The 72,089-nt window shown below is 36.7% G+C and overlaps 2 protein-coding genes and 2 long non-coding RNA genes across 9 annotated transcripts; 2 read left to right on the forward strand and 2 right to left on the reverse strand.

Annotated features, from left to right (window-relative positions):
• Positions 1–811: 811 nt before the first annotated feature.
• LOC124408866 (ras-related protein Rab-32) lies at positions 812–34,377 on the reverse strand. 6 transcript variants are annotated; one of them, XM_046886121.1, is made up of 6 exons: positions 13,221–13,716; positions 11,640–12,080; positions 10,267–10,844; positions 4,151–4,379; positions 2,870–3,195; positions 812–2,544 (listed from the first exon to the last, which is right to left on the reverse strand). In XM_046886121.1, the coding sequence occupies exons 1-6, from the start codon at positions 13,552–13,554 to the stop codon at positions 2,431–2,433; spliced, it is 2,022 nt and encodes a 673-aa protein (XP_046742077.1). In that variant the 5' UTR covers positions 13,555–13,716; the 3' UTR covers positions 812–2,430. The 6 variants fall into 6 exon arrangements, with proteins under 6 accessions (XP_046742077.1, XP_046742080.1, XP_046742081.1 ...); XM_046886124.1 differs by lacking the exons at positions 10,267–10,844; positions 11,640–12,080; positions 13,221–13,716 and adding exons at positions 19,036–19,195; positions 34,215–34,233; XM_046886125.1 differs by lacking the exons at positions 10,267–10,844; positions 11,640–12,080; positions 13,221–13,716 and adding an exon at positions 34,215–34,377.
• A 2,781-nt stretch (positions 34,378–37,158) lies between these two features.
• LOC124408739 (mitochondrial folate transporter/carrier) lies at positions 37,159–49,830 on the reverse strand. Its single transcript, XM_046885889.1, has 6 exons — positions 49,411–49,830; positions 45,957–46,110; positions 45,073–45,325; positions 44,706–44,819; positions 43,566–43,711; positions 37,159–38,551 (listed from the first exon to the last, which is right to left on the reverse strand). The coding sequence occupies exons 1-6, from the start codon at positions 49,562–49,564 to the stop codon at positions 38,350–38,352; spliced, it is 1,023 nt and encodes a 340-aa protein (XP_046741845.1). The 5' UTR covers positions 49,565–49,830; the 3' UTR covers positions 37,159–38,349.
• Positions 39,463–54,788, forward strand: LOC124408740. Its single transcript, XR_006929463.1, has 3 exons — positions 39,463–39,743; positions 44,868–44,870; positions 54,778–54,788. It is a non-coding gene; the product is annotated as an uncharacterized LOC124408740 (long non-coding RNA).
• Positions 54,789–56,564: 1,776 nt separating this feature from the next.
• LOC124409441 lies at positions 56,565–57,120 on the forward strand. The gene is made up of 2 exons (XR_006929516.1): positions 56,565–56,956; positions 57,020–57,120. It is a non-coding gene; the product is annotated as an uncharacterized LOC124409441 (long non-coding RNA).
• The last annotated feature ends 14,969 nt before the right edge of the window (positions 57,121–72,089 follow it).

A 72,089-nucleotide genomic window follows, 5' to 3' on the forward strand; every position in this document is an offset into this window, starting at 1 on the left:
GTGTTACGTGTAAAGGATTCTTCCTCGAACCTTTGATATTGTTACACAATACTATTATATTATTTATTTATTAGTTATATTTGGAGAAATATTTATTCAAAATATGTAATTCATGTATAATTACTGTTAAGTATTATTAAAACCAAAATAGATAAATATTTTTCGAAATAACCTAAAATTCGGACTCGAAAAACAATTCTTTTTTTTTTTTTAATTTTATACTCTTTAAATTAAAAGCAGATGATTGTTACCTATACATATATTTCTTCGGCGACTTCGTTAGAACCTAAAATTCTTCATATTATAGAGAGACTAGATAACCTGAATACGTAATAAACGTTAGATATGAATGATATCTTGCTATTCTCCTACTATTTTCAATTAAAACAAAAAAAAAAAAAAAATTCAAATAAACAGAGTAAAAATGCCTTAGAATGGCCAACAATTTTTTATTTTTTTTTCCCTTAAAAGTACTATCGATCCCTGTCAATTCCATACAAAATTAATTTTGTTTCGTCAAAGATTAGATGTTTCAGTAATAGAATCACGTGTATTTTAAATATAAAACTTCGCATCGTTACAGCGAATGATAAAAATCAAGTCAGAACATTCATGTTGGGCTCAAAATTTAAGTTTTCTTCATTTAGAAACAAACGAGGGGTGGCCCAATTGAAATTCCTTCGCTGACACGGAAATCGATGACTTTTCATTCAATCCACAAATATACTTCGTAATGAGTTTTTACCGAATAGCAAGAGAATTTGCAGGGGAAGACGTTGTGTAGGAAATGAGGGTACGAGGAGTCGATGAATAACAAATGAATATAATTTAATAATATCTCGGTCAAAAACATACATAAGAAAGTAGATGCGGAATGGAGTACAAGTAAACCGTTACAGTCGAGTTACAGATACTGTTGAAACATTTGTGTCTTATTGTTAGTCTGGATATTCTTGAAGCTATGTATTAATCATACATTTGGTTATGTATAAAAGTGCAAACTTGCCAAAGTCTATATGAATGATGAATTTTCTTCTTCTATAACACCTGATTTTATCATCGTTGCTATATTTAGTTTCATGATTATTTTTCCAACCGGATTCTGTATACTTTATTATATATACATGCATTTGTATTTCTATGTACAATTATTAATACAATAGTTTACTTTCAACGAGCAAAGAATTTTTTGGCACTTTAATATTGGAAGGCATATACAATTATTATTGTACATCGAATTTGGCTCATATTCAGAACGCAACTTATCTCGAAGCGAACGTTTTGGAACTAGATAAACATAACTTTTTATTTCACCTATTAATTGAATGGACATAGTCAGTCAATCAAGATTCTGGATTCAGTTTTACACGCACATTTCGAGATAGGATTTCGCTACGAATATAAGCCTATACATATAGGCTCTCTTACAGACTATGGAATAGCTTCGAATTTAAAAATCGGTGAAGTATAATTTTAATAAATTTCGTTCGGATTGATCTGGGCTAAAATGGATAGAATCTTTAAAAATTTATCTGACTTCAAGGTTTTGCTTCTTCTTTTTCTGCGAAGAATCGTGTAATGACGGTGAATTATTTTTTACACAGATCATTTACACGAACGTGTGGTTGGTATTCCTTTTTTTCGGAAGAACGTATTTAATGCCAAACAGGGGTTGAAAGTCATTAGAGGCGATTCATTGACGTGTAATACGTACCTACTTATGCAACCTTGCATGTGTTCTCAACGTCTTACGTATACGTGTTACGTATAACAGTGTTTGGATTGTATTTAAATAAAATGGCACTTTTCTTCAGTATAGCTTATCGATACCCATGATTATACGTTATTCGATAAAAGTGTTAGGGATGTACTTACGGGTAACTTACGCGAGAAAGGAACTTACTCAAAGAGAATTATCGAATAGCTATACATAAAATACAATATGTGATTAAAATTTTTAGCGAACATTAAGGCATTTCAAAACTTTTATTTCATTCATTATTTTTAATTTTCAACGCTTATTCAATAATAATTAAGTAATTTAATAAATTACTTGGATGATCGTGATGTGAATATGTGTGCAATAAAAACGATATTTACGTGGTGGAAAGTAAGAAATGTACGCACTGAAAGGAATGTTTACGCCAAGTTATCAATACTTTGCGAGTCCGTGTATTAGGAGGTGCGGATGTGGGAGGAATAAATGCGTCAGGACACCTCTTGAAACGGATCTACGAATGGATGGATGCATGAACGACTTTGCGTTAGAGTTTTGGTTCGGGAAGCCCTGAGACCTGAGTCTTCGAGTGGCTTGAAGCCCGCAGTGTGAACCTTGTCATAAAACAGCGGACGTTTTTAATTTCTTTCAATTGGTCAAAGTAAGTGCAGGACTGTCCTGGCGGCGTGTTGCCTTAGACTTGAAAAATGATGTCAGCAGGAGCAGGACTTCTTTGTGTTGGTTGGTGATTGGTTCAGAGCGAATCTTTCGCCGTCTGATTGCTCTTGCGCACCGTTTCCCTTTATGATTTGATCGTTCTGGAGAATCTGTCAAGAATAAGTGAAATTTAATCAGAATATTCGTCAGCTGTTGAATTAGCGGTTTTATGTAATATTCAGCATCGGGCAATCATTCAAATTTATTCCTCTTTTCTAACAATTCTTACAAGGGATTAGCTTTCGACAAGTTGAAGAATAAATAGACTACATTTTCAAAATGAAGATTTGAAAACACAAAAAATCAATTCTACATGAAATTGCCTTCGAAGAACTTCAACTGCTTGAAGATGCTTCATTTTTACGTGAATAATGTCGGTAAGCTAACGATTAAACTCTTTCACTTTGAAAAAGCTGATGAAGATTGTAGGACTACCTTGTTGACGAGAAACCTCGCCGCCTCTTCAATGTTAATATTTTCCTTCGCCGAGGTTTCAAACCAGCCAGAAAAGTTTTTATCTTTACAATACTCGTCCATTTTATTTGGAGAGTTGACCAAGCCTTCCTTTTGCTGGTCACATTTATTGGCCAGAAGGACACATGGAATGGCTGAACCATCTGGGAGCTGGACCTTTGAATCCAGGTCCTGTTTCCACTTGACCACCGCGTCGAGGGTGGCGCTTCTCGTTACGTCGAAAACTATGAAAGCACCGACTGCCTCTTTGTAGTAGACCCTCGTCATATTTCCAAATCTCTCCTGACCTGGAAAATTCATTTTGATCTCGGTAAAATATGAGAACATCATTCTACCGAGGCGATTAGGCTGCGGTGGTCACGTTCTCATATTAGCAGACTGATTGACTGAAGCTGTCAATTGGCATAAAGACATCGATGCAGTCAATACACAATATAATACATAGTCATTGTTTCTGCTACAAGAAGTATGCCGAAGTGGACATAATTTCGACACTTTTTTTTCATTAGACTGTTATTTTCAACGAGGTCTATACGGTGACGTGAATTTTTTTGCAGAGTACTTTTGCGATAAGAAAAGAGAGATAGTATTTGAAAAGTTTAAGAAGATCGTCAACGATATATCGAACAGTTTCAATGACGATGTGGTGGAAATTTTAGGCCAAAGTAAGTTACGCTACACGGTCTGCTACACTGCGATGCAAATTCTAAAGAGGATTTCAGACGTCGATGCATATGTGTCCGATAACGATATGTGAGTCTCGCAAACAGAGGACCACTCATAAATATATAGCGATACTCGGCAATCCGGCAAGTGCGAACGGTGAGATTCTACGTACAGGCATTAAGTGTGCATAAACAATATATATTATCCATGCGCGAAATTCCTTCCTGTTTCACGTAGCATTTTTATTTTTATTTATTGATATCGCGTATCGTCTCAGAATTGAATACCAGAAGACTTTGAATTTAAGTAAATTAAATTCTAGAAAATTCTACGCGATATTCAATAAACGTTAATACTTTGCAGAAAGTCGTATCTTAAATGACTCGAAAGTCATGAATCATTTACTGAAATTCTAGATAAATATTGCAACAATATCCAACGCTAAGTGAAACCGCATGGAATTCTTCACATTGGCTCAAAAAGATTCAGCAATTAAATATTGCAAGCAGCAAAAAATAATGTAAAATGGCATTATCTTATTCCTCCTTCATCGGGATTCTTGTGAACCTGACTGACCTGCGATGTCCCATAGCTGTAGCCTTATTATTGTATGCTGGTCCCAGTTGAGAACCTTTAGGGCAAAGTCCACCCCTATGGTGGCTCTGTAGTGCTGAGAAAAGAATTGATGAACGTATCTTTTGATAATGGACGTCTTGCCTGCCCCCAGTTCACCTATCACGAGTATTTTGTACAGGTGTTCCCGCTTTTCGCCTACACCCGCAGTCGGGCCACTGTTCTGAGATGTCTGCAACAAGAAGAAATTACCAAATATTATTAACTCGATGACACGAAGTGCTGAAATAGGTGAGTAGATGAGTCAGGATTTCTTCCAGGCTGGAAGCGAGGACTAGCATTAATCGACACGATGTAAATATATACGACATGCCGATATTTTGTGGGTTCCACTATCTTCCAACTGACTGAACCATTCGATAGAAACATGGCGACTGCTTTTTGAAATGGCAAATTTTCCACGATTTTACAGCCAAAACATTACGTTACCTTGCATCTGGAAAAATCCAAAGCAGGCCAATTTCGCCAAAAAGCAAGTTCCATTTGACGGTTTGAGGTAGGTTTCAATGTTACCAAGGAATAAAATGCTCCAGTTCTATCGTGGACAACCGGCAAGCCAACTGAATATGAATCCAAACGTGGCAAACGAGTGCATCGTCAGATAGCGAATATTAATAACGCCGTTTCACTATTGGCTGTCTGGTTTTTGTATTGGTTTTACGCCGGTCGAATGGAGTGGGTAATTACAAGCCCCACTGCAGTTCGGGCTGACAATGAGTAATACAACGGGGCTGACGGAATGACTCGTGTTTACCTAAAACCGGATTTCGGAAACTTGGCGTCTGGACTTTATTGCTACTAATTAAGTAAATACTGAATTTATTTCACCAGATTTTCAAATGTTCTAATCTAATCTGTTATGAGAAATTTACAGGATAAAAGTTAATTGTGAGAAGGTCTAATTCTCAATGAGAATTTCAAATGAAGATAATTAACAGCAAGTGTGGGATTGATCCATCTTTCAAGCAATCGTCTTTCAAAAACGCAGGGTATGTTAGCAACTATGAGAATTTATTTAAAATTTGCTTGAATCAAGCTGTATCTAGTGGCGGTTGAAGAGACTTGCAATCGTGTTTTGACATATTTACATTGCAAAGAGGTAAGTCAATTCAGATTGAGTTATACTGGGTATGCATTGACAAGAATGCCCTCTCGAATTCGTCTACACTGTCTTAATCTTACGACGGTTGAGCCCCTTTGGCGTTGGGTTTGAGGAAACTGTTGATTGTTAAAGAAAATGAATTTATACAGAACACTTTCTGTCAAGTGACAACGAACAGTATTAAATTCGACAATGAAGGGTATAGACACAATCCTTTACAATCACGTGTAGCGAAGCGGTAGGAGAAGGCCGGAATGAAACACCTTGAAAAAGTGTCACAGAGTATATACGTAAGTATGTCTTATCTTTCAGCGTTTGGATACGCCGTCAGAACGAATTTGTGTCGTGGCACTCATCCGTGTCTCTTATAGTATTCGCTGAAGGAAGCATGTAGGTAAGAACCTTGTGATGCTGTAATGAAATTCGTATCGATGATTGCAGAACCACATCAGAACCTACTTGAAGGATTAAGTTTCATAGAATGGATAAGTTTTATCGTGTTATCCGAGAATTGTAGTCCATCGTGTTATTCGATCATTCATAATACTGTACGTGCCATGTTGACCTTGAGATTGGTAATTACCTATCAACAACTGGTTGAACCAACTCGTTAGATAGATTATAATAACTTTAATATGAAATATTACGTCTGTAATGATTTGATGTTGTTGTTCCAAGTTTCAAGTATGACTGTATTATATACTCAGATGCTAATGCATACCATCTGAAACATTGTTTGATAAATGTTGACGGGTTCTATCGCAACGAACGTGATTAATATGTGAGTTAATAAATGTGTGTGGCTAATTGCTAAACAGCCTGATCGATACTGCAAATTAAATTGAGCCGATACGTCATCGCAACACTACTTGGAATATTTCGAATGGATCGCTCAGGCTATTTACCTCATTACAGTAGTCTCTTGTTTGGAAGTTGGTTACTGAAGTCTCTTATTTATGGGAAAAAGCATATTTAACAATTCTAACAATTTTTTTTTTTTTTTTTTTTTTTATCTCTTGTCTTTACAAGTATTTAAAGATTTTATTTCTACTTACTCGAACGTATTCGGATTTAAGTATAAAATAGTCTGGAATCACTCTAATACGTGATTGCATTTCAACAGAATTTTGTTGAAGTTTACGATGTTCGGAACCTCAATGGACATAAATAAATCACGATTGTATGGTCCGTTTGTCTACAGCTCGTTTTTCTTTTAGTTTTATTTTTTTAGATCTCAAACTACATTTTGAAAATATTTTTCCTACTCCATGCCCATGGTTTACTCAAGTGTCATGTATACAAGGTGTTCACAAAGTAGCTTATTGGAACGGCGTGGTAATTGTAAAAAAAATAAAAGTAGAGAAAATTTTTGACCAACCGTTGCTGTCTATTCTGTGCGCTGGGTGTTTCACATTTCATAATCTCCGAAATCACATTCAAATCGGTAATATTAAAATAGAATTAAACATTAATAATCATCGAAGTAATCATTGGTAGTTGTGAGAAATAATTTAGTATTACAGGCATCTCATTGCAAGCTTAAAAGACGGTATGGAATACTAAAAATTACGAGAAATCACGTAACAAAAGTAAAATGTACTTGTCAAATTAATATCTCGCGATCACTTTATAACGTGTAAATAGTCACGAAATACGTAATCATGGTGTCCATTTTTATCCCTTGATTCTGTGCCTCCCTACTAACGCTTTTCCTGCGAATCTAACATTACGACGAGATTAGCATTGCTGCCGTTTGCCAAAAGTTCTAAAGTTCTGCACTACTTATTATGACCATTGTTCAAAGACGAACGTGAACGAATCGAGGGTAGGTATAAAATGGGGACAAGTATTGTGTCGAATGAGGTAATTTCTGCTGATGGGACAACCGATGGTCGTTCACCCTAGTCTGGTGTGTAAACATCACGGCCATGGAGGGCTCGTGCGTCCGATAAGATTAGAACCCCCGTCTACGTGCACTGGGTTCAGGATATGCGGTTCAACGTGGACATTGGAAGGATGTATCATAAGTACGAATATTGAACGGAAGTCAATCGAACCGAAATTTGTTTCGAGAATAACTTTTTAATGTGAAAATAAATTTGATGCGGCACAAGTTCCGAGGAAAAACGTTTGGTTATTTGCGACTTCAAAAGGGTTGTATTGTTGTTGAAAATTGTAACCTTTGTTTAATTTTCATGTATAAGTCCTTATTTTTTATAGAAAATAAGTTTACTCGATAACTATAACGTATAATGATTTTTGTACAATGTTTTTGAGATGAACTAAGCATCTGGGAAAGAAAATCATTTCATGCGATTTCTAAAGAAATAATTTATAACGAACGAAGTTACCCAGTATTCATTGAAATTGGACGAACGGATACGTTTTTTGCATTTAAAAAACGATACAATAATGCAATTGGTCCGAAGTTTGAAATTCGTGTATTTGATCGATCTTTCATTAAGAAGAGTCGTCGTTGGAATTGAATTCAACTTAATTGAATTTAGTCACAACTTCTAACTCTTCGCTTTAGTATACTTTGTTTTCGTTGTAATCACTTGATATCCATTAAATACGTTAATTTAATTGATGACAAAGAGTAAAAAACAGTGTATATATAACACTCTTCATAACCGTTTGTGAAATGCTGTAAAGGAGCCTTGGTAACGTTGAAAATCCTCCGATTGCAGCTCGGTTTACTAAATAATAAATTAACGTCGTTACATAACATGAGAAATTGTCAATTTCCTTCGATTAACAATCGATTCGTACGGCGATTCGACAAGGTATATCTCGTAGTCGCTTCACTTCTTGGACGCATAACGAGCGAGAGAGCGAGTGTGTGAACGATAGCAGGGAAGTCTGTCACCCTTGGTGAGCAGGGCGAAACTTGAAACCCGTGAATGCTTCTCGACAGCCGTCGACCACAGCTCAGACCACAGAAAGTTACTATTGATCTGTGTCACGAAAGCATGTAGCCGAGTGACCGCGTATATAAATGGTGGGCATATAGTATGTCAGTGACTACGTCCACATGTGGGATAATAATTGTGCATGAAAAATTTCCTTGGCGTTAGAACAGCCGTCAATTTTCATTATAAATTGTGCAAGCTTGAGACGTGGAAGGATATCTCATTCCAGCTCCCAATTATAGGTACTGGTGAACGTCTGTGTACATTAGGGTGGCGCAAAAAAACCGATTATTTTTTTTTTTTTTTTTGAGTCTCGTGTGACCAAATGTTAGTTTTTGATGTTTCAAGAGCCCACTCCAAAGGACAGTTCAAAAAAAATAGTTTTAAAAGGTCGCTCCACATTTTTTAAAACGTCAGAGATCGTCAAAAATCGATTTTTTTTTCTCGTTACGGTATAATTTTATAGACAAAAAAAAAATAAGTTTCCGAAAGTTTCGGTTCAAAATTTGAATTTTGAAAGGTCGCTCATAATTTTTTTTCAATTTTTTGGTGCATTTCTTTAGATCTTTTCGAGCGACCTTTTAATATTCATATTAAAATTTCATTAATTTTTTTTCTTCAATTTAGTGAGAAAGAATCGATAACAATACACCACGACATGAATTAAAAATCAAACAAAATACTGAAAAAATAATTTTTTTAATTTAATTTTTTCACGATTTTTGACAATTTTAAAATATTGCAGCGACCTCTTAAAAATTTTTTTTGTGCTGTCCTCTGGAGTGGGCTCTTAAAACATCAAAAACTAACATTTCGTCGCACGAGACTCAAAAAAAAAAAAAAAAAAAAAAAAAAATAGTCGGTTTTTTTGCGCCACCCTAGTGTATATACAGTGACATTATTAGGACACAAATCATGTGAGTCCATTGGTAGATTCAACTAATTTGAGCCAAGTTTTTTTGTCTGCTTGTCAGGTTGACCAACTGATTGTAAGTTGCAGCCAAACTTGCACGCGTTTCGAGGTTGTTTTAAGTCGAGAATTTAAGAATAGCAAAAACTTGATGGGTTTGCATTTAAATAAAAAAAAAAACAGACGATTGTCGAGGCGCATGCACACAGGGTGTTCAGTTTCCTGAGACTGTCACGGTGTGCCACTCAGGGTTCAACACAAAGGTCCTTTACCCGAAGCCCCGCTCGAGCAGTTGGGTTTCTTTGACCGACGGGAATCACGCAAACGGACAGGCCACATTTTAAAGACTTTTCTACACGAGGGTGTAAACTTTCTCTGGAGTCTTCGAAAGTCAAAAAACAGTTTTCCAGGTACTGGAAATAGCTATAGTAATGACTAGTCGCACAATAGAGAACAAAGACTATTGAGATTGCCTCACAAAAACGATTGTTTGGTTTTGTTTAAGGAATAGGATTGCTTCCACAAAAAAAGTTCCACAAAGTTATTGGCATTTCTTGTTCCGATTATGTTGCACTTTTTCAATCAGAAAGTAGTCTCCTCTGTTACTTATTTGGTAAACACTGGCTCATGTACCAAATGATAAGTAAACTAGTAATCGTTTTTTTACTGTGATACATTTGCGCGATGCATTTGTGGGCTGATTGATGTACGATAATAGAGAAACGAGTCAAAACTACCAGATAAAATGCTTTTGCATTTACCTGCTATAATCTTTGAACAAAGTCTCAATTCTATCAACATAAATACCATTGAATATCAATGCATAAAATTGTATTAAGTGAACTTCCAGAGATTTGTTACGACGAAAAAAAAAATTCTAATATCTATACTATTATTCGTGTCTGTTTGTGGAAAAATTTCCACATAAAGTTCCTCAATGAAACATGGCTTATCTGCTGTAATCAACCGCCACCATCATCGAATTACCAACCCAATACAGAAACGAGAGTACAAGCAACGGCACTTGAGATCTAAGAAGATCCTAAGCGAGAGCTTAACGGACTCGGATACCCTGTTCCTTTTTTGAAATTCAAGAGTATAAATAATGGAGGAAAAGTAATCCTGGTTATCTCACCGCGCTATCTTGACTAGTCGATCGAGATTTATCCATTATGTCTGCAATCGTCGGTGCGTTGCTCATCGTCCTGAGACTCGCACGTCCCGTGACTTGATGATCAAAGTGCTCCGCTCGATCCTCTTCGATTCCTTGGAGGTATCCTAGGCCCGTTTCCTCGTCAAATGTTCCCTCGAAGGTTGAAAAGGTGTCGAACTTTTGCACGCTTATGTGCCGCGCTGGGCCCCGGATATTCCCAGTGCAAGTCTGAGCCTTTGGTTCGACGTGACTTCTCGCTGGAATCACTGTGCTCGTGGAGGATTCTTCGGAAGTGTCGATCCTTCGACGTCGAAAGATTGCCCGCTTCTCATCAAGGAGTGATAACTTGCGGCGAAGTTCAAGCGGCGGTGTTTTCGCGGGATGTATCGCCGATTCTGAGTCTGATTTGAAGGATAGCTTCGGTCTCCGGATCTCGGGATTCCCGTACTCTGGACCATCAGACCATTTCGATATCGCGTAGGGAAGTGTTGAAACCACGCAATTGGTTTTCTCGGGAGAGTCGCTCGTTTGTGTCACTTTTTCAGCACTCTGCGTTTCGGCTGCGAATTTTTTTCAGGGTAAGGCAATGAAGAACACGGAATGCCCGATGTACAATCTTGCCAATATTTTTACATTGATGAAATTGACTTTGAAAAATTTAAACATATTTAGCAAAATTTTCCTTCGTTAACCTGTTATTTGTCTATTTGATACGAATGGCAGTTGAAACCATGCAATCATTCTTGTGTCGTACAGTTTTAAGACGTAGAACTACAATTCTGTTAAAACGAGTGCTTCCAGAAGCTCGGAATTAAAGTGTGAATATTTTATGACAAGCTTGTCATATAATGTTGCTGAATCAAGTCCTTTCTGCTACGTGAATTGTGTAATTCAATTTTGACAAAAATTTAGGAATGAGACACTTTGTCAACACTTAAAACCGCTAATTGGAGCTACATCGAAAAAATTATACATCGAAGAAAGAATCTTGAACTTTGGATTTTATATATGAATTTTAAAAACTTCATACTAATTTTTCAACCATCGTGAAATTCCAACTCGGACAAATTACAAGGCAGTATAAAAAAACCAAATATTATTTGGCAAAAAAATACATTCCGAACCAAAAATCTCGATCTCCTCAAAGTGTTTTCAAATGACCTGACAATCCCATGACGCTGTGTTACAAAAGTTGAAAAATGACGATTCAATTCTGCCATGGAAAGTATAATTCTTACCGGAAGAAGGTGACCAATAACAATGAAAATGAAGTTAGCTTAACAATTTCATGTGTTTCCTCGGTCGGCATAACGCAGCCTCGTGTAATATAAAAAAAGCGACTACTTTTGGCTCACCATAAATTTTCGTCAATACTTCTCGACTCGGTATGCTTCTAATGGTCAGAGACGGTGACCTGCGCTGCACTACCGTGACGGTGCTTACAGGTTTCTCGAGGCTATCGAGCCTCGTCGATCGCGTCGGCTTGTTCGATCTCTGCTCTCCCTCCTCTCGCAGGTGTCCCTCGGCAACAACAAGCCTTTCCTTTTCAATATTTCCCTTTTCCAAGTCTCTGGCCCCCTTCCGCAGGGTGACGCCCAGCTTACAAGGGCTGTCCGATTGGCTCTGAGACTCCTGGGACGATTGGCTTTGCGAACGACTTCTGTCCCCACCTTCCGGTGTGCGTCTCGTTTCCTGTTCCGATCCCGATAATTTGAACTTGTTCAAACTGAGCTTACGGACGAGTGAATTTGACTTCTTCTCTTTCTTCAACTTTTCCACTTTCTTTCGCGTACCCCCTATACGGAGTTATATGCACGAGATGAAATATGTTTTATTCGACTCGTTTATAATGACGTTTCTCGTCATTACCTGCCTTGGTAATACCTGAGTTATGAAATTTTCAACAGTCTGTAGGATTCGACGAATCCGAATATTGTCGATTAGTAAGATTATCTTATACTGTTTCGAGTCTAGATATTTTTAATCTACTACTTCTGTCGAAGTACTCAAGTTTTTTTTCTTTCCAAAAGATCAGATAGTTGTCTCTAACAGTTTGGTTTTCGTTGAGTCGAAAATTTTTGCCTGTATGATGCGCCAATAAGTGTTTCTTTCGTTGCTCTATTACGACATTACTCTTACACGAATAGCAACCTTAATTTAAATAATCGCAGTGACGACAGTTCAATTATATTTTGATGTAATAACGAAATGACTCTGAAAAAGTGATGACAAGTTTACAAAATTATCGAAGTTGACCAGAAGAATTTTTGGTTTTTCATTTCCTCATCGCTTTCGTCGCAAATGATAGAGATCTCTTAATATTTTCAGGTAAAATGTAGAATCCATTCTATTTAATTATAGATGGAAGAAAAATCGTGTTACAATAACCGAATGAGTCCCAATGAAAACCACAAACTCAAACAAGACGTTATACTGGTCGTAAAATAATCTTCTAAAAATTTTAAGCCAGTTGTAACAGCTGAGAACATCGTGTTAACATGAAAATGTCTTTCGAGTATTTCAAAACTATCAGAACATTCTTCTCGTTTCGTTGACGAATTGAGCTTTTTTTTTTTTTCTTTATTGAACTTTCCACTTTCCATTTGCGTTCTTAATTACCTATACGAGTCTAAAACTGACGACTTTTGATACAAGATATATGATCGCAAGCCAGTCGATAAAATTTATCGTTCAATGAACCGATGTTAACGCTTATTGGCATGAAAACACGCATCGTACAGTCAATTCTCCAGTGCTATTCCACGACAATCGAACAAGTAATGTCGCAAATCGATCAAACTCTACAGGTATTACCAAGTGATTACGATCATCCGACTCGCGGTCTATTCAATGCCCATCAATTTTTGGAAATGAATGAGACGCGAGTGCGGCAGTGAAGTGAAGTTTTACTGTGTAACACAATTATTATCGATAACCTTTGGGACTGTCTTCGTCTCGCATCAGTGCGAGCTCTGGGAGCGAGGCGTCGGAGCCTCGAGCGAATGTGCGATCTCCTGGTGATTTTTTCTTGATTTTAAAAAGGCCCCCATCCTTCCGGAAGCTCTTTTTCAGGGCGCCAAAGCGGCCACGTTTCTTCTCATCCTTGCTCGCCACTGTATCCAGACTCGAGTTACTCTCCGCCGTGACGGCGACGCACTCCGTCGACGCTCGTTCCGGGTCCTCCTTCGGATCCTCTTCCTCGAGTGACGACCGGGCAATGACGGTGTCCACCGAGCTGTCGCCCTCGTTCGCGCTGTCGTCGCGATCCATCCTAAGAAACTGTCTCCACCGACGGCCGTGCTCGTCGTGCCTTTAATTTGTCCAATTTGGCTTCCTCGCGGAAACCCTAGAAACGGCCAAAGTGGTCGATGCTTTCGACGTTCCGAGCCGCCGTTTCGGAAGACTAAGACCTTTTGTCGAATAAACGACAAGGATTTTTTTATTTTTTTTTTATTTTTTTATTATATTTCCTTTATCGCTGATACGAGTCTTTTGGTTTCTTAGAATTCTTTCCTGTCAATTCCACCGAGATTCGTTAAGATCCGACCATTGCCAAGGATTTTATGTTTCTGACTAACGTGAAGGAAATTTTTCAATTCTCCACCGACACCGCTGACACGGTGAATGTTAATTTCTTTCTCATGTGTTTTTCTTCTTCCTTTTCCCAGAGAATAGTTAGGCAAGCCACAAGTATGTGGAGGACCAGAAAGACACTGCGGAACTCGCAGACTCTTGATATGCACTAAATGCGTTGACATAAAAATTGACCGAGCAAGGGTCGCACGGGCGGGGATTCCCCCTCTCGTTGGTCTTACACTCTCGAACCTTCGTACATTTACGACGACGATACCCGGTGTACCTTTACCTCTTTGCCCCACCCTGAAAACCACACCGCAAGTTACATCACTGCACCCATGCTTGGGAGGTTCTACTCGAGAAACAGGGAACGGCCCGAGGAGCGATCCGGTGGAACGGTTTGAGCGGTGGTTGAATTTTACGAAGCGAATGGAAGTCACTGTGACGTACGACGAGGATTAGGATTATCTTTGAAATTTATTAGGGAGAATGCATTCGATAAATCTTCAGAATCTTGAGAATCTTTGCTCGTTCCATTTTTATTTACGGGGAAACTTTAGCTCGAGGATAATTCGTGATGCTTGTCATTTTTTTGAACCGAGGGTGAGTCGAACCAAGTTTGAGGGGGGGGGGGGGGGGGTAATCGTAAGGGAGTGCAAGAAACTACTTTTTGTTAAATATCATCAGGGTACTATAATTGTGACAAAAATTAATTTACCAGCTGCTGGTCAAACTAAATTTCCAATAAAAAAATTGAACTTGAAAAAATTTATTCATCACATTTGCATCGTTAATTATTCAAGTTAATTATTTATTTGAAATTGGTTGTACTTTTCTTTCTGCAATGAGAATATTATTGTGGAAGTTTGGAACAGTGTGATATTTTAAAGTCAGTCACTGAAACAGTTCGATTCGTCTTATGAAATAAAAGATGCTTCTAGCCACCACGTATTCGGAATTCGACACTACGCATAACGATGAAAATAATCTAGCACCGTTGTTCAGACCGTACCAATCCTTGCCTTTCCCATGTCCGCGCGTACTTTCTACCCCATCTGATACCCGAAATTTCTACTAAGTTTGGGCGCGATCGCGGGGATACGCGATTGGGTGGATCGTCGTTAATCGCAAAGATGGCGCTGATCGTTGGAAGAATAAATAACTGACCGGGAATCGACGCTCGGTTAGTCAGTCTGATTCGAGTCTCCGGCCATTCCAGTCGCGCTCGGAACTCTCTTGTTCTCTTCCTCTCCTCTCCAATTTAAACTGTAGATTCTCGTCAGCCGATCGAACCTCCGTAGATTCACGCCTTCGGCCTCTGAATCTCACGGCAGCTCTCCACTTGCGAGACACAACCATTGATCGTACACTAACACCTCGTACAATCTTGACACAACTTTACTACTCTGTAATAATAAGGGGTTTTTATGCCTCAGCGGCTTTTCCCCTGTGAGCCAATAAATTGCAACAATTTCTCTTGGCTCAATTGAGTATTTAGACAAATTTATTTCGTTCTATATTTCATCCTTCAAGCCTTATTTTTATTTTCACATAGAATCACGGAAGCCTTCCATGCGGGAAAGTTTTCCGACGCTACAACCGTAATTCGTCAATCCCAGATTTAAAGTAGCAGGGAATTTCCTAAACCTCTCGAAGTTTATAGAGTAACGAGAGGACGAGAGATCGTGTTTGCAGTGGCGATTTGATAAATAATTATTTAATACCTTTGAGAGACTTACAGCGGGTGCAACTTGATGCTTTAATAAAGATTAGCTGACTTTTATCACGTTGATCTTAATCCCTTCGAACCAACAACAAGCGCGTGTCTCACGACAACATGTGATTAAAATTACATACTTTTTTACCCAAAGGATCCACATTGCAACGAAAAATTTACTTACACACATTGTCAAATGGATGTATATGCGTTATTTACGCATCATTTTTAGACACGGATAATGACTCGGAAAACCTAAAAACCAGAACGAAACCAATTGACGTCAAAAAAGAAAACTTTCAGGTTCTCGTTGAAATATTTTGAAAAAAAGTATTGGAATTATTTTTTAACTATTCCCTGAAGGCTGTTTTTTCGTCAGACATTGATTAGGAATACCTAATTGTTTTTAAATATGTCAAAGAATTGCCATTTGAAACGAATTGAAACTTTTTTGTGACAAATTTTATACAAAATTTATTCTGGACCAAAACAAAAAAAAAAATAGGCTGGGCACTCTGTGTTGGACAAAAGGGCCGTCGTGTTATGAGCAAACTGATCGTGGTCATGAGCTGGAAAATTATACATTAAGAATTGATATTAGACAATCAGTTTAGAGACTGTTACGCAATGAAATCATCGAGCATACTTATTGTTAGTATAACCGGTAGCGTATCGGGGCATCAGCGTCATGCTAAGGAGCATTTAAAATGAGATCATTGAAGCTGTTTTTCTGGTAGTCCTCGATTTTTGACAAAGTTTTCATCAAATTTCGAAGCAACAAATTCTGTGAAGGTTATTTCGTTATGAGACCCAAATTGTGTCAGTTTCATTATTTTTAGAACGGAAATTAGCAAAAAAATTACAACCTTAGGGTAGAAATTGATTTCTTTTCAACATTTTTCGTTATAAGTCCATTTTGAAAATTGGCGAGTTGATTTATGTAACTAAATTTTATTCAAATTTGCGATAATTAATCAACGAGAAAAATATTGTCAAACAAGTTGACAAAAAATCGAATGAATTTTTGTAAAATAAGTATTATATTGGATAAATTTGAGGGATATTTCACATCCTATTCATTGCTTCTTCCTTTTTTGAATTATTGTCATTACTATGAAAGTTAAAGGCACGAGATACAGAACGTGCGCGTAGATTTGAAATTTAAACTTATATTATAAACTTCAAAATTTCGTTTCCTAAGTACGCGTTTTATTTTCTTGCAAGCAGAAGACACAACAAAAGATTCGTGTGAAGCGTAAAACGACGACGGATATTTTACTTTGAGAGTTCAAGGTCAACGCGCATTTCGCGGATAGGCTTTATCTTTATTGGTTCATAAAAATTTGTATTGCCTAAACTGTTTCAGTCTCCATATCACGCTTGTCAGGGCATCTATATCACATATCGAGAAAACTATTAAAAATTTACAAATTAAACAAACCGACGAACCGATTGACCTGTGGAACTTTTTACGTTAGCAGCTATTTTCGGACTGCAAATCTCAACTGCATCAAAGAAGACTCAGATTACGTTAAAAGAGCGTTTCAAGCCTTTTGGCTTTTCTACACCAAAAAAAAAAGAATAATATGCAGAATACTCCAACAATTATTGCTGCTGAAGAGTCTACCAAATTTCCATTCGAATCTGAGAAGGTCAAGTCAAAACTCACAATTTTTTTCGACCTGATACAAAATCTCTCACAAACAGTTACCTATACACACGGCTTATTTCTGTTCACCTCCTAATCAAAGATGACATATATGTGTAGCTCGCGAAAATCCGCAAAATTCTGATGAGCTTAGTATAATCATAATTGAATTAAGGCGGACGTGCGTAAGTCGGCGAAAACTTGCCGCTCGATACTCGCCGACGAATCTGTAGAATAAAATTGTGATTTTTCCTTTTTTTTGCATGATAACAAAATATCTGCACGTGTGCTCCGTTGCAAATCCACAACGTGAAGCACATTTGCATCTGATGCAATATCCGGACGTTTCATAAAACAATCCAGTATATAATGCATATAATGTAAGCATTTCAATTCCCGATAAGAACCTGCATAGGAACTTGTAATATCGAACGTAGTTAAGTCATAGAAGCGCCTGTGTAGTCCGAACTCACTTAAGGTTTGAGTCAGTCAATCGAAAGGCCTCCTCGACACTAACGATAACTTCAGGTGAAGAAGAGACTCTGAAAATTGAGTTCCCTTTACGCGCGGCTTCTCATCCGCGTTGCCTGCGGGATCGGATGACAGCAAAGAACAGTCCTAAGTCATCCCTCTGGCTATCTGATCGAGTGTCGAAAACCTTAGGCAGGGAAAATTGTTTTTTTTTTTCCCCTATTTAATGGCTGAACAGAGGACTTTTTGAAAATTTTATATGCCGATAAGAAGTACAAGAATTATTATCACAGCAGAGGATGAGGTTACCGAGAATTTTGGGACCCTTAATTGCGCGTATTATTACGATTCTAGTGAGAATGAAATGCGATTAAATAAAGCGTGAGATAGACGATACCTAAAGGAATTAGGTATACATTTCAAAGCATGAAATAACGAAAATTAATGGCACTAGTCGTGCCGTGCGAATAAATCATTCTTTTTTATTTACGTCGCGTTTACTACACTAATTGACATATGTATAGTGCATGCATGGTTTGATGTATAAAAAATTTGGTACTTTTGACTATGTTTATAATCGTGATGCCACTTTTAACAGCATATCTTGATCTCAAACGAAGGTTGAGTACCAGCTTCACCATGTTTTATTTTAATTGTTTATAGCTAAAATATTTTGATGTAAATTTTTGTGTAAAACTACTGAGTCGTAATATGCAATGTTGAAAATCGTATACGAGAGTATCGAAACAAACTTTCGGGATTTCGCGTGTGTCGAATTGCATAATTGGATAGAGTTCTTGGATAGATGAGAAGGAAGATGAAAAAAACAAGCATTCAAGGAAGTTTTTCAGAATATTATTGCGGCGTGCGCAAAACATCGTTCGAATAATTCGTGGAAAATGATTTTTTTTCTTCTTTAGCCACGTTCACTGTGCATGGGTGTTATCGCACATTATACACGTCCGAGTGACGTGGTTCTGTATTCGTAACGGTTTTGAATCACAATCAATGTGACATCGTACATTGATATTTTTAACGAGCACCATATACTTATACTTAAGTGATTAAAAATGTATGAGATGAACCGAACTAATCTCTTAAAGTCTTGCACAACCCGTAAAAAGTTAATGTCATATTGTTGGAGCGTTACTGTAAATCAATTCATGATAAAATTACGGGGCAAACAATTTTTTTTTTAACTTCACGCGCCAGATTACAATACGTAACAACGAGAAAAATACGAGATAAGAACGAGCTTTTCTCGAAATGACGTCGAATCGAATAAAAAATATTCGACAAGAAAATGTCGTTATTCGTAAGAAATGAAGATCGAACGCACCTTTCTCTGTCTTCTGGCGTCTTCCTGTTTACTGTTTTCACTGAAATTCATGTTCAGGTCTAGATATAAATGGTTATTGTTGACAAGCTGCGGTGGAGGTTCCATCGGCGGAGGGTTGGCTTCCTTTTTGTGCCTCATACGTCTCTCGGTGCGTTCTTGCCTGGTGCGTAAAACCAGCATCACGTTACGGCCTAGCATTTCCTCAATTTTGACAATTTTTATAAAACTGATTTGGAAAATCGATCCCACGTTATCGGTACGATTGCCGCGTTAATTTTCTTTCAATAATTTTTTTCGCAGTGATTTAATACTTCTGGTAAAAACTTTCTTCACGAATATTATGATTAGGATTATTATTATTATTATTATTATTGTTGTTGTTGTTATCGTTCCGTACTTTTTTTCTCACATCTAGGGCATCGAAGCCATTTTTGACGCACTGATCACGAGTCACAACTTGCAAGCAAGTAAAGAAATTCGAGAACAGTTTTTTCGGATTATCGGCTTTCAAGCACGATCAATAAAATTTCAGCACATAACAGCGTTCGACAATTTCAAGATTCCATTTCATGACTGACTGATACGTGTTCACCGATTACAGTAAAATTTTCATCGTAAGTCGATTTTTTCAGGAAAGTGAGACTGTCTTTATCGGTACTATATTCACTTTGACGAAGGTATTGAGTGAATATTTGGCAATAATGCACACTCCTTGTCAAATTCACTAAATCAAGCTTCCATTCCGTCTCGTCACTGCAGGTTCGGATCACAAACGTTAAACTGTAGTAGCTCCCTTTCTAATTTGCCAGGATTCGGATAATTGGTAAAGTAAGAAAAAGCCAACGTCGATCCAACGGATTTGAATAGTCGCGAAGCACTCGATGCTCTTCTCGGTTTAAGAGTGTTGTGTTTTTCCTTATTCCCGTTGTTGCGGATGAATGAATGAATGGATGGATGGATGGATGGATGGATGGATGGATGGGTAGGTGGGTGACGATTGCTTTATTTACTATCTTTCTCGCTCTTTTGACGCCACGCGATTTGAGGACACGAAATTCTCACAGAATCTGGTAGAATGTGGTTTGACGGTGCAAAGTCCTCGTATATATTGGTCGCCGGCTCTGTTATCGCAAGTTCGTTATCGACATGGAAAAATTGAGGCGCCAGCCACGCACCCGCTTCTTCCCCCTATGGTGCATGCCGCCAAGAGAGCAAGAGAGCAAGAGAGCCAAAGATGACTCGGAGCCGCGCGCAGAAGGGACGAATCTTTTGACGTCAGAGTGTCGCATCGCTCAACTCGGGACGCCATGCGACAAAAACTGCATATTTTACCGATTAATTAATAGTGGTGCTCGACTATCGAATCGAATGGCTAAGGAGGGTGCGGAGTTCAATGCACTAACTCGATTTTGTGATGTACAACGTGTTTGTACGTCGTTTACTAGCAAGCTCATGTTTACGTCTGCTTGCACTCCGTGTTTTTGTTTACATAGTATTTTTCTCATCGTTGGTTACGAGTTTTCATTCAACTCTTGCGTACTCACATCCCCTTCTTATTGCATGATAATAATTACGAGCGAGAAGAATGGCGTAAACGAATCTGAGGACACACGAACCTTTTGTCGTGCCCACGATTTAAGGGTGTAATTTGAGGCTTCATTTCTTTCCTAAAAAAGTTTTTGCACCGAGAGGTTAGGGTGAAACTTGGCAGATTGAGGTGGTTTTGTACACGGTAGCTTTAGTTGTCAAACATGAATTACGGAGCCTGCATATGTGATGCGATTTTTCGGCGGTTGAAAATAAACCTCGGATATATAGTCGATTCAGCGATTTCGATTCGCAGCTTGAACCATTTCGAATAAGTTGGCTACCCTGCGTGCAAGACGAAATTATTGCTACGAATAGAGTTCAATTATTTTGCGTATCCACACTCGATTATTCACCCTGCTAAGATAATAAAAAATAATAAAAGAAAAGTATCGTGAAAACGACCTTGGACCTTCGATTAATAAGGTAAAGATGGGTAATTAAAAATGTCATTCCGATCATGGGAATATTCAAACTTACTAAATTATTGTCGAAGATATTCGACGTTCTCAAATTGGAAAGCATTTCCTCATTTATTTATTCGTTAACATCTATTTATTATTTATTGCATAAATTTCGTCTGATTCCCATCTGCAGTTAGGTATTCAAATCTATGACCGTGACATGACGGTTGTTTTACCATGACTGTCATCTAATAGAGAGACAGTACGATTTTCGAATCGAAACAAGTCTAAACGTAATGCAAACAAATAAATTTGAAGGTTATGTAATCGAAGTATAACACCGATATGTCGCATATACGGGTGATAAAAGTCTGCAGAGTCTACCGATTTAGGGCGACAAGTATGTGACAATGAATTGAGTAATCCGAGTCAGGAGTCAGGATTGAGGTCGATGGTTTGTAATTTCATCGGCCTTGCGCCAAAATATGACAGCAGGAATGCCAACTTGAATTCAGGCGCAATCGTTCAATAACAGCGTTAATTCTTCCGACAACAACGCGAGCGAAGTTGTTGTCATGTAAATCTTGTTAAGACACTCACACCTCTCGAGATGTAGATTATACGAACTTCACGAATTACGAATGGTGTATTGATCGCAAGACGTTGACTCGATTGTTAATATTGCGTATGAAGATCAGCGATACAGGCTTACAATATTGTCAAGCTCGTGTCAGCTGGTAATTCGTTTATGTTGGAAACAAAACTCACTCTAATGAATCACTAGTGTCTCGACTGAATTATGTGGAAGGAAATATTAGATGTTTTATTAAGAGCATAGAGAAGTGCAATCAAAGAGTATTTTATTACATACCGATGATCAAATCGACATGTAATTCCAGATCTCAGACAGACTTTCTTTCCTGCAACTTCATTTTGCATTATATGTATAAGTTTGTTATAAAAATAGCCGAGAAAGAGTTCGCATTGAACTGCTTACCTCGACATCCTCTACAACGTGAATTGAATTCGCAAGAGATCTGCGAGGAATTCAAATTACAATGGATATTTATTTTCAAAGAATCCAATTTGTCTTTGTGGAGAATTCATTGTTTATTCTTCGATTATCGGCGGCGAGCTCCGGTGAATACAAGATGAAGTCCTTCTGTGTTCACTAAGAGTTTATTTAGGTAATGGTTCAAAAATATTTCTTGAATATTGTACTCGTATGATAAACCGTGCAAACATGCAATTGAAGTAGAATTAGCCTCGAAATAAAAATAAAAAAATAAAGCTTGGAAAGCTTTTGCGTGATTTTGAATTTTGAAATTAGTAAAATTTTACACATGTCAGTAAAGACTGACTACAGCACCCTCTTAATTGTAAGATAAAGGCAATAACAAGGTTTAGTATAAGAGAGAGAAAATACTGCGGAGAGAGAATAAGGTTCAAGGTATAAAGATTGAACGACGGAGTGATAGGGAATCTCGGGAAAATGGAGACGGCAGGGAGGAATAGGACAAAGATAAGAATGAAGTGAAAAGAAAATGTAAGAGGGGATGAGGAAATGATATAGAGATGAGGTGACGTGGTAAGACGTAAGATAGTAATGCTATAGTGTAGGTACAGTTGGCTATGAAAAGCCTGAAATTTATCCACATTCATGCCTGATCATGTACAAGAAACACGATATTCAATTTGATCTCGTTTTTTAATGATATATTTGTTTTTAAATTTTCAATACTTCCTGTCGTTGGACAAAAAAAAGAGCTGATGTGTTTTTTGTGTGAAAATTTTTCATATCTCCGGACATGAAAAAACATGTACATGCATACATAATCTCAGATATCTAGGTTAATGATGTTTTTTCTGTTTTGTTTGTAATCACGTTTTCTTTTTTTTTTTTTTTTTTTAAGCTAAATCAATACTGATAAAAAGGTTAGTTTTTCTTACAATTACAGAACACAACTATTCTGCCAAATCATGATCTCGTGACTGGAAAAACACATTTCAAAATCATTAAGTTATCAGTAAACATAACCTGAAAGTGAATAATGTCACTGATAATGGTTTGGAACTTGATTAATCTTTTTATTATCAATTTATTATGATAAATTTATTCAAAGTAGAAATGAGCAAAGAGATAATCGAGTTCATCATTCGATGTAGTTTGAATCGCAGAAGTAGCTGAAATTTTAGTTTGAAAATTAATTGAACAAAACGAAAACTAAGTAATGAATATACCGTAGAAGTACGTTGGTATGTACTGCAGATTAATTTCCTGTCGTCTTTCTTGATCACACATCACAGCCTCCTCGACTGTTATCAGTGCAAGTGGAATGAATTAAAATCCTGTAAATTACAAGGGGGTCTGTGACTAATTCGTTGCCTACGTGACATGTTGCATCTCGTATAAGAACATTAAATACATAACTGCGTGTCGTTGGACGTTTACTTCTGTCTTCTTTACTTTTCTGTTATAAATAACGTAAACGATAAAGTGAAAAGTTTTACTTATTTGTCCATAACGTTTACAAAACCGATTCGGGATTGACAGTCAATACGCAGTTCATGACGATTGGAAAACATACCAGCATTGATGGTCTCCAAAAAAATGAATGATAAGCAATCCGTAAAAATAAGAAGAGTATTTTTGCGTTGCTCGTTCTGCAAGGTAGCGAAACTACGATTCGGATTTATTCGCTATTTTTTCGAAATGCTTCAATTCTTCTCTAGTAAGTCTTAGGCCATGTTCAGTTCCATGACGCTATAATTTTTTGGAGCGAAGTGATGGATTTTCATTTTCGCATTTGTTGAAGGTACGATCAGAAGAAGAGACGTCATCTTCTATTCCATGTAGAGAAATGGATGGATGGAGGTTCACGAAAAATTAAAATGGCGTCTAGTGGCCATTATTTGCCAGGGGATTGTTTACTGTTGATTACCGAGAGCTGTGAAAAGTTTTAACATACCAATTGATAAATTACAGTATGACTCCTCTTTCCGTATCGACGAGGCAAACACACAGTATTTTCCACTGTAGCAACTAGCCTACAGTATCGTCTTATTGTTGTGCTCATATTGTTTGTTAAAGAAAATGTCCACATGCTTGAATTCTTAAGACATGATTTATAAACGTTAGCAAATAGCTTTCCACCGGTTTACGATACTTACTTTAAAATCTTGTCTATTAAAACATCATCTCAAACTTTTAGCAATAAATAGGTGTTGCAAATATGAAGTAACTTAGGCTCCGAAAATATCAGAGGGTCCTGATTTTTCTTCACGTATAATAATTTTTAGTTGGGAGAATTTAAAAAAAATTGCATTTCCTTAAGCTACGAATTTTTGTAATTGAAAATTATACATTTTCTGCACATGAAAAGTTATATATACATCTCATAACTTTTTGAAAATGACAAAAACAGGTCAAATTTGCATGCGCGTTGATCTGGCTGGATATTGTATACCCTGAACATATGCAGTCCGCTTCCTAACAACACTGATTTAGGTATTTAGATAGTAAGAAATTGCGACTTGATGATATCGTTTTTAAAAGGCATAAAAAAAATTTTAAACCCACGAAAAAATTCGACTTATACGCAGCTAAAATTATACAATAAAAAGATTAAAGTACAAAGTGATTAATAAGTAACTAGCAGCTGTTAATTAGCCAGCAATATAATTAACGAGCGTTCGCACCATTTCTTATCCATATACACCGCACCTATACTCAGGCATGACATTTTTATTTTTACGTCAATTCGCTGCAGACGGGTCACACACAGGATAAAAAGATAATATTTTGAAGTTCATAATGATTATCACCCACATGCTATATGTAAGTGGAATGTCACATAACCAGAGAAATTTCACCTTAAACGAACTGCGGTTACCAATTGTCATAGCAAAAAAAAAAAAAAAAAGGAAAATCTTCAACATGCCTTACCTGCCAACATTTCATATTTATTTTACAGTAAAAAGTTAAACGCAAAACTTTTTTAATGTGTCAATTTGCTTTTTGATTTTTCAATTTTTATTATACTTTCAAGAACACGGACGCTCATGAAAATGAGTTTGAATTTTTTGATAGAAAGACATTTGATATGGAGACGTGATCGAGGATTTTTTTCTACTCTGTTGACCTGTCAGTAATTTCTAGACACATCAAATTCATCTGTTTATAACTCGCTCTTAAAACTTTATAATAAATCAATGTGACGAAGAAGTTCCACACGCGTGAAAATAAATGGAAAATATATTGCTTGTTTGGTTGCAATTAATGTAGCATGTTAAAGATAAATCGTTGGAGATTGATCGAATATTCTAGCATCAAGTCGGTTGAGGCAAACTTTTATTTGTTCTGGCAGCCGGCCAAACAAATCCACTTCGACCGTATCACTCACAAGAAATACAGTCAGTTCCAACAAATTCCAATGAATAATTGCCGCATTTTTTTTTTTTTCTTTTTTTTTATTTGGTATAAGATTCAGCGAATCAGCAGCAAGAAGCGTTCTTTCGTTATGTTGGTAAATTTCGCGGATCTTTTTCACCAACGATAAAAATTTCAAGCCAGCCTCACAGCGCGATGACCCAATCCTGTATACGTGTTCTTATCAGAGTAAATTGAGCAAATCTAGGTCACCTAATTGCCAAAGTATACATGTACAGGGGTGTTGACACGTGGCCTCTGAAAAATGGACTATCTTCCAAAGGTTAGTTCATTCTCGAAAAAATAATCGTAGACGTTAATAGAAATTCCTACGAGATTATTTCAGTGGAAACGAAGATACACGAGTTCACGGAAGATTAGCGAGGCAAATATTACCAAGCAAATCGCTAAACACTCGTAGGTCAAGCATTTGACAATTATATATGTGAAAAGTGTTAAATAGCGTTGTTGATAGAACTCCGAACGCGCTGCCAAGATAAAATTGGTAAATTTAAATTGAATGCTCGTTGGGTGAAGAGTTTCAATTTTTATCCTTTAAAGTCTCACACTGATTAAACTCATCATTTTCAAAATCATTCTTCTTCAATTTGGGTCTTAAAATTGTGTACAGAAATATTGGACCGTTGCTTAATTCGAATAAAATAATTAGCGGTAAGTCAAAGTTTACGATCGAGAGGCAGGTGTAATAAAATATTTTCACAAAGTCTCATGACGCAAGAATCATTAATGCAATTATATATACATGCTGACAATTTTTTGAATACATGCAACTGGACTAACCTTGAATTTACCTTGTCATGGCTTGAAACGGTCATTCTGTTTGTAAATAGCATTTCAAAATATTCAACAATACATTACGTCACATTACATAAAAAAATATTATTGATTTCAAAACCATAGAGTTTGAAACTGCCTTTTTTATGCGCCATCCTCAGCACCTTGTTATGGCTTTAATTGAAGTATAGTGCATGGAAAGAAAAAAAAATATAGTTTTATTCTTATGGTAACTCCAGTTGGGATTGTAATTATATTTACACATCGACTTGATAAACCTCGCTGTACTTTCAGATATTATTACATTCAGTTTAAAAATAAGACACGGAATAGATTATACAATTATTTATATTGATATAATGTAACTTTGGAGATAAAATGTTTATACACATATGGCAAAGAAAAGTAATTAATTGGTTGTGCAAACCTGTGCTAACCTTAACCTAATTTTTCAACTCACACGTGAAATTTTTGGTAATGAATAACTTGTATTATTTTTTTTCTAAATAAACGTTTAAAATTTAAGGTTTCAGTTAACAAATTAAATACTTTGCACAATCGAATGTATTCACTTCATTCCCTTTTTAAAATTTTAACTATACTATATATCGAGGTGTAAATTCCAGTTTGTTTATCAAGAGTTATTTTCAAAATCTTTTGAGGAACTTTTTTTCTATCAGGGATTTTTTAACGCAGGAAAGTTATTCTTAAAGTAGCTGAAGCGTGAGTTTTTATGTTTTATGTTTCATTGTGACGCAAATATTTCGACCGCCCGACAAATTTTACATAACAAATAACACTACGTCTTTAATTATTTTTGTTCTAATGGTTTCGAAATGTGAATGGAAAAATGTATAATAGATATGATTTTTTGGACGCCTCGCGCACTCGCCGTTAGTCTTTAATATTTTACGAGCAAAATTTTATGCTCCACGCGTGAACTCGTACGATATTCAGCTTGGTTCTAAAAAAGATTAACGAGTACGACTATTTATTTATATTTTTGTTGAAGAAAGATCGATACAATGTTTACTCGAGGATTGATTTGGATGAGGAAAATGATTGAAAAATTATGATTCGGAATAGTTTTTGTTTGCGATTATGACAAAAATAACCGTCACAAATTAATTGTCTTAACGATTTAGTATATCGTGTATTGAAATAAATCATCTGAATAAGTACAAGATATAGACACATGTAACGAGCAAGTGTAACATACGTATAAAAAGTGATCATAATCGAGTTATGAAACATAAAAACTTGTGATTATTTTGGAGGCCTAGCAATTTCATGAAGAGAAAAAAACGTTCGTGTATTGATTCAACAGTGCCTTGCTTTAATTAGCAAATCACATTAAAGAGCAATTAGAGCTCGAGAGTGAGAACAGAGGTCAAGAGTGCGCCGTGTCAATGAACGTTGTCATCTATACCAGAATTTTTAGAGACATTCATGAATTAAAATCGTATAATCGAGTGACACAAATAACCAGTTATAACTTGCGAGGGGCATTATCGCATCATTACACAGCTTGGGAAGAGGGTATATTTTTCAATAAAACGAATGGCGTCTTATTACGCGGTAAATGTAAGATCTGGTAGAAAACATATGAGGCATTCCACGCCACTTTGGTTCCACAAAAAATGAATATACCTGAAATTTTTCGCGAGATTCAGATTATGCAAATAGCACTTTCTGCAGGTCAAAATTAATGGCCGATTTTCTTGACCCCTCTTGATAGCAATTCAAACATCTATTGAAGGGATCAGCCGGGAAATTTTGACATTATTTAAATGACTAACAAAGTGCGAAATTTGATATTTATGTACGATTTTATAGGCTTGATACGATCACTTTTATTTCTGAATTGCTGTTGAAGAACCGTCATTTTTCAATTCTTCTCACTGACGGTTAATCCAATTCATCGATGCTAAAAAATTGACACTGATGAAAAGTCTTGTTTAACATCAATTCAATCATTCTTTCAAGCATGAATGATTTTTCAAACGTCAGTTTTAAAATAGAATATTTTCCAATAAATTAATTCATGTATGGACAATGAGAGGAAAAAACCTCGAAAAATTCCCTTTTGTGTTTGAATGAAATTTCATGTAAGAAGTTCAATGCAATGTTTTTCTTCTCTTTACGGTGTGTTCTTATTTCAGAATTTATAAGCTATTTGAATCCGTTTAGTGTCTTATTTCGTTGAAGTCAATGGATATTATCGGTTGTGAATCATCAGACGAGGAACGATGAGTTAATCAACAGGTAATGGAATTACGGACGTATCAGACGTACAGTCTAAACATGAAAGTACAAAAAGAGAGAAACGTCACAACGAAGGTTCAGAAGCTGAAATTATAGTCAGTAAAGTTGAATTTGATGAAAAAAGTATCAAGTGAATAAAAATGATTAGTCCTGAAAATTTAGATGGTGAAAAAAAGCCCAGCTATCGATAATTTTAGAATAACGACATCGTTGAATGTTTCTTTTCCAATTTTTACAAATTATGAGTGATTTTGTTCGTCAAACGACTCCGTTGCGTATTTAATTGAAGATAATTTTTTTCCCGTAAATCCTCAGTTCATTATAAAAACACATTTAATCAAAATCACTATTGATTATTGTCGATAAATTTATGCTTCGTTGTAGAAAACACATTATCTTCATTCGAAATTAATTTCAGGTGATCTATCAAGTATCCATTTACCAATTGAACCATTTATCAAGATGGGGTAAATAGTGATAGTAATTTTGGAACTAAAAAACGGAACGATAGCATAACTTTTTTTAAAATTGTTGATAACCAAACTTTATTCACTTGAATCTGCAGTTTTTACATGTTTTTTATGTTGAAAAATGATTTTTCAAATAAATTCAACTTAACTAACTTGAGTTCAAGCTTGTGAACACTATCTTCATTATGTTTTTGTTTGACTGGACTTTACGATCTAAAAATCCTCAACTGTTTGATTTTTCATTATTATTTACTTAATATTTTCTAGCATTGTATAAAATCATCTCCAAATACATGGCTGCATCTCTTTTTATCAGACTATTAGTATAGCTCACATATCTTTTTTGCCTGCATTCCGTACGTAAAGTACCTGATAGTTTCTGTGACAGTACGAAACATGCACCAAAGTACTAAAAATTGGTCTATTTTGTGCAAAAAAAAAAAAAAAAAAAAAAAAAAAAAAAAAAAAAATATCGTCCGCATCATGAGAAGGCAAAGACTTCTTTTCGGCTCATGAATTACTTTGCAATACTTGTCGTCGTTTCGCAGACGCGCTCGCCTAAGTACAACTCATTTTGCATTTTGGTCAATCCGTCAGTGTTTTGCGCCAAGTATAATCTCTGGCCCTGACACTGATGATGTCGGGCGATAAGTGACTTCGTAAAAATTAATATAATATAATTGAAGCCCATTTAGATTGAGATGGATTGAAGACTGCGGCCACCATTGGCGACCGATTGTCAACCTACGTCTTGTATCTCATTCAGCCACATACCTAGAATGACTCAAGTTCAGAAGCACAGTCTGAATTTGTACTCGTGCAGTACCGTCTGAATGAAAATTTTACACGTGTTCGACCTCGTTCCCAGGTGTCGCCATATGCGTAATCGAAGAGAATACAAATCAAATATTGATACGCAATAAATAACGATTGCGCCAAGCCTCGGATTTCTTCTCCAGCACATCCGTATTAACTCTCACTGTATAATAAAACTGTACTCAGTGCGATCAATTGTATTTCCGATTCATTCTTTGTTCTGTTGTAGCAGATTTTATCTGGTTCCTATAAAATCTGGTATTGCTTATTAGATTGGTTAATTTTTTGTTGTGAACTTGTTCACTTTTTGTATAGTTTTTTGGGGTACTATCTATTCATGTATACAGAATATAGAAATATTCGAAGGATCGTGACATTGAAGACTGCAACTATAAATCAGCATCTCTAAATTTACAGCTTTTAACACTCTTGAGGAATTAACGTGTTTTAGCCACTAAAAACGGTAAAAATGGTGTGATTTTTTTACAAGTATAATAATAGTAGTAAATAGTCAGGATTACTGTCATTAGGTGGGTACGTACTATGCAGTTAACGAAGTGAAAAAAGTATTCAAGGTCCTTCGAAAGTACAATGGTTTACTTGAGTATGAATCTCATTGAAAAGCAAATTGTTACAAGCGTACATTTTTCGCAGTAGACGTTCAATTATTTAACCTTATTATAAATGTTTCTATTTGTATGGAAATTTTCTTTCTGGGTCAGCGATTGCATTTGATTGATTTAAGAGGTCACGCTCAAGTAGCGTTTTGTAGAAAAGTCAACGAGAAATTTACTCTTAACTATACGCTAAGAATCACCAATTCCCGTTTAGTCGAGTATAATCGATTATGTTTCTCGATTTTTCGTTTTTACTCCGAGGAACGACGCAATGCAATGCAATATCAATTTATGTGATTAAAGTATGAATTACTATCATTGCATTGCTTACTAAGCATCTGTTTGATATAATTAGTAAAAGATAAAACAATATTTCTATCTGAAATTGAACTACAAATTACCAAAAAAACTTTTCTGCCATTAAGACTACGTACTGAAATTTACGAAACTTTGACTTTAAATTTTTTTATTTAATCCCTTATTTTTTACTGATTTCATCGAGTCGTGTTCGATTAGTATATTTCGAACTCGATTAATCGATGCATCAATTATTTTTAGCTTCGTAGCTATCGCAAATCTATGCTATCGGTATATAATTTGAAGATGAAGCCATTACAAAACAAACTAAATTCGATTACTTAAATTACCAGACGCAAGAGGCGAATAAATCCAAGTTTCAACTGTGTTAAAAATTGAATACAATTTTCCGCAATGCAAAATGTGATTTCCTTCGTTATTCGTATACGGAAATAAAGTATTCACTTACATGAAATATTGTGCATCAGCTACAGGCAAGTACCTAGAAATCTGAGTGAATCACTGCGAAAACTGGACAATGAGTGAATAGATTCAAACTAATCTACACAAACTTTATTTAATTGCAACATTGCGCAGCATTATTCTAAATATTCTTTTGTCTGTAATAGACGAAAAGTTGTGAACAATCATTGAATTGTATGTGTATTTTTTGGCCGCACATTAAAACGGTTTCAGATTAAACTCACGATAAATTGAATCACATCAGTATTCTATTGAATAATCTATAAAATTCAACATAACCATTTTTTTACCTTGAAATTTTAATTTTACATTTCAATTTTTAATCACCAACTATGGAATCTGATAAGTTTATCCACTCAAGTAGATAATGATGTATTAATGTACATTTATAGAAGTTCGTTAAACGATTAATAACCTGCAATAGTACCTGCATAAGTGCAGGTATTACTCATGACCGCAGTTGTACAGGCTTAACGATGTATCAGGAGTACAGTTGAGTACAAAATTAATGAATCAAAATTAAATGAATAAAAAATAAATCGACGGTTTAAAATACGAAAACTGAAAGACATCGCAGCACTTATTTCATGTCGTATTGAGGCCACGAAAATGAAAACTACAGATTGAATTATTTTTGTAATATCCTAAAAAAAAGAAGAAATGAAGAAAATGTTTGCTCTATACAACAATAATGCCAAAAAATATCTTCCTATAATTGAATTAGCACTAATTGAGGACAAACATTTTGTAGCGTTATTCTCGGATGAAATAAAAAAGTTTTTGAATAATTTTGTTTACGGTGGGATGAAGAATTGTCCTATCTATAAGGCATTTTCACATGAGTGTTGGATAGGCTTTCATGCAACAGTAAAAATCAGTGTGACATCTTACTCGGTCGGTATCGAGTGACTATAGAACCCTCTGAACTATCCAGATTCTCATATTAAAATGGAAGCAATTTTGATGACTGAAAACTAAACAAAATTATTGATATTGATAATCTACATCAATAAATCGAAATTCTGGATTTACAGACAAACATTTTGATGGATGGCCGTATCTCATAAAATGCAAATAAAAGAATAAAAATATGTCAAACATATCGGTGCTGAATCATCAGAAGATTATCCTTGTCACACGACTTATAGAGAATTTAATTTACATTTCATAAGAATAGGAAGAACGACACATTATTGGCTTCAAAAAACGATGCATTGTAAAATGAGATGTAATCGTGATTTTTAGTCGATACTCAAAAAATCCAAAAAATTTCCAATTCCTACGGAAATCCACATATTGTTCCAGTGAAATTCTGTTTGATCAACTTTAGTCTCATCTTCTGAACCTCAGTTAAACCATTCAGTTGTTCTGATACTTTCTTACTTGTTTAGACTGTACGCACGATCCATCTTTATTGCTAATTAACATATCGAGTAGTATAATAAAGATATAGTTTGTCGCACTTCATACGCATGTGTCACCCACACCGTCAATCCGCCAATGGGTGATCTAAGAAAGTTTCTCATTATACAAGGTTATAACGACGAGTTACGAGGGAGTGGGTATATTAATAGCCGCGATTGAGAAAACAATCCAGGACAAACAACTTTCTTATTCATATAGGTATACCTCGGTTCAGCCTGTTCCGTACCTTGCAACTATACCCAGCATTGCGAATCGGCACTTTCCGATCCCGGACGATCCAAGTGATTAGAAATGGTTCGGGCATATAATAGTGTGTTGAAACGGTTCGTTTACCTGCTTATATCGATAATTACACAATACTATACGCACACATTGCAATCATGCCAATGAATCGTGGAGACTTATTTGGAAGCCAATTATATCGATAATAGGCGTCCGGTTAAGTGGATCAATCAAACGACGCTCCGCATCATCCTTCGCAATCTACAGTGGATAGTAATTCTTTCGGCCTGGCAAAACCTCAATTATATCAACGTCGCGATTACTCTCGTATTTTTCCCAGCGTAGGTAGGTAATGTTACATAGATTATATGCGTGTAATGGTTGGTTCACACGCGGCAAAACGGTGACAGCCTCGGTAGACAGCTAGATAACAGTTGGCGCGGTGAGTCAATTCAGTAATCTACCTACCTACCTACCTACCTACAACCTTTACTCGCATTTTACGTAACAATTTAACAATCGCGTATCTCGGTGAAGCGAGCGATGCTAGACGGTAAGTATTCGTGTAAACAGAACATGGCATGCAGGTCATTTTTGTAGGTACCTACGCCGAATGTCGACGATGACGAAAGTTTTCATTTCATACTTTAAACGTTCCTTATTCAAATCATTTCGATTTTCAAATTCCAGGTGCGAGTAAATTCGACGAAGTGTATCGAACCAAAACGCGTCTCGAGAGTCTTTTACTCTCAGGAATAAAACCGTGGACGGTTTTCGACGAAGGTCACGACCAAGGGCAAAAAAATACTATAGACTTGATAGTAAATCCGCACGAGCCAAACAATCGATGACATGTTGCGACTGATTGTGATAGTGACGAGTAATGTTTGAACGATAGGAACGAGACGTTCCACGATCAAAATGCTCTCCAAGACATTTCCAGCATTCATAAATCCAACGACGCGCGATTCCAGCGTGAAATCGAACATTGCTTGCATCACGTGGGGGTATTTCAAAAGCAATATGTTTTCACACGATTAGATAAGACAGACGAGTATATAATGCTATCTACACCTCAGTACGCATGTAACAAATTATTTTCAAAACTGCGACGATTTTCCGTCCAACGAATTCACGCCGACTATCATCCAGACGCCGCCGTTTGAAATCCAAGTGTTAATACATCTATGTGTATCCACAATTGTGAGCACGTGTGCACGTGCGTATGGCATAACACGCGTGCGACGGGCCCTCGTTGAGAACCTCTCTGTAGTCTGCTAGACTTTCAAAAAACAGCGCGCGAATCGACTGTCCTGGAACTTAACTAGGAATGAATGGCCATTGGCCATGCGAGCGATGCGTTACTCACCATTTGTTGGCCGGAACAATCGCTGTGTATTTCCTCGAGCCCCCGGAAAAAATCTATCTCGTATTGTTGCTTTTTTGTCACAGAAGAACGCGAGTGTCTCACGGTCGATCTCACCACAGCTGAGCCCATTCGGCCATCTTGTTTGCCGCGATACTTATTGTAAGACAGGCTGTAAGATGACGCGATTACGCACTCCCAGCCACCTCTTAATGCTACAAAACCCGGCTTGCGCAACGCGCGCTCATTTTAGTTCCTCCTGTGTCCGCAACAATCGATCACCGCTGCCGGCGCCTTTATAAATAATGAATGAAGAAGGAAGCCTTCTCTCCGAAAGTCCAAGCTCTTGGACCAACTTTTTCTCTCCAGGATCACGGAATTTTTTCAGAGCTTTTGCCAGCTCGTGACTGTAGTTGGCAAGACTTTCTTTGAATTGTTGCACGATCGGATGATCAAATATTAATGGGCCCCAAGGTCTAAATCAAAACTTAAGGGTGGATTTTTTGTTTTTTTTTTCGCTGAACTTATCGCTTTTTCTCATTTTTTAGTGAAGAAACTGTACCACGGATCAATGCGCAATTTGACATGTGGATTGATTTATCTTTTATCTATTCACCAAAAAATTTTAAATCATATCCTCCCAAAAATTACACGTTAAAACGCGTTTTTCTCGAAAGACTTTTTTGCAACTTGTGTGAAAGATATCTAGAACACTATTTAACAAATTGCCTTCAAATTTGGAAAGCATGCTCAGTCAACGTCCTTCTAACGTTTGATAAAAAAAAAAGCAATACGTTGGATATTTTTTGTTTATAACTAAAAGAACGATCTACTTCTTTTGATTAATCGATATTTTAAGTTCAAAACATCACCGGATCCGCGATTATTTTTTTTCGCTTCATCAAACGATAGCTATATGTGTGTAAAGTAAAATGTTTTTAGCTTTTTGTTGCAGGATCAATGGGAAGACTGAAATCATGCACGCCATCAACTGGGGATCATCGCTCGTCGAGAGGGGTGGAAGGCATATTTTTGGGAAGAAATGATTTTTTGTCGTTCATTATTTGTATGTGAAATAATCTCTCACGTCTTTACAAGTAAGAAGTGAATGCCTACATAATTTCACTTCTGTTATCTGGAATCTAGAGTTCTAGGCATGCAGAGTAACTGCTCGTCTCTCTATATAACTTTCTAATCCTGAGATTAAAAGTTAAGTCAGTGTTTCCCAAAGTGCAAGAGCTTCATATATCTACTTACATTATCAGCACATATATTGATGGTATCAATATTTCGCAATACTTGGAGAGAAAATAACAAACATATTTTTGCTAAATTTCCCTGTAATTGTGATCCAATGGCATAAATTTCATGGTTTCGCTTGCAATGCCCAACTGCACCGAATGTATCCACGATATCCATCTCTGTTACATGATTAAAATGGTTTAAGACTATCGTGTATGCTCAAAATCAGCCTCGTTAGCGTATGCCGATCATCTTTATCGCAAATCACCAGACTTCAATCGGAAAACTGCAGCAAAATAAATTTCCGTTACGAGTAAAATTATTGTTGCATCGAAACTCGAGTACGAAATTAATTGGAAAAATAAAAGTTGCAACCCTTATCCCTATGGAGAATGCCGCGGTCTCCTTTCAAGATTGTAAAAGAGTATACGAATCAAACGCGGTTTATGTTATTGCAAAGCGTTGTGACTATCGAAAACTTTCAAGTAATACTCGAGAATATTTCCATCATGAGAACAGCACTGCTGCTGAAATATCACGAATACGCGATGCAAACCGGTATTCGCATACAAATGGTAGAGGTTAACCGCACGGAGGAAAGTCCTCACCGAATGAATCACTTTTACGGAGAAGCCAAAGGACTTCGTAAGCATCTTAACGAAGGCAAATTTATATTTATGACTAAACAGGATCATCGGGACAGTATCGAACGATTTTTTCTTTTACGCTTCGAAAGTGGCATGAGAAGTTTAACAGTTTTACATTATCTTACAAGTAGATAGAATTAATTTTACTTTGCTGGGATTGACGTAATCAACGCACGGACCATCCCATGCCAACTTCATCTGGTCATGGAAACTAGTTTATTAATAAAAATTTTTTTACGCGTGACAGTTTTCGATGGATAAGGAACGCGTGTAACTCGCGTTGTTTTTAAATACCAATCCTCTTTTAAGCGGTACCTACGTTTAGAAAAAAATCAACGAAACTTTACAATCGTCAACTTCGATTTACTTATACCAAATTAAACAAAACTCAGAAACCTGAATAAGTTAGTTCAGTTGTCAAAATTTTGATTTCACTATGATTTACGAAACTTTTAATGGACCCGCAAGTAAAATGATCCCTCAAGTTCTAGACTAGTAGAACTGGCCTTTTATAGGGAAGCTGAAAAAATATATTAATTTTTCAAATGATTTTCCAGATTTCATTCGGATAAATATAAGAAACTCAAGTTTTTTCGTCGACATCATCTTTAAGATTTAGTAGATTTGGCATCTTACAATTAATGTCACAATCTAAATTCAATATTAAATTAGTCAATCCACTCATTCATCCTTGAAATTTCGCCGGTAGAAAATTCAATCACACACCCCAGATGTCTATCTGAAAATTATAGGAGATTGGATTTTCTATGCATAAAAAAACGTGGGAACTGAACTATTTATTTGATGACTATTGCAATAATTCCCCCCTTGTTTGAAAATGGAAAAACAGGGGGTTAAAGAGGAAAGAATTTGGCGAACCAAATTTTTTTAATTCCTACGACCTCTTACAATTAATTATTACATCACCATACAATTACAGTTTATTCATCTTATGTTTTTCTGTACCGTTGCAGAAAAGGCGGTGTATGTACTAGTTAATTCTACTGACAGAATGAGATAGGGCAGTGAAATAAATAAGTTAGAGAAACGCGATCCTTTTTCCCCACAGTTTATTTTTGACTACATTGCCTTGCTACACATTGACCAAGGTTTTTTTCGATTGTTACAGCTTTTTATTTCTTATATTACTACCTAGCATATTCGCAGAATTAAGTTTTCAACATTATTGCCATATTGTTCCGAACATAAGTGGAGGATTTTTATACGCCGATTGTACACTGTACGTGACTTAGGAAATATGTACCGAATTATTTGCAGAAATGGTTTCATTATAGATATATTTAAATAATCGTCACTGAAATAGTCTGTGAATGCGAACTCGACTTACATGGGGGGTCACATTATATTCGGAACAATATTTAAGTATAATACGTAGGTATACAATAAATACAGTAATTTACTGGATGCTGTAACAATAATTAGTGTTCAATACTTAAAGAGTGCATTTACACGAAATATGCACGTCTATTGAACGAAATATACAACTTGTGCACTGAACAAATGATTAGAATGATACGCCCGCGCATCGATAGCTTAAAAAAGTAAATAGAAGATGTTTGGAAATATTCGTGTGCCAATTTTTTTTTTTTTTTAACCAAACAGTAAGAGAAAGGAAATGCATAGGAAAATAAACGCCAAATGAAACAGCGTACGCTGACTTAAGCAAGCATATGATAATGAAAAATTGTTGTTTATGTAGTATCTTGTCCTCGTAAAAATTCATCCTGTCTGATCAGTGATTTCCGTTCGTTTTAAGCATCGGGTACTTTGGTGTAGTTGAATGATAATTCATCAGTACATGAGTACCTGCGGCTACTCGCGACCTCAAGCATGGATTTAAATTCTATCAACTAAAATGTGTATCAGGCCTGTTAAAGGATTTACAATGCAATTGATTGTCGTATTTTGGAAAGAAAATATTGTAAAATATTGTATTTCCATTAATGTACTAGTTTTTTTTTCTTCAATTAAATGAACTGGTTACAGTAAAATGCAGAGTCTGACGAAAGGAACATTCAACTACTTACATCTTTACAAAATTCAAATTTAACAATAAAAACTTGTAGTTACACATACAAGCAATGAAATTCAGTACATAGTTTGTTTGCAACATAAAAGCATGCAACGGTGATTCTTGTAGTCATTTTTCTTTACCATATGAACATCTTGAACAGTCTTCAAACTCTATAAATAACTTCTGAATGGATCGGTCCTGCGAGGAGGTGGATTCAATTCGCTGTTACCTCGGTTTTTGACGTGTTCAATATAGCGACAGCGGAAGCTGCGGGTAAATCCTCCATGCGGGATGACTTGGCGCGTAGTAGTTTGTGGGAAATGTTCTCATAGGTGACGAATGTGATGATAGTTGCGGGCGTCACTCTGACAAGATTAGGGCCTAACCCCTTGTAAAAGCCACGCCAACCTTCACCCCTGTAACCACCAGCAATACTTTATTTTACTAATGGATCTCAGCAATAAATTCCGGGTCTTAAAAAATTACGTTCTTTTTTCCATATCACCGAATATATCTCCCCGTGGCTCTCAACATTTGGTATTAGTTTCACGTACTATTCTTGACGCATAATTTAAAAATGTATGAACAAGGTAATCCTCAAGGTGTCATCTTATTTAAAACAAATTTTGAACAAAATATTAGCCACTCCACATACCGCAGACAAAAAAAAAAGAGACATAAACACGAAATAAACAAATTTCCAACAGATAAGCATACGAATAAGATATCATATAAATCGATTTGGTTTGCAAGAGCACATGCTGAACAAATCAAATATGGTAATAATATCGAAAATTACGATTAAGTTCCATGAATTATTCACTGCACACATAACGAGGTACCTACACATCTGTACATAGCAAAAGTCTGCTGTTAATGGTTTTCATTGCAGGTATTTCAAAGCAGTACGACAGAAATATCACTATATTTGATTGAGAATATTAGTAAGGATTCGACTTTTCGCCTTTCAATTTTATATTTTTCTTTTCATAGTTAACTTCTTCCTTATACCACGGTTATAATAATTTCCGAAGCATTATAGCGATGCTAATTGTTGAAGCATATTTTTTTCTCACAATCAGACAAAGCTCAATTTTTTTTTTACGAACTAAATCTTGCAAGTTTTGTTGTTACCTTTCACATCAACGACTCGAGTGACAAAATACTAAAAAGTTATTAGATTTATTTAATTTCCAAGAAAATTTTGCCCCGAAGCTTTGCATTCAGTGCTGAAATCAAATAATTTACAGTTTCTTCTGCAATTGATCAGAATAGTTACAGTGAATTGCGTCAGGTAATAACAGTGCGAATACTAAGTCGATGATAAAGTTGAGAGCAAACAAAGAAATTCTTCAAAGAGTTCGATTCAAGTTGCAGTAAATGAATTTGACAATCTGATCGGTGTCGGTATTATTATACACGCTATTTTTCCGCCAGTCGTTTGAGAACACATAATTGGATTAAAGATCGTACTGCTGGTGGTTCACCTAGGTTTAACCTATGCACTTACCGTTCGTACATCTACACGTACGAGTAGAATAGTTGATTATACTGTATAGGATAAACGTCGAGTTTACACAGTAAAGATAAATAAACTTTTCAACATATGTGCGTGGAAGATATTGTTTAAACTATAGTCGATCAGAGATGCAAATGACAAATAAATCTAAACACATAAATGCATATCTTTCTATGTAAACAGCCACCGTTTTTTTTTTTTTTCAACATGACGAATTTACCTACAATTTGCAAATGTGCAGTACTGTCAAAACAAAAACTCACGTACGCACATTTTGACAAACTAAATTTACGATACATTTATTTTCTTTTCTCTTTTTCTCGACACATATATGATTGTACACATTGAAGCATTACATTTAGTTACACCCTACATTTCATTGTTAAATCAGTTTCATCATTGAACTGTGAAAGAATTCAGAATTTGAAGCATTGGATCCGAAAGCTTGGACTTTTAATCATTATTTATGATCTTCATATCAATAAGCTGAACCTAGGTACAACGAAATTAAAGCATTAGGTATTCAATGTTTTCGCTATCTGAAACATTTAACATGTACAGTGAAATGGCTAAGAATATAATTCAACTCGCAAATCGATTATTTAGAAAAGTTCAGTTTGCAGCAAAATTTGAACGATACACGAAAATTTTTTTAATATCAATCTACAATTTTACAACATCTGGATAAAAAAATTAATTGCAAAATCAATTCCACAAAATTTTTCATCACAGTATTTGATTACTTCATTAAAAAGGTAACGCTTACAATTAGTTTCGTTCATAAAATTTCCATCTTCTTTAGAAAAAAATTTGTGAGAATCAGAATGTAAATGACAAGTGAAAATGTGTTTTTGGAATTCTGAGTACACCACACTCAATATCCATTGTAGTATATACACAAATCAGCACATAAAAAAAGAAATGAAATAATTAGCATATAACAAAAAAGTTCAAGTCATCTGTTATATTAATATTTTGCTGTAACAGTTTAGTTTTGTCAGATTCTTGCCTGCGGTTAAATAATTTAGACTGCAAGCATTTTTCAAAGCAATACATATATGTATAAAAAATTGAATTTATGTGCAACTTCACGATTCTTAATATAATACAAATCATCACGTACGTGAGTTTTTTTGAATAGGACATGAAGTCACTTAGTGGCTCTCTTTAACAATTATCTCACTGAATTTAGTAAGAAATTGGCACGTTGAATTTCGGTTACTGATCCCCGTTAAATACTTGCAATTTTTTACTTGTAATGATTTTTTTTAATTACTTCGGACAAAAAATTATGGTAAAAAAGTTAAAGTAACACCTAGGTTACATGTAAACGGTTTTTCCCAGTTCAAATAATGTTTTACATCTCTGATACGTCAGCTTGAATTTACTTTTGTGAGTTATGAAAAAAATAAAAAGGTCTCATACGGAATGCAAATTATCCCATCAAAGAAACGGTCCAAAAAATAGAAGAGCAATCATAGCTTGATGATGTTCAGATTTTTGATAGATAATCCCGCTAAGAAGAGAAAACTTTGTTGTGACGATAAGCAGTACAGTAAAACGTAGAATATTTTGAATTTACAATAAGATGACACCTCATTTTGAATATTTCTAATCAGATAATATATATAGATATAAGAATATGTGATTATAACAATCATAGTAAGTAATGATGATAAAATTGATTAGCAAAAAGAGACCATCACAAACAGCACACAGGGAAATAAAATAAAACTGCATCTAAATTGGTAATGTGAAGGATAATATTATCAATATCAATGATATATCGTTAAAATAAGTTTGATAACTATCAGCGCAATGCAAGGCTTTGGTTAAAATTAGTTCGACTTTGTGGATGTTGAGGTCATGGCTTCGACAATGGTCAAGGTCATTGTTTTTCTATTGGACAAGGTTGAAAATTATTGAGTGGCACGAAAGTGTATAATGAGCTTATCTTATGAGAAATAGTCCGAAAATAATACCTTCCAAGATACAGATTAATAGATATATTTGTTTAAGAAATTCATGTATAGATAATTTTAACATTATATAATAACTTATAGATTATTTTATTTTGTCTCTTAAATTCTTTTCTATACGTTACTTTTTTGTTTTCTTTCATTTTTTCCAAGCAATTTAAGAATAAGAGTTTTAAAGAGAGATGTTCATTTTCAAGGCTAACATAAATAAATTCGTACTAATATTTACAGATTGCGACGATATATGCATAACTGTTACTTATCAAGCAGCAATTATTAGTTGCTGAGATTTTATGTGCCATAACTTGATCCAAATATTATATAAATATTTATCGAATATTTCTTATCGTCACAGCAATAATTTACCGTGATTTTTGGAAACGTTTTGAATAACACCTAACCACCTTGGCGGTCACGAATAATAATTGTATTGTTGGTTTTTAAGTATTCAGTAACAGATCAATGCGGCATCATTTCAAACACCAATTAGACATTTATTAGCTGTATCTTTAAGAAGTTCAATATTTACTGCACATGTTGTCGTAAGTCCTTCAATTTTGTTATGTATTCTCGAAAAATTATCCATCAATATTTTCACAATTACTGATCACCCTCAAGAAAAACTGAAGCGGATAATTAAAAAAGGTTGAGTGTCATTTTTTTAATATAATTTTCTTTCTTTAGAAAACATTAGTCTTTGCACATACATACTTTCTAAGGAAAAAATTAAAATTATAAAAAAAAAAGGTACTAACAGCCTTTTTCAACTCCCCTCTTGAAACGTATTTCAATTAAAATATTTTCTTTTAGATTTCAAGTTTGATTCAAATAAATACATACACGTTCATTGTATTTCAGAGTATCAGAAATTATGTGACTAAATTTTTCTAAGTAATCGCTGCGCTTGTAAAAGTAAAATATATGTAAAGGATATCGAGTAAGAAAAGGAAAAGAAACAAGAAAACATACTACATAAGTCAGAAATGAAAGTTCATTTTGATATTGACTTATTTCTATTGCAATTCGACATGAGCTTAACTTGAAAAATCATGTAAACAGAATCAAACATTTGCCAACCGAGGTGATTTGAAATATTTGATGAAAAAAAGAGAAAAAAAAAATGTAAAGAGGATCTAGTATAACTGCAATTCAGATTCATCATTCAGCAATCCATTGTCAGCTAGACATAGTATAAGATGGAATAAATTTTTATAAGTATTGGCCATACATTATACACGCTATTAACCCTTTCAGTGTTTGCCGCATATATGCGTCAAGAACAGAACTGACCATCTAATGTAAAGAATTATACAATTTAATACTGGGTACTTAAACCTTTAAAATTTCATGACTTTTCTTTTCCAGCTCACACAATTTTTATTCTGCTTCCCAGTGAAAAGGTTAACTAGCAAAAAAAAAGTAACGTTTCCCGCAAAGGAATTCATAGTAGAATTTGGCAATACGTAAGATAAAGAATAATGAATTACTTTCCTAGACAGTATTGCAGTACAAGTTTACGGACAAGTGCACAAACATTCTAGGTCGAATTCACCATTTTGTCACAAGCATGAGATTGAAGTAACGAATGTGTAACACCACGTGAAATATAAAGCTTAACTTCAAGTTACTGCGCAAATAAGAGTTCCTAAACCAAGTAATGAATTTAAATTTAAATTCAACCACTTGCATTGTATCTAGCTAATATCATTTTTAGAAAATGATAATAAAAATGATCTAAAGTCATTAAAATTATACGTGAAATCAATTGTCTAGAATCACTTATATCATTTCGAATGATAGATTAATCGTTGATACAAGGAAGGGGCTTAGTTTGCAAATTTTTCATAAATCAGCATAACCAGACAGATGTTTGGTAAAACGTGTAACAGGTAGGGCGTGAACCCTTTATAAAATCCCCTAGCTTTTTCTAACCTCCATGTTAGTTGAATACAATGCCAAGTTCCTCTGTAATCGTGATGATGATCCTGAAGTCGAGCTCTCACTACTTGATAAGGATACGTCGCCATTGCAGCAAACAATTTTGATAAGGCGGCAAAACAAATATAATCCGTTGTATTCTGCAAAGAAATGCAAAAAGAAAATGTTAATACAGAATTAAAATCATTTGTTAAGGTTAATGTACGTGTGAGAAATATTGCCAGTCATAGTAGATGATAATTAAAAGACTTGAGTTATTCCTAATTTATCGTCTATCTTTTCTTCCTGTTCATATTTTATATTTCGAGCAGAGATATCTGTAATGCATTTCAAACTACTTTCGGATCCTAGAAATGAACTTTGTGGGAGTTATGCCATTTTCATTTTACTGTATTATCTTGACACCATGTAATGATTGAAAACAACAACTGAATATTTATAAGTTTTCCACTCATTATTGATTCTCAAAATATTTCACATGACATACTTGAACGTAGTTGAAAGTGAGTCATTTCTAACTGATTACTACAGTCGATACTGTACCTTTCTAGATTTTTTATTCAAGAAACACTGCAGAAACGTCACAGGTTGTGATTGGGCATCAAATTGATTGATATATTGGGAATATTTCACTCTTGTCCTAGAAATATTCTACACTATTTTGCAAGTATGATAATAGACATTAATTCATGCACTTCCTGCTTTGCAGTGACCACTACTCAGTATATTATCATGAGTATAAGATACTGCTGTTATTCGATATATGCATGTTATATACATGGCTATGGATCTTACAATTAATGGCTGGGTCTCTCCTGGTGATCCGACTTTAGTATGAAAATGAGCTTATAGGTCAAAGTACAAAATTGAGAGTTTTAGTTGAACGATTTATGCATTCTTATGTAGGCAAACGGACTCAAGTGGGTAATTCAATTCGGTATTTGTGGAATACTTTCGGAAACGTGATAGATCGTAAGACACCTGTATTAAGAGGTAATTTTACCGGGGAAACATAATGCGCGCGGTTTATGCTATATCTATTGTGGATCTATTTTCAAAATTATACTCACGGATGAATGATAACTAACAGAATTTCGACTTGTGTGTGTGTTTTTTTTTTTAACTACTACTTACCAGCTTTGTATCGATGGGTAATCCTCGGTAGTCATTATAGCTATTCTTCATTTCCTCATATGTCATAAATTGCAGCGCACCATGTGTGACACCGAACATTCCAGGAACAAGACCCTATTCGAAAAGAAATTAAATTAAAACTTCAGAAATTTCAATGTGTAGGAAGTAATGGAATTCGAATTTCAGATTTGAAAGCAAAACTATGCCATTTTCAGAGGCACAAAATTCTTGACCATTGAGTTTACATGGGAGGGAAGATTTTCCTGGGATATGATCGAAAGAAAATTGATGAATCATGATGTTTCGGCGTTGTTTGTGGGGAAACAACTTTGTATTTTATTTTTCTATTTTAAACAGTGAAAATTACCTTGTAGAGTCCCCGAATACCCTCTGTTCTATATATCTTGGTGAGAGCATCTACCAAGCCGGAGTATCTTTTGCTTTCTGCAAGATTTACGTCACTTGAATATTGGAGGCAAAGTCGCGTCTTAACTACCCAGATTGGATTTGTTATTAACAGTGTCATAATCCCAGCATCAGCTGCAGCTAACATATGCATTACTGGACCAACAGGCTTCTTTGCATTTCCACCTTGAATCCATGTTTTTATTGTGTTGTAGCTATAAAAAATGGAAATAGATATTAGCACGAGGAATGAAACAACTAGTGAGTGATTTTAATGAAACAGCAATTGTGTAACATTAGTAATATAGATGCATACATTTTACTTTTTCTTAACGGAGGTCATGAATTTAGCAAGATGTAGTTACAACAAATGTATTTTAAAAATTGATCAATAATTAATCAATCATCTCATTTCTAGAGATGATAAATATTTGCAAGTTGCTAGCATCATAGTGTATACCATTTTACAAACAACCAACATGCCATCAACCAATTCGCGATTAATTTAAATACATTGCTTATTATACTCCCGTATATTTCACTATAGATAAGATAATGCAAAAAGTTGAACACAAATAATGTTTACGCATACATTAAGTAAATTAAAAATACTATCTGCGCATAATATCTCTGGCTTCTTTATGTCTTGGCCTATATAATGAATAAATGCGTAAATACAAAAGAAGATAATGATTACCACGAATCGTGTACTGTTTTTATAAGAAAAAAAATTTGATCACAGTATACACATTCGTAAAAGACTTTGTCACTTTCTTTGCTTTTATGTAAAGCAAGGAATGAAATCATGATTGGCAGTAGAAGAGAGGAAAACAATTGCACACTTACAAGAAAAAATAGAATCCCCAAGAGCTGCCCGAGCCAAGAATGTTCGGTACTACCCCTCTATAGAGGCCTCTGAGTCCCTCTGTCCTATGGATTTCTACAAAGGCACCCCGAAGACCACTGTACTGTGGAGCAGAATGTGTGACGCCATCATTAACTGCGAATGAAAAACATCAGTCTTGTATTAAATGTGTGGAATCTGGTATTTATAATACTATTTCCTGCCAGAGTGCATGTCGAGAATTAGGAAACAGCCAAGTTAAGACTTATTGATGCATAAGCCTCTGGTTTTACAACATTTCAGCATTAAAACTGAAAGTCGTTGATAGCAGTAAAGCATCATCTCATGTCCCTCCCCTAAGCCCTAAGACTTTTGTTTGGAAGATTATTCTATACAAAATTAGAGAATTATCATAAGTTTGGTTAACATTGTTATTTTGGCCTGTTAAATTGGTGGAATGTTTGTATTTTGACATCGGATAATGCGAATGTATTAATGGATTATTAAAAAAAATGTTTACATGTGCATCACAATATTAGGATTATCTGGAAAAGTCATTGATTCATGATACAGAAAGACATACTGATTTCTTGGAAATTCAACTATTAAAGAGTTTTCTGATCTCAAATTTAGTTTTTCTCAACTGGTACGTAATGCAGCATCAAACTGACAAAACCGTTGAAAACGTTTATGAAAAAAAAATAAGCATGAAAATTTTGCGTCTGATTCGCTGGTTTGGAAATGGGTAAATTGAAAATTTGTTTACTATAATGTGGCTGCAACAATTTGTGAAAAAAAAAAAAAATATGCAATCAGCTTAAAATCGGTCTTGCATATGTCATATGGTGAACATGCCATATTTTGCTAATACTTTGGTGCTTTTGAAACAAGTAAATTAAAAATATATCTCTTTCATATTGTGGAAGATATATTCTAGGAACATTTTATTTATTATCCATAATTTTGTACATTTTAGAAGCAAGGAATTGGGACCAGAATCTGGTGTGTTTACTTTCTTGATCAGATTAGTGTTTTTCTTTTTCTCCATTATGTTACGCAAATGTGGACTAAAGCCAGGAACTTAATTCATTTAAAGATTGTCACAGCCAAAATATTGAAAACAGGAATGTTACGAGGTGAAGGCTTGTGAAACGTTCTTTATTGAATTTTTCAATGAATTATAGATTAACAAATATTGTCGTTACATTATTTAACTCGCTTTTTATTTATAGAGATGCACCTAAAAAAAAACATTCCTACTGATTGTGAATTAAAGTATTAGAGACTAGTCTTGATAATGGCATAAGTTTCTCGACGAGATTCATTGATGTTTGGATATAAGATAAAGCCACACAATCCAAAATAGTAGTAGACAAAAAAAAAAAAAAAAATCAGATGCTGAGGGGTAACCTATCTTGGAAATTATAGAGATGCAATTCGTAGAAGTAAAGAACAGCTTGGTAATATATAAGAGGCAATATCCGTCGTAAAATGTGCTGGCCCCTTACCAAAAACATGAGAAATTTTACCAGTTGCATCAGAATATGTGAGAGTGTAAAACTTCACAAGCCATGAGTTATTTTTGAAAATTGTGGAAAGAAAAGTTATAATCGTATATACAATGGACCTTCTTTAACCTGAATTAGATAGTTTTGCTATCTTTAGCTCTGATACACAATATTTTTGTGAGAGAAAATTAAGAATAATCAAATTCAAAGAAATATCAGTAAATAATATAATAAATAATATTTTGGAAAACTGACTCCTTTGAAATTATTCTTATTTATTATTACTAACTTCAACCTCGTACATAGACAGAATTTGCAGTGTATGAATGATTCACACGTGCTTTCGAATATAAGTGTCCATTGTACAAGTCTTGGCACAAGAACAACAGATTGACCAGACTGTGAAATATTCACAATATGTTTAATCGTCGAATTGCTACAAACATGAATCAATGACGTTTATGTTAAACAGTGTCCAACAAGATGTATGTGAAAAATTTCATCAGGGTTGAAGTTTGTAAGACTAATCTAACCATGCAATTTCATTGCAAATAGATATTTCACAAGATTTATAATTGTTTAAAATGCATTAAACCATAAAATATGCAAACAATGTTCATATTTTACGAACATAATATCTTATTCAAAGGCATTCTAAATATTTGAAACAGTAATTTTAACTCAATGTTTAGTTAGGTTGACGTCAGTTACTTCGTCCTCGTAAATTTTAGAACTATTTAGGAAATACTTCCAGGCCAAAGGTTAGCGATTTCAGGATACATTGTTCAAATACTTGTTCTTCATGAATGAGTGAACAAAGAAACAAAATTCATGCCTAATTAAAAAATTACCAATCGTTATTACAGGGAAATGAAATTACAACACTCTGAGAAATTGATTTTCTTAGATACGTTCCTGCAACAAAAATGCACAGAAAATCCAGTTGCTTTTTCAGCTGTTGAAAGGTTAGGAAATGGTAAGAAATGAAACTAAATCACCTCTTACAATGGAATTTCATGAATTATTTTAGTTTACCATAAACTATTTCATGTACCGGCAACGGTGGCAGTGGCTAAATTTTTTTACTACATATCAGTTACATTGTAGGACACGAAAGCTGGTATCAAGGACTTGTCAAATAGAAAAGTCTCGTGTAGCATTTTGCAAGTGTTGACCGCCCGTGGGCCGCTGTACACGCTCTGAACATCTCGAAATGTTCGTAGGTCTGGATTTAATTTCTTCTCAACTCGCCGATAGAATGATGTAGTTGCTATTTCTACTTGAACCGACCCAACAACGCAGCTATCGATGAAAAGCTGTGGAGATAAACTATCAGATGCATATTTAAGAAATACTAACCTACCAAGCAGTGCGGTCCAAACTATTAAACACAAAAAATGCACCACGTGTACAGGGCTTCACGCAAATCCTATTGCTAACATAATCGGTTTTTATATTGGTCAATTACAGCAGTACTAGGAACTTATTAATGTTTGCCTTGATACGCGTCAGTTGTCTCATGATAACTTGCTAATGAGACAAAGACTGATGAATTGTTGACTAACAACGCGGATCGCTAATTAACTATCAATATTATATATACGAGACACGAAACGGCGATGCGATAGCTACGTATGTACCTACTTTGCATACACGTGGTAACTCAGTAGACGTGTTGCATCATCTAGTGCAGGAAATCTTATCGGCTGGATTAGGGTCGAAACAGAAAACAAATAACAAGTTTCGTCGTGACGCGAGTGACAAAGAACAGCACCTGAAAAGCCCGTGAAATTGGCATGGAATGCTCAGAATCGTCTCTGCATGACGTTTCGCTGCGGTTCGGGGCACAGACCACGTGCACCGCGAGGGGACACTCGGAGCAATGACAGCTGAACGAATCCGAAAGTTCGACACTTGCTCTGGTAGTGTGAAATTGTCATCTACTTACCGGCAAATCTGATTTTTATTAGATCCAAGGGATGCAGCATCAAGGTTGACAAAACCCCTCCGGATAGACCAGCGATCAAGTGTTCATATTTAACGTGACTGAATACCGGGAGAACTCGTGTGGTTCCCGTCCCTGTGGTTTTTATCGTAGACATGTTGCGTGTCGAGTCTCCGTGCGTTACTGAATTTGCGATTTCGTCGTGTGCGGATCGCAGATTTCCAACAGTCGTATCGCAATCATTGTTTCCAGTAATGACAACACCACCGTCCACCTCGGAATATTGATTTTGACTCGTCGTAGTCACTGTTATTCTCGAAATAATCGAGAAACTAATATATCACGAGGTATATGCCTTACGTAACAAAATACGATCCTTCCTTGCGCTTACACGCCGCCATACTGAAACAGAGTTTTCACTTCCATTGCACATACCGACGCGCAGATGATCACGCGCATGCGGATGCGATGGCATATGACGTCAGCAAAGAGACCTCCTGGACAAAGTGAGAAGTTAGACTTTAGAGTGGCGTTCGTCATAAACAGCATTTCGGTGGCCGTGAAAATTCAGCCTTAGAACATAGGTATACATATTAATGGAGATAGTTTCGCGTGTAGTACAGAAGGTCTAGCGAAGGAGTGAGAGAGAGAGAGAGAGAGAGACGGAGAAATTTATGCGTATTTTTTATTGCTTGCGACTGTTCCTTAACACTAGTATCAACTAACTAAACTCCAATATAACAAGCAAAATCATTAATCTTAGTCCTAAAACCATGTTACTTAACTACCACCATTAGATCCAATTATTGTGTATACCTAATAACACTTGACAATGCCATTTGTGAACACGGAACTTAGAGCCGCATTTTAGGCAACCTGTGTTAAACCGTATAGCCTCGGAGATGAAAGACTGTAATACAATAGATATGGTACATATAAGCGATACAATATAGAGCTAGAGGGATTGCTGCAATAATGTATAAAACCAGTGACTGCGGAACCTCCAATGCAGTGAATGCAAATCATCCAACATGAATTGTAAGATCCTTCCCGAAACGCCTTATTGTAGGCAATGCGCACAAGCGTTTTGAGGCAATGTAAACCTGTAATGTGGATGTGGAACCATATAGAACACCAGCTAGGGAATATATCAGGGAGACGATCGCGAAACCACTGAAGGTGAACCAACTTACCGGATGATTCTAAAAGGTAAATCAACTGAATGTCAATCCAAAAATTATAATGATGAATATTATTATTATTGTAGAATTAAACCCCTTAGGCCGATAGCATTTATACCCGTTTTGAAAGTTGAACATAACAGAGTATAAGATTTTCAAGAGAATAGCAAAATTGCATACTTGGTAACGCCGATTAATAGCAAACTAACTCTAAGATTATTAAGAATAATTGTTAAGAATAAATATAATACAAATAGCTAGAAGTAATTGCAGCAATGCGATCCTAGTATTAAAAATTGATATTAAATAAACCATAACTATATACCATAAGCAATCACTATTATACCTCAGCGAAATATATAAAATGCTATGCTCTTAAAATAATAATTCAAAGTAAATGGTATTGTACCCCCGGTTAACCGTTAAAACAAACAAACTACCATGTTAGCCCAAATATAAGTCGAGATTTTTGATTAGCGACTTTATCGTTCAAAACGATACTCAATTTATATTCGGGACTTCTGCATGGAGGATTATTATCAACTGGAAATTTTGTTATCGACCGATAATTGTAATATTCTCGTAATTCAATATTCGCCCACTGCGCCTGCGCACCTAATCTCGAAAATCGAAAATTCGAACTTCAATTTTTTCAAAGCATCAGTCTGAAGTTGGACTAAACAAATTGTTTGTTAGACGTTTCGTGCGTGCAATAATTTTGAAAATGAAAGTGTTCGGAGTACAGCCAGACTGGAGTAAAGGAGTTCACAAACAAATCAAGTGAAAAAAAACATTGGTCATAGTTACGATGCGAACCTTAAACTATTAGTTGTACAAGAAGACAAAAACACCAAGAATTGCCGAGCTGCGTTAAAATACGGTATATCAGTGAAAAATATATACGATTGTTGTAAAACGAAGCAAAAGCTAAAGTATTCCTCAAATTCGACTTATATTCGGATCCAAAGAAAAGTCCGGAATCAAAGACCAAAAATTAGGGGTCTATTTATAATCTGGTCAACACGGTACTCCATTATTTTAATATTTTTGCAGCACAATAGGATATTCTCGAAGTAAAGTTACGCCCATAATATAGCGCTCCGTAGTCTCACGAACGCTGACTCAATACTGACACTTAACTTAATTTTGATTTTAAAATTTTTTTCTATATATTGTGGCGTGAAAGCCGTGAGACAGAGAGTAAGTTTAAAATCGAGTCCGCGTACCCCGAAAAAGGGGGCCCGGAGGGAGTGGAGAGGGGGGGGGGGGCAGAAGCCCGAGCCACCACGAGGTACCGAGTGCCAGTCAGCTAATTATCGCGCTAAGCGTCACATCTCGACACGTGAATCGAGCGTCACCTTGCGAGTGAGGAAGTGTGTAGTGACCAATACCTAATAGTTTTAAAAAAAAAAGTGTGTAGTGTGTATGTATGCCTGCGAGCCGAAAAGATCTAACAGCGACCAGTTCGATATCCTTGTGTGTGTTGAGGTAAAATAAGTGTGGGTAAAATAAACTTTCTTTTGTTATGACCATCTAACACTGTGCGTCGAGATTCTTTTGTCAATCACTCCCGAACGCATTTCTTAGAGATTATTACAAAAACCTTGTTACGGTAACCGTGCTTCAGTCCGTGGACGCACGAGGATGAAGCTAGCAGTCAGAATTAGCAGCCAAATTCTTGTGTTCTTATGTTCTCTAGAATAAGGTAATAAAAGTCGAAAATCAAAACTTTGTGAAATACTTTCAACCCTCGATGCTTTTAAAGAATTATGAGGATAAAACTGAACTGTATTTTTTTTACTTGCTAAAAATTTGATACTTTTGGCCGCTAACTCTGGCTGCTAGCTTCACCCTAAACACCCTAAAATACACTCAGCGTTAATCGCTCCTTTGGTTCGTATCTCTAGATTCGCTAGTTTTTTCTCAGTACAATCTTGTGGATAATCCTTTAGCATCTTGAATTCCCATATAAAGTTACTCTGCCCGAATTAGAAGCATCTCCGATGAGTTCAATTTTTTGGCCTTGTCGAAATAGAATTTTAGCATTGACATTTTTTAATAATCTCAACGTTAAATTTTCTTTTTTCTGCTGATCCTAAATAATTTTGATCTTTATTTTAGTTGAAAACATAAAATTCATTTCAGAGGTATATCCGTGGATTTCTAAATATTATTCCAAGTATGTATTTTAGCCATTGTAAATTTATGATTAATTTTGGATCGACATGGATATCGAGTTATTTCATATTGTAATTTTGGAGAGTTACGAGATAAAAAATGTGAGGTAAAAATGCTTTTATTTGAAAAATGCGTGCTTTCTATTTAATGTCCTAAAATTTTTGCAATAATACTGGCTGACGCAGTAAACTTATTCATTTTATGACATATAAACTTTTAAGCTCCTCAAGGTAAGCCATAGAAAACCTTGAGCAGATAGCCGAGCACTAAATTCAAAATTTTAAAATTAAGTGTGCCGTGTTTTCACAAAGGTAAGTGTACAAAGTGTGTAAGTGGATGTACGTAAATTTCTTCGGCCGAATTCCATAAGTTCGTCATCGGAAAAGAGCAGCGCCGAAGAAAGAAACCCAAACTTCATCCGTCAAAGCCCAGAGCGGTTTCGGTTTCAGCCGACGATTCCATTCATGTCGGGATTATCTGGAGGCTGCCCAGCACACCCTAGAGTTGGAAGGACAAATGTGAGTAGTGGTCGAACAAGCCAAATTCGCTTAACGAATTTGGGAAAATCAGGGGCGATTCAGATATAGATGTTTGTATCGGAAAGTCAAGCCAAAAGGCATAACTTTGAACTGCCATAACCCTCGTAACCCCGTGACAAAAGCAGTTTTTTCTTTGTCTAGAGGATCTATCTCGACTTGCCATATATGTACATCTTTCTTTATCCCCATTACTTTTGGCAAAAGAATTCTTAAACTCTAACAAAAGAGACTTTAAGCGATTCTACTTGGACCGAGTCTAGTGCGTCTGAAGATTTTTCTGAAAGATTCTAGGGTCATGAAGGTACTCTCATTCACAGTCAAAGTTGGAATTTGAGTCGACTGGGCCCTCACAATTGGAGTGGCCTCGCACAAACATGCCCGTCGATGCGAACGCGTTTCGCGTGTTGCTTACTATAATAATACAATTAGTTTCAGTTTCGTAATATCAATAAAGAAAGGCTGTGTGATAGCGTGTTGCGCAAAAGCTCACTGAATCGAATCACTCGATAAGCTCAAAAATCTCACTTCTGACACCAGTGTAACGAACTAGCGTTACAAAATAAATGGCATCCGGGCTGGCAGTCCGGATCATCTTGTCGACAACGCCAGAAAGTCGGGGACGGGGACGTGGGGATCAGCGGAATCGGGTTGATCGGTACGGCTTGATACAGTAAAACAGGATGATGGCCAGACCCGGAAGTTTCCTCAGATACAGCACACGCACCCTAGATTTGAACGACAAACGTGAGTAGTGATGGTCCAATCGAAATCGTTCAACGCATTTGAAGAAAGTGAAATAAGAAAATGTTCTGTATATTTATCATCATCGTCATATCATATCATATCATATCTCTCTATCTATTAAAAAGATATTGAACGACTGAAGTTAACGTTTTTAAGACCAAATTTTAAGACGCATGAAGGGAGCTGTTTATTAGACGAGTTCAGAGTTTAAGGTTCCAGAGTTTGAGTTTACTCTGGTCCTATCTCTATCTATTAAATTATTGTGGTCCAGGTTGCCGGGAAGGTGTTTTACGTTGTCCAGGACCAGCGCTCAGTAGTATTTGTGGTCCAGGTTGCCGAGAATGTGTTTTCCGTCGTCCAGGACTAGCGCCACTTAGTTTTCGTGGTCCAGGTTGCCGGGAGTGTGTTTTCCGTCGTCGAGGGACAGAGCTCAGTAGTTTCGTAGTCAAAGTTGCGAGGGGTCGTCCAGGAAAGGTACATTCCGAAATATACTTGCAGTATTGCCGACTGTGCCGTCAGATAATCGCGTTCAGTTTTAAGTAGTCATGGTAGCAACAAAAATAACAGTTTTAAAAAAGAGAGATAAATTGATTGAATCAGTGAAGATAAATTGATTAAATCAGTGAAATGAGTATAAAAGTTATAAATATGGAGCCAGATGGGAATTGTTTATTCAGGGCGATATCACAGTGTGTATATAATACTTAAGAGAATCACCTAAAGGTAAGGGAAGATATCGTTACGTACGTTACTCAAAACTGGTGCGATTATGAAGGTTATATTGTGGGTGACGAATCACATAGATTAGCGGTTAAATCTACCATAGATTATAAGCGGGGGTAAATTCATGGGTAAAGTCGTCCAGGACCAGTGCTTCGTAGTTTTCGTGGTCCAGGTCGCCGGGAATGTATTTTCCTTCGTCCAGGACCAGCGCTACGTAGTATTCGTAGTGCGGGTTGACGAGAAGGAGTTTGCCGTCGTACAGGGACAGAGCTCAGTAGTATTCGTGGTCCAGGTTAACGTGAATGTGTTTTACACCGTCCAGAATTTTAGTAAAAGCATAGCGCTACCACGAGGGGTCGTCCAGAAACAGCGCTCCGTAGTATTCGTAGTAATTAAAAAAATTAATTAATAATTTAAAAAATTAAAAGAATCACAACGTTTATATACATTTTATCTCTATCTCTATCTCTACGTATAAAAAAAGGTTTTGTACATTTAAGAAAGGTACATTCAGAAATATATTTGCAGTATTGCCGACTGTGACGTCAGATAATCGCGTTTCGTTTTAAGTAGTCATGGTAGCAACAAAAATAACAGTTTTCTCTGATAATAGATATAGATATAAACTGATTTATAACGTGCACGTAATAAATATATCAATTTAAAATTAGTGTAAAGTAAAATTGATAAATATATCAATTTAAAATTAGTGTAAAGTAAAATTGATAAATATATCAATTTAAAATGAGTGCAACAGTGATAAAGATGGTGCCAGATGGTAATTGCTTATTTAGGGCATTATCCTATTGTATTTATAATACCCAAGAGAATCATCTAAAGGTAAGAGAAGATGTCGTTTCATATGTTACACAGCATTGGTTAAATTATGAAGGTTATATCGCGGGTGACGAATCACATAGATTATCAGTAGAATCTCCTTTAGATTATAAACGTTATATGGATAAAAGTGGGACTCATGCCGGTGACGTAAAACTGACGGTAACAGTGAAAATTTTTAAAATACATTTAACAGTTTACCGTTCGGATTATGCCATACCTAATGAATATGGATCAGAAAATCACCGACGATGATTTTCAAAGATACAGGTGACGGTGAAAATGGTCATTATGACGTTATAAGCATATCACCAGAAACCGTTTGTGATCCATATACATTTTGAATACGAAGCACTAAGCGAGAAATTAGTTACGATAAAAAGAGGTAGAAAGGAGTGTCAATCTAGACATAAAGCGCGTAGCATATATTCAGCATATCTCAGGGAGACAACAGCAATTGCGGGTTGATCGGAAACAATCAATTAACAGTTGAAGACCTGTCATCAAATCAGCATAAATGAATTCACCTGTATAATAGACAATGTGGAAGTAGGAAATGGTGAGGCGCGAAGTCCCTACTCTACTAAAAAAGTCCTGTCCCGCGTGAACAAATGAAAAAAAAAGATTTTAATAGCAACAGGTAAAAAAGATTATAATAACAATAGTATACGCATGAAGTTTGCGGTGGGGTGAGATGCCGAAAAGAAAACAAAAAGCATCTAGCAAACAAAACTTCATATGTTCATAACAAGATGTGCGCTGAGAAGTCGGACGTGGAGTATTTTCAAATAAAGTCATTTAGTAATAAAGTTGCTGTTGCTATGAAGTTAGTGTCAAGTGATTGACAGCTGTCATCGGCTGTTTATGACAGTCTTTGACAAATATCTTTATAGTTATCTGTTTCTGACACACAAAAAATAAATATGCAAACGAGAATTATCAAGATTTTTGATTCCCGACGGGAATTGTCTTTTTCGCGCGCTGGCGTATTGTGTACACGCCACTCAAGATCGACACGCAGAGGTGAGACTGAGTATCGTTTCGAATATAGTTGCTAATTGGTCTACATTTGCGGGTTTTATTACAGGTAATGAGTCAAACGGTGCCGTGATTAGGTCACCTGGTGATTACAAATCACACATGAATAAAAATGGAATTTACCGGGGAGAAGCAGAATTAGCTGCAGCTGCGGACATTTTTAAAACATTTTTAATCGTGTATCGCGGAGAACAAATTCATCCACACCAAATCAAATCCCAAGATGAAAGACAATTCTCGCTACTCTTCACCGGCGACGGAGACAGTCGACACTTTGATGTCTTGCAGAACCAAAATAAAATTCAGATAGTGAGTCATAAGTATCAAAAGTAACAAGCAAATGATAGTAAATCTAAATATATCACCAAACAGTCAAAAGGACAGCCAGGATTTACGTTGGCAATGGAGAAAGGAGGAGTTTCAATCAGCAGACAAGGCGATGGAGACGGTGGATGGTCGGACGTATCACAAAAGAGAAAGGAAAATAAAATTGTAAGTGCAAATAACCAAATAATTCATAGAATAATATTGTTACAAAGGGTAAAATCACCCGTTTACCCAAATTACCCCCCTTTCTAGTGATCTAGTAGCCGGCATATGCCGCAATAAAACTAAGCTCTCGTATGTCAAAAAGTGAAGACCGTTGCTGCGCCAACCGGTATTATTGTAAAAACAGATCTGTTTCAGACTTTGAGCTGATAACACGTTCTTTACTTCAAATACATTTTCCTCCAAGCATATTTTTTCATTTAGCGCCTTTTAATTGCTCGCCTGACTAAGCTTCTTACCCTCGTTTTACTCGTTACGCTAAAGTGCAACACTGGTGTCAGAAGTGGGATTTAAAGCTTTTTCCTCGCGAATCAATTCAGTGCGCGAATTTGAAGATGAGTGCCAGTCGTTAGACCCGCTCACGCCGACGGGAAAGTTGTGGAGATAGCCCCTCACTGAGGGAAGACCCACAAGTTCCCGAGCCAACTCTTGCGGCTCCAGAAGCTGCACCGACGGTGACCCCCATTGCTACACGTTCGACGTCCACAGTCACCGCTTTGGACCTTCTGAAGGTCCTTTAGGCTCAACAGGAAGCCGCTGAGAGACAACGAGAAGCCGCTGAACGACAACGTGAAGCAACTGATGGATCTCCTACGGGGACAACAAGAGGCTCAGATACGTTCGGAAGAACGGTTTCGCGATCTGTTTGCTACGACGATGTCCACCTTCCAGTTGTTGTACCAGTCTGTGGTCACACCTGGAAATTCTCCTGTCCCCACGCCTCGTCCTTCTCCTCGCCAGATCTTTTTGGACCAGGCTCCCCAGGATTCAAGGTCTGTCCCTTTTACTAGAGAACTTGACTGTTCTCCGATTTCGAGACCTAGAGTAGTAACCGAGACCCACTTTCCCGAGCCACCATCAAATGCTCAACCTCATTTCGCTCAGTCAAATCAATTAGATAATCAGAGAGTACTCCGAGTCCCCTCTCAAACATTCGAAAAACCTATCTGTGCGTTAAAACCGCCTATTTTTTACGGAAAAATTCCGTGGGCTGAGTATGAAAGACAGTTTAACACAATTGCTAGACATAACCAGTGGGACTCCGCCATGAAAGCTCACAGCCTTGCCTCTTGTCTTAGAACGCCAGCTTTTAATGTATTGACAGCTTTGTCAGAAGAAGAAATTTCTGACTTCGAAAAGCTCAGCTCCGCGTTAAAACTAAGATACGGCAATGATCACTTGACGAAATTATATACTGCTCAATTGCAAACTAGGAGACAAGGACGAGACGAAGACCTTGCCTCCCTCGGACAAGACATAGAGCGACTGTCTCGAATAGCTTTGCCAGACCACGAACCGTCACATAATATATTAGTGACACAGGCTTTCTTAAACGCTATTAACGACCCGGAGGTTAAAATGGCCGTTGGAACGTCGGGTTTAACTTCCCTACGAGAGGCAATGGCCAAAGCTATCGAGGTGGAGGCCATGCGTAAACAATATTTTGGAGCGGGCAAACTCCGACAAGTTCAGGTAGCTGATAACACCTCTACAGAAAAGAGAGATGGTCGATCGGGGGAGACCGAGTCTTGTAACCCGAAAAATAGTAAAAATCTCAATAATAATAGAAATTTTAGAGCTAAAAATAATCGCGGTTCTTCTCAGAACCAGAGTAGAAGACCCTAGTACATCAATGAGGGAGTGGACAATAGGCTTACTACCCTCACTTGCATGTTTTGTAACACTATGGTTACTTTCGTTTAAATCCCCCGGAGGTCAGGTAGCTGGTCAGGTGGATCGAAAGGCTCGGTCAGTATGATTTTGAAATCCGTCATCGGGTAGGCTTACAACACGGCAACGCTGATGCTCTTTCCCGAAGACCCTGTGAAGAAACAACGGATTGTAGGCAATGTGCTCACCTTCAAAAATACAGGGAACCTTTCCCCATCATACGGAAGATTTCTCTCGGACCTCGAGGAATGGAAGATCTCTCAAGACGTGGAAAGCGGCAGGAACTCGCCCAGACTGGCAAGACGTATCCCCAGCAGAACCAACTTTAAAGATTTATTGAGCTCAATGGGAATCCATTCATTTAATAGATGGAATTTTGTACCGAAAATGGGAATCTACAGATTCACGGGAGATTACATGGTCCCCAGAACTCCTGGTTCCCAGAAATCGAGTTACTGAAATTCTTGCTCTCCATCACGATTCCCCTGCTGGAGGTCACTTCGCCTCAAACAAAACCCTCGGAAGAATTCGTGAGCATTATTTTTGGCCACGATGTCGAGCTGACGTGGAAGACTGGTGTTGAAGATGTCAAGTCTGCGCAGCAAAGAAAGGTCCGAGAAACAAAGGCCAGAGTTCTCTTCAGATTTACAACGTGAGAGCACCGTTCGAGAGAGTGGCAATGGACATCCTTGGCCCTCTCCCTGTAACTCAGTCAGGAAATAGATACGCTTTGGTCATCGCTGATTATTTCACAAAGTGGCCAGAAGTGGTCCCGCTCGCTAATCAAGAAGCTTCTACTGTAGCTCAAGCGTTTGTCAAAGAATTCGTTTGCAGGCACGGAGTTCCCCTAGAACTTCACACAGATCAGGGCCGAAATTTTGAGTCAAGTTTAATGAAAGAGGTTACCCAGTTTTTAGGGACCAGAAAGACTCGTACGACTCCTTTACATCCTCAATCTGATGGCATGGTAGAACGTTTGAACAGAACATTGCTACAATATTTGTCGTCCTTCGTAGACCGGAATCAGAGTGACTGGGACTCTTGGATCCCCTTTTTCCTCCTGTCATATAGGTCTGCGATTCACGAGACGACGAAACAGACGCCAGCCATGATGCTTACGGGAAGAAATCTTCGCCTCCCGTCAGATTTAGAAAGAGGCCCTGTTCCTGCTCAAACTCAGCCTCAAACAGATTTCGCATTTAACATCCAACAACGCTTGGAAGAAATTCACGATTTCGCGAAAGAAAGAATTTCTATAGCTTTAGATAAACTGAAAGCGCGATATTATTTGCGAGCTAGAAACATTACATTTAACCCTGGAGACTCTGTCTGGCTCTTTCAACCACGACGACAGAGAGGACGATGTCCAAAACTTCAAAGCAACTGGCAAGGTCCGTATATGGTAGTTAATCGGATCAACGATGTCGTTTACAGGATCCGAAAAACGCCTCACTCCAAAGAAAAGGTCGTGCACCTGGACCGACTTGCTCCATTCGAAGAACGAACTCGAACTGAATCGCCCGGACCTGGAACATCCTTCCAGCCTTTAATTGATTGGGAGCATAACCTCCCCTTCGGAATTTCACTCAATAAGAAGAAGCCGCTTTCTATTATCGTCGAAGGGAATAACGGATGCGGGAAGACAACGTTTACCAAGAGATTCTTGTCGGACCCCCGGGTTTGCACCCTGTTAGAACCCCTAGATCGGTACCGTGATGCTGCCGGAGTCAATCTACTCTAATTGATGTACGAAGACCCGGATCGATACTGCTACCAGTTTCAGCATCACGTTCAACAGGTTATGTGCGATAGGCATCTTCTTTTAACCTCTCGGCCTGTCAAAATCATGGAGAGGTCGATGTTTAGCGATGATTGTTTTATCGAGGCTCATCGCAGGTTAAGAAATTTTCGAGATTTCGAGACCACGACTATTCGACCGCCGCTCACGTCTGTCCTCCTAATTTAGGGTGTGCTATTTTCAGAGAAATCCCAGAACCGGCCCACCACCTTTCCTCCTCCTATTCCAAGTGGTGATATCATAACTCCAAGATCCCTTTTGGACCTCCGCTCGAGTCCTTCCTGATTTCTCGGATCCTGTGACACCCTTGGATCTTTACATGAAGAGGATTACATAACACTTTTACACTGACACGATAAACTGACAAAAAAAAAAAAACAAATTATGTAAAATATTGGATTTTTGCTATATTGCTCGACTATCTGCTCAAGGTTTTCTGTGGTTTACCTTGAGACTGTGGGGAAATGCCAGATAGCAGAAAGAGAGTCTTTGAATTTTTAGAGCCACAGCTCCGACTCACCTACGAGCACCGTCTGCTAGATCAAATTCGCCATTGTTTCAATTTCTTCGAGCCGGGACGACTCTTTTTCTTGGGGGGGGGGGGGGGGGGGGGGGGGGGGGGGTTTGTAGTGTTACAAAGGGTGAAATCACCCGTTTTACCCCCCTTTCAAATGATCTAGTAGTCGGCATGTGACGCAAGAAAATTAAGCCTTCTAATGTCATAAAATGAAGAGGGTTGCTGAGCCAACCGATATTATTGTAAAAACAGACCTGTTTCAGACTCTGATCTGTAAACACGTTCTTTGGCATTACAACACATTTTACTCAAAGCCTTTTATTTCGTGCTATTTAATTATTCGCCTGATTAAGCGCTGAACCCATAATCTGTTCGTAACACGGTAGTGCTATTGAATTACACCGCAATTCAGTTAAAATAACAATAGTAATTAACTAAGTTTTTTGGAATTGTGAGTGATTAAGGATTTAAAAAAGATGCATACAAAAAAAAAGAAAATGAAAATGAATATTTTAATTTCATTTTTTTGGGGGAAAAAGTAATCACATAATAGTCTCACTAATAAAAAAAAAGTATATGAAAAAATACACTTTCCATTTTATATACATCAATGGGGTCAGTCTTTGGGGAATCAGAATGGAATCAAGACCGCCAGAAGTAGCTTTATTTGCCGTAAGTTTTTCTTTTTGGAATGACGTTGTGGGGTTTGTCATATTCTATGTTGATGATACATTCATAACTTCCAAATCGCGTTGAGAGGTTGTGCTCTATTTTTATAATAATGAAACATCTATTTGAATATTAACTTCGGTATTGAATGTTAATTAGTTACTTTATGTCTTTTTCTTTCCGATTGTGACAGGTTCATTCCGGAATCATCTACCAATTCTACCAATTCTATCAAATTATTTGCACTTGTTTTAGACTATCAATTTTAGAACTAGCTCTGATTCTGTCCGAGGAAGTTTTTAGCACTGGCCACTGATTTCGGAACTCACCAAATATTTCTGCGTCGGTCGACTCTCACTCACGGAAAAAACCTTTAACGTAGATATGAATTCGTGCTCCCAATTCATATTGTATACTGCTAAATACCCATAAGAAAAAAGTTTACGGTACGAATTGACACACAAGTTGAGGGTTTTTTCTGTGAGGGTTCCCTTCTGAACTCTTTACTTATAAATTAACTAAAGATCTACGCACACTGATGGCAGCAATGCACACCGAACTTTCTGAAATGTCAACACAGCTTGACGAACGGTAGGAGTAGTAACCAATGAACAAAGTATACTCTAAAAAGAAAATAGTTCAAGTTAGCACAGCATCAACAACTCTCTGGTCAGTTTCTAAATACTCTTCTCACTCGCCTTAAAAGAGAAGCTTTCAAACAAGAAGGGGAGAGGGTGTCATTACAACTACTTATTATGTACATTATCATTAATTAAACCTTGAGTAATATCACTAACATCACTTCATTGTAGTTTAATGATTACATTCTGGACGTGTCAACTTAACCTATCCGTATGATAACATATTCGATCTTTTAGGAAAGTCTAACAGAGTCCTTCCCTCTACTTTACTGGGGCATTACCACACATTACAATATGCATATGCTGCATTATAACTGTACCCGTATCCTATTTTTTTTTTTACAGGTTCGATTTCATTTTTGTTCTTGTTTTACATTTTTTCTCCTTTTTTTGTTCTTTTTTTTCACCTGTTTTTTTTTTATACGTTAATTAATTTTTTGTGATTGGCACCCGTTAGTAGATAAATGTAAGTGTGTATTCACTTTTCTTATTAACTATACATAATTACATATACAGTATTGAATTTAAATATTCAAATTCTTTTTTTCAGCACCCTTCCGTATGCAGTAGAGTACACATTGTTGTACAAGTAAATATAATCGATAATATCAAATTATGTATTCATCAATAATATAATAATAATTAATATAATAGGACCAAAGACTTAATCTAAAATTAACCAACATATGCTGGACTTCCGTGGATTTGCACGCTTTCAGCTCTTTTTATCCCCACGCGAAGTTTTACACTCAGTTTTACCCCCCCCCCCCCCCCCCCCCCCCCCGCCACTCGTTGCAAACTTTTCACCCTCGACCTCGCGATAATCTTTATGCCCTGTAAAAAAGAGCTGTGCAGCATATAGACTAAGCGCCATGGTTAACTGACCGATATTTTCTTCCATCCAACTGAAAGCGTGCAGTCAAGGAAAGTCCAGTGCAGTTTACAGGCAAAGGACGCAATGTCTTCTTAGATCTCTTCGATGACTTGAGAGAAGTTTTAATAATGGTGACGCGTACAACCCCATCCACTCCAGAATAGAATTTACAGATGCGGAATGATGGTCTGTTCAGCTGAGGTAAATTATGTATATATATCAGCATCATGGTATCCAACTCCAGGTTTGTATCCTTTGCTGTTTATTTATTTCGATTTTGCAACTGTTGTAAAAATTTCTGCAACCAGCATTGCCAAAAGTGTTGGTGTACCTGTAGAGCATGCTGCCAACGACATGAGTAATTGTTTGAAAAATTGGTTCAAGTCAAGCTGAAGAAACTTTAGCGGTAAGCTCTCGACGAGGAAGTGCCAAGGAGTAAGGACAGTCAAATTGTCAGGATCACAGTGACGCCTTAACAGAAGGGATAAGAGTTTCCGAGTTACGGGTCAATATGATGAGAGTGAACAGCGAACAGCATCCTTCGAAAGTTTATCCTTTTGGATTAGGAACACGTCGACTTCTTCTAATTCACCGTCTGCTTCTGTAAGATTTGTACAATTGTCCAAAAATTAATCAGTACCGACGGTTTTTCTTCATGTGAAACATGTTGAAGCTGCTATGCAGCGTTCTGCTGTCCAATCATTCTCAATTTCCCGACAAATGCCTTTGGAACTACAGCATATGAGGATAACGATGTGGCCTTCCAATGCGGTGATTTTTCTTTTCTTACTTTCCCAGTTTTGAAGTGAATCTGCATGGCCCAAAACACCTGTCGAAAAAGGTCGTCCAGAGTCTGTTGCTTCTCCTTTCAACAAGTCAGCCATAACTGCTTCCACAGTTTGTAGATTGTAACAAGGGTTTTTCCCTCTTCAGAAGGTTGCAAATCTTCAATTTACCGGAGGAAAGACTTTTTTTTTTACTAGCTATTGAAGTATCTGTTCCGTTACACTCTTGACGAAGTTTGTTTTCTTTGCCACCTCTTATCATAGTTATAAGGATCTAGCAATAGATTATAATATGACGAAGAAATCTTCTAAAGAACATTCGAGGTGTGTCAATTACCACCAAAGTTGCACTTTTAGGATGCAACTCGTTGCATTACTGCTTTCTCTGAAATATCAGTTTTTGTCAAAACATTGTCCATGCAAAATCTTACTGTAATGATATTGCAAGCCAAGATCAATTTAGGCAGTGAATTACAGATTTTTTCAATTTTCGAGGCAGTTTCAAGAAATCTTCACAGCGATGCAATGGATTGACCTGGACTAAACCTGCAGGCCCACTGATTGTCATCAGAACGAATGGCTTTTCTTTAGGGTTCAAAGCTGCTACTACCGACTACTCATAGCTAGCGTGTGCTTTCCTCTTGGCCTCCAGCGTGCCACTTAGTTCGTTCATGAATTTGAGTAGCTCTTCTATTTTCGGGACATATCTTCACTGTACATGTTCTACTTCGGGGTCGATAGAGCGTCGCATTTCTTTACAGGTCACATTCGAATGATTCTAAGATCCTCAAAGAGCCGTTTACATGTGCTGTACGAAGTAGTGCATCATGGTATAATTGTTCTCCGTTATGAATAGGATTACAATTTGCTGCTGATGCTGAGTGTGAACGGCTGCACTTTTATAAATAAAGAAGTAATCTTTGAAAGGTAAGGTTTGTTCATGTTTGCTGAATTCATCTTTTTTATTGGGATTGATGGTCTAGATTCGCAGCATATCAGGCAATAATCTAATTTGATGATTTTGCATTACCCTTAGATTCTTTTCAATCTCTCAATCGTTGTTTTCGCTTTCGCTTCTAGTCCGAAGTATCCATCTGTCACGTCTCCTGGTACTGCTGAATTTTTCGACTATTAATAAGAATAGCGATTTAATTTCTCTTTGCGATTCTTCAAACTTCGTCCATAATTTCTCTGGCCTATTTGATCTGCTGAGAATACCTGTTGGGTCACTAACATTTTCCGAAGTTGTAGTTTCCTTTTCATAACGATTATCTTTTTGTTCATCGCACCTTTTGGTTACCTCTTCCTGTTGATTTATGATTTTCTTTGCTTTTTTACCTTTCACGTGAAGTACTAATGTGTAAATTTTGTACTTCTGCAAATATCTGGCGTACGGTGATGATTCTTCTCTGATCGTTAAAACTGATGATTTTCCAGTAATGGAAAAATCTGTTGTATATGGTACAAAGACATACATTAAAAAGTAAATTCCCAAGTTTCTCCGAAAAAATGTTATTCTAATTTTCAATAATTACCTCCTTGAAGCGTCAAGTATGTTTTAATCTAAGGTTCTCAAATACCTGGTACATCTTCTAAGTCTAGTAGTAGGTACCATATAGAATATCTTCTGTAACTTATTATGCCTAATATACTTAAACTGTGCTCAGGGTGGAACATGTCAACATCATAACGCCAGCACAAATATGGATATGAGTATTAAAGACAGCATTTAATTTTGCGTCACATGTTGTCGAATCTATTATCTGTAGATATTGTGCTTTTTGCTTTTAATGTGCAATATACTGTAAAGAGTTTATGGTGTATTCTCAAACTTATTACTCGTTATATTAATTTGTATATATTAGTTTAGAGTATTTCTTTGGAGGATATACTTATAGCCCTTATCTTAAAGTAGAATATAAGGGAGACCGAAGCATTGGGGCATCTCTAAGACAGAGAGATCTAAGAAATGGAATTTTTCATAGAATTTTTATCCTGTTCTACTTTATCCCGGATGTCCCGGTCTCCCCTGCCAAGTTTGAGTCTGATTTTACTAAGTTCATAACAATATTTTTTTCGTATTGACATATCATAAAGATTTTGTGGTCTACTTTGAAACACAAATCAATTTTCGAACACACGCAAAACACTAAAAAATTTTAGGAACCAAGTCCAGTTAATTTAAATCCTGAGTTTTGGCGACCTAGAAGAAGAATGTCATCATCAACACTTTTTCTTTAATCACGATAATTTTGGCAATACTTTTAGTATCTGGACTAAACCCAATGAAAAAGGAATTGGTGAGGGATTCCATACAAATCTAATAACTCACAGAATCTTAGGAACAATTTAATGATTTATCTGTTTACACCTACAAATCTAAATTTACTTGCGTTGCAACTCGTCGCGTTTTGCAACAATATGAATATAATATATTTGTTACAAAGGATAAAATCACCCGTTTTACCTCCCTATTAAATAATCTAGTAGTCATCACAGACAACAGACATATAAGATTTCTCATGTTATAAAAAGAATAAGGTTGCTGCGTCAACCATCATTGTTGTAAAAAAAGTTTTGTTCTAGACGTTAACTTGAACAGTTCTATTTTCCGTTAACACACAATATTACCATCATATTTTCCTATGTTTCACTTAGTTTGCTTATAATAGGAGAACCCTTATATTTTAACGTCAAAGTTGTAACATTGGTGTCAGAAGTATTCCGATTAGAATCAGTGTTCGTGAAAATTTAACAATATTTTGAGAATATCACCGCAAAAGAGAAATATTCATTCGAAGCTGCCTTGTACAAGATCATCTTATCGGCTTGCGGAAGCCGTTCCTGAAGCTCTTCCTAATCCCCAACCTCAGGAAGCGTCTACGTCTGTAGAAATTCAGCCTTAAGATCAATCAGTTCAAGTATTACATCTAATGCAGGAAATTCTGCAAAATCAACACCAAGAACGTCTTGAACGTGTTCAAGAACGAAAAGAAGTCATGATGCAAATTACTGATCTGAGAAATCAAATACAAGAAAATTCAAGAAATAGATCTCCTGTTATTTTAAGATCAACAACCTCTAGGAATATACCATTAATGCAAGATCAGGTAACAAATGTTACTCCAAGGTTAATGCCTTTTATGTGTGAGAACGATAATCTGCAGAGAAATGAGCTCCCAGAGTCCTCACACACCTTAAACTGTCATGAATTAAATGCTAGATCTTATCATAATTTAATAGATAATTCTGTTACTGGAGACAATGTTTTTCACGATGGTTCAACTTCTTGGACCGATTATGAACGTTTGTTTCAAATCATTGCTCGATTAAATAATTGGGAATCTGCCATAAAAGCTGCCAATTTAACAAATTCATTGAGAGGTTCAGCTTTAACCATTTTATCTTCTTTATCGAATTCTGATCTACTGGGTCATGATATTGAACGATTAATTCGAAATGCGTTACCTGGTTGTCCGACAGAAAATCGCGAATAAATAGCATGTGCTAGATTTATTAACGTTTCATCTGATACAACTCTTCAACAGACTTTAAGGTTAGCTGCACCCACTTCACTTCATTAAGCAATGATTAAAGGTTCAGAAATAGAAACGATAAATAAACAGAATCTCAATTCCAGGCACATTCGTCAAATTGAAACTCATCAATCTTTAAATGAGTTAAAAGAACAATCCATTGAAACTCTCTATCTATTAAAAAGATATTGAACGACTGAAGTTAGCGTTTTTAAGACCAAATCATAAGACGCATGAAAGGAGCTGTTTATTAGACGAGTTCAGAGTTTAAGGTTCAAGAGTTTGAGTTTACTCTGGACCTATCTCTATCTATTAAATTATTGTGGTCCAGGTTGCCGGGAGTGTGTTTTCCGTCGTCCAGGGACAGAGCTTAGTAGTTTAGTAGTCAAGGTTGCGAGGGGTCGTCCAGGAAAGGTACATTCCGAAATATACTTGCAGTATTGCCGACTGTGACGTCAGATAATCGCGTTCAGTTTTAAGTAGTCATGGTAGCAACAAAAATAACAGTTTTAAAAAAAAGAGATAAATTGATTGAATCAGTGAAGATAAATTGATTAAATCAGTGAAATGAGTGTAAAAGTTATAAATATGGTGCCAGATGGGAATTGTTTATTCAGGGCGATATCACAGTGTGTATATAATACTCAAGAGAATCACCTAAAGGTAAGGGAAGATATCGTTTCGTACGTTACTCAAAACTGGTGCGATTATGAAGGTTATATCGTGGGTGACGAATCACATAGATTAGCGGTTAAATCTACCATAGATTATAAGCGGTACATGGGTAAAAGTGGGACTCATGCTGGTGACGTAGAACTTACGGTAGCAGCGAAAATTTTTAAAATACATGTAACAGTTTACCGTGCGTATTTTGCCATACCTAATGAATATGGATCAGAAGATCACCGACGATGTGCATTCAAATATACAGCTGACGGTGAAAATGGTCATTATGACGTTATAAGCATATCACCAGAAACCGTTTGTGATCCATATACATTTTGTACGCGAAGCATTAAGCGAAAATTAAGGCTGCTGCCCAACAACAACAGACCGCTGCCCAACAACAACAGCAGCTTCTCCAAATTCTACAGGAACAACAAGAACAGCGTCGACTGGATCGCGAGGCCCAGACACGCTCAGAAACACAAATCATCGAGCTCTTCCAGTCCACAGTGTCGGCTCTTCAAGCTAAAAATCAAGCTCAGGAGTCTGGAGAACCGGTCGCTACTCCCAGAGTTTCCCCGGTACCCACTCCCAGGATGGTTCCTATCCCGACACCCCGGACTTCTCCTCGCCAAATACTAGTAGACCAAGGTCCTCAAAATTCAAGGTCTGTTCCTTTTATTAGAGAACTTGACTGTTCTCCGATTTCGAGACCTAGAGTAATAACCGAGACCTACTTTCCTGAGCCACCATCAAATGCTCAACCTCATTTCCCACAATCAAATCAATTAGATAATCAGAGAGTACTCCGAGTCCCCTCTCAAACATTCGAAAAACCTATCTGTGCGTTAAAACCGCCTATTTTTGACGGAAAAATTCCGAGGGCTGAATATGAAAGACAGTTTAATACAATTGCTAGACATAATCAATGGGACTCCGCCATGAAAGCTCACAGCCTTGCCTCTTGTCTTAGAACGCCAGCTCTGAACGTATTGACAGCTTTGTCAGAAGAAGAAATTTCTGACTTTGAAAAGCTCAGGTCCGCGTTAAAATTAAGATACGGTAATGATCATTTGACAAAATTATATACTGCTCAATTACAAACTAGGAGACAAGGACGAGACGAAGACCTTGCCTCTCTCGGACAAGACATAGAGCGACTGTCGCGAATAGCTTTGCCAGACCACGAACCGTCACGTAATATTTTAGCGACACAAGCTTTTTCAAACGCTATTAACGACCCGGAAGTTAAAATGGCCGTTGGAACGTCGGGTTTAACTTCCTTACGAGAGGCAATGGCCAAAGCTCTCGAAGTGGAGGCCATGCGAAAACAATATTTTGGAACGAGCAAACTCCGCCAAGTACAGGTGGATGATAACACCTCTATAGAAAAGAGAGGTGGTCGCTCAGAAGAGACCGAGTCTCATAACCTGAAACATAATAAAAATTACAATAATAATAGAAATTTTAAAGATAAGAATAATCGCGGTTCTTCTCAGAACCACAGTAGAAGACCTCAGTACGTCAATGAGAGAGTATACAATAGGTTTACTACCCTCACTTGCTTGTTCTGTAATCAAAAAGGCCATGACGCCAATCACTGCTTCGCGTTAGAACGCAAAGCAGAGTCCCAGACGCAAAGCTCGGATTCAAACGCTTATAATTGGCGAAATAGAGAAGTAATCAGGGAAGATAATCCTCCACATGCAGGTACCTCTTCTAACTTCTAACTCAGCAAAAAAACTCTCTAACAAATTAACCTCTTAGGATTAACCTCTTTCCCTGTTAAAATTATGGAAACATCGATTTTTCAGCGGCGATTGTTTTATTGAAGCCCGTCGCAGATTAGGAAATTTTCGAGACTTTGAGTCTCATTTACTCGGAGAGAATTCTGCTTTCCCCGTCCAAGCATTTTAACTCAGAGTAGATGAGGTTGTTTATTTGCGAGTTTCCCCAGAAACCTCTTATGCTCGGATCTGTTCCCGTGTGCGCGAGGAAGAATCAGGGATTACTCTAGAGTTGCTTAGAACTATTCATGAAGTTCATAAAGATTGGTTGATTAGAGGCACATTTTCTTCTTCACCCGCCCCCGTTTTGGTTATTAATGCCGAAACTAAAGCTAACCGAATTTACGCAGATTTTTGCAGAACTATCAAAACTAGAATTTAGCTATTTCTATAAAACTCAGAAGACAATTTTATTTGTTTTTCTTGTCAGTTTTTGTTTCTTTCTAGAAGATTCTTCTTGAAATCGAGTTTTGTGTCGGACCAGCTTTGATTACTTTATAATCTGAATAGAGCCACGATTATTATTTTTCATGGTCGATGAGCGATTATTTGATTTTCGCGTTTTTCTAACCCATGTGTAAGTTTTTGTCAGCACTTTTTCAGGTTGTTTTATGAGATAACCTGATTTTCCTTTACCTTCTCCTGGAATTTGAGGATGACTGAAGGCCCCAATGTTAAAGAAACACTCAAAGAAAATCAAGATAAGATCGTTTATTTTCTCCTTTAAAAATAATAAAATCTATACGATCCGTGCTTTTCTCAAATTCGCTTAGCGAATTCGGATTGGTCTGCCTTCACTCACGTTTGTCCTCCCAATCTAGGGTGTGCAGTTTCCGAAAGAATTCGGGACCGACTCGCCTTCTTTCCTCTCCCTCGTTCCCGAAGGTTGAGAAGAAGCCCCAAAAACCTCCTAAGGCCACCGTCGATTTGGACTCCTATTGGAACGTCTCCTGTTCCCGTGGTCCTCTCCCCGGATCATTTTGGCTCGTTTGGATTTACCTGATTTCCGAAATTGAGAACTGGTCGCTCCTTCGGATTTTACACGAAGCTGTACATTACACACTTTTACACTAGCCTTTGTGAAAACACGGCACATAAAATCTTGAATTCCGCTTAATGCTCGACTATCTGCTCAAGGTTTTCTGTGGTTTACCTTGAGACTGTGGGCAAATGTCAGATAGCAGAAAGGGAGTTTTTGAATTTTTAGAGCCACAGCTCCGACTCACCTTCGAGCACCGTCTGCTAGATCAAATTCACTATTGTCTAAATTTGGACGAGTTGGGACGACTCTTTTCCTCGGGAGGGGGGGATAGTGTTACAAGGGGTGAAATCACCCGTTTTACCCCCCTTTCAAATGATCTCGTAGTCGGCAAGTGACGCAAGAAGTCTAAGCGTTCTTATGTTATAAAATGAATAGTGTTGCCGTATCAACCACTATTATTGTAAAAACAGTCCTGTTTCAGACTTTAAACTAGAAACACGCATTGCCATTAAAAGCATTTTTTCTCCAAACATTTTATTTTTCGCCTTTCATTGATTCCGTTAATCAAGCTCACGAACCCACTTTTATTTAAAGCGCGAGTCCGTTTCGGTATTACAAAGAGTTACAAAGGGTGAAATCATTCCTTCACCATTCATCGTAGATAAAAGACATATAAGAGCTTCCATATATTATAAAATGAATAACCTTGCCGCGTTAACCAACATTATTGTAAAAACAGTTTTGTTTCAGACTTTGTAATAATTGTAATGACAACACGTATCGCTAATAAACGCATTTTTCCCATCCTTTAATTTCTGCCTGTTTTGATCACTTCTTTATCGCTTAATGAACCCGTATTTAATTTCTGTAACGATGTTATAATCATACTTACGCAGACTTGAACAGGAATATGTGTTCGCCAAACACGGATATATGATGTGCATGCGATAAAAAAGAGGGTATTATA

Source organism: Diprion similis, chromosome 8, assembly GCF_021155765.1.
Source record: "Diprion similis isolate iyDipSimi1 chromosome 8, iyDipSimi1.1, whole genome shotgun sequence".
Classification (NCBI taxonomy): domain Eukaryota; kingdom Metazoa; phylum Arthropoda; class Insecta; order Hymenoptera; family Diprionidae; genus Diprion; species Diprion similis.

Bases quoted from the DNA above. Each gene is read 5' to 3' on its own strand.
- LOC124408866 (XM_046886121.1), bottom strand. From the start codon at position 13,554: ATGGATCGCGACGACAGCGCGAACGAGGGCGACAGCTCGGTGGACACC. The intron at 10,845-11,639 runs GTGAGCCAAAAG...AAAAATTCGCAG, and splicing joins AGTATTGACGAAAATTTATG to CCGAAACGCAGAGTGCTGAA. The intron at 3,196-4,150 runs GTCAGTCAGGTT...TGAATTTTCCAG, and splicing joins ACAGCTATGGGACATCGCAG to GTCAGGAGAGATTTGGAAAT.
- LOC124408739 (XM_046885889.1), bottom strand. From the start codon at position 49,564: ATGTCTACGATAAAAACCACAGGGACGGGAACCACACGAGTTCTCCCG. The intron at 44,820-45,072 runs GTAATTTTCACT...CTTTTCGAATAG, and splicing joins GTATTCGGGGACTCTACAAG to GGTCTTGTTCCTGGAATGTT. The intron at 38,552-43,565 runs GTTAGAAAAAGC...TGGTGGTTACAG, and splicing joins TGTATTCAACTAACATGGAG to GGGTGAAGGTTGGCGTGGCT.